Source organism: Protopterus annectens, chromosome 10.part0, assembly GCF_019279795.1.
Source record: "Protopterus annectens isolate FY-2018-M chromosome 10.part0, PAN1.0, whole genome shotgun sequence".
NCBI classification, from domain to species: domain Eukaryota; kingdom Metazoa; phylum Chordata; order Ceratodontiformes; family Protopteridae; genus Protopterus; species Protopterus annectens.
Window position 1 is genome coordinate 1,351,255,778 of NC_056744.1, and position 72,089 is coordinate 1,351,327,866.

At 40.7% G+C, this 72,089-nt stretch overlaps 1 protein-coding gene and 1 pseudogene across 1 annotated transcript; both read right to left on the reverse strand.

Moving 5' to 3' along the window:
• Positions 1-31,192: 31,192 nt before the first annotated feature.
• LOC122814276 lies at positions 31,193-33,797 on the reverse strand (annotated as a pseudogene).
• An 8-nt stretch (positions 33,798-33,805) lies between these two features.
• On the reverse strand, positions 33,806-35,055 carry LOC122813591 (ankyrin repeat domain-containing protein 27-like; the record flags this gene model as incomplete). The annotated part of the gene is made up of 1 exon (XM_044086002.1): positions 33,806-35,055. A coding segment is annotated over exon 1 (1,110 nt), but the record flags the coding sequence as incomplete, so codon positions are not given.
• Between the last annotated feature and the right edge of the window lie 37,034 nt (positions 35,056-72,089).

The window sequence follows — 72,089 nt, forward strand, 5'->3', positions numbered from 1 at the left end:
GCTGCACAAGCATTTGCTGGGGTAAACCAAACATGGTGAAGATGTCATTAAGAACAGGTAGGGGACCGACAGCACATTTTTTAGAAATGTAGTAAATTATTCATATTCTGGGAGGAACTGAAAATTTTAATATCTAGGCTGGTGGCAACTATAGGAATTGGATTTTACCTGGGTTGAGTGGAGAATCTTAAAGAATATATACATATTAAGGAGTAAATATCTTTAATTCTGATAGCTGGGAAAAAGGCAATAACAAGAAAATGGAAAATGTTGCAGGACCCTAGTAGAGATGAGGTGGGTAGTTTAATGAATAATATCAAGCAAGTATACTAAAATCTTACAGTTATAAAGAGGAGAATCTACATCAAAGGCAATAGGCCCATATGGATTTGTTGTTAGGTTGGAAAGAAGAAAAAGAAAGAGAGATAAAAGAGAAATAATAGAGTCTAAAAAAAGGAAGCAGCCTCAGTAGAGATATAGAAACAAGATGAGCCATGTGCTCAAGCAAGGAATGGGTTGATTGGCAATGAGGAGCAGTGGTGCAGAGTATAACAGGTGGGGCTAGCAGGTAAAAGTGTCAAAATAACATAAGATGTAAAGTACTTTATGATTTCATTTTAATTGTGATTTGGTATGTGTTATCCCTAGTTGTAGGTTGAGCCTGAAGTAGAAACTGAAGATTAGATCTGAATTAACTAATATGAAGAGGTTTATTGAAAGAATGCAGCTGACATCATGCATGAGGACTCTGGAATTTCAATAAACAGTTGATTTAGGATATCTCACTCTTCTACCAAAACAAAGCAAAACAAGACAGTCTATAGTTGACATGAGCTGTTGAATACTGCCTTGTTGCTTGCATTTACTCCTTCTGGAGCATTACCATTTCACAATGAAGGGTCTGTGTACCTCAGTGAAACTTTGAAACTTTGAAACTCCTCATAGGGTTACCCAAGGCAAACATGATATGTCAGAAAGAGCAGACTAAATGTAATGCACTGGTCAAGCCAAAATCAGATCATACTGACTGAATTATTTGTAGTCACATTTAGCTGTGAGAGGTGCTATACGTGGAGAGCTGTGCACATGACCATAGAAGCTTTTCAACTGCAGTATTACAGATTTTTTACAGCATCTTTGCCAAAAAAAAAAAAAACAGACAAATGAAAATCATGGTTTGTTTCCTTATACCTTCAATTTGTCTACATTCTGAATAGGAGCAAGTTACTTACAGGTATATATGACCAGGTGATTAATATCAAAATCAGATTAACTCCCAAGTCAACCCTGAAAAGGGACATTTATGTTAAAAAAGACAAATCAAATGGCACCACAAGAGACGCCTCCTTAACCCAAAGTTATAAGAAGAGGTAGAGCTGCATGTGCGTTAAAGTTAAGAGGATGTCAATTTGTCAAGGTGCACAAGAAGAAAAGAAAATCTGATGTTTCAAAGAACTGTATACCATTTTATTTGGAACTTAAGAATTATGAACCAAGGTAATCTTGAAGTGTTTAAAGATAGGATGACAAGAATAAAAATCTACATCTAGTGAACTAGTGAACAAAAATTGACCTGGAATGGTCATTTTATATCAGATGACATTTAGATTTTAAATTCTGGATAAGAATCTTGCAGAAGAAATTAAATATACCTCATAGTTAATAAAAAGATGTCTAAATCATTCCTCAGTTACAACTCCAAAAATGATAGCATGATCTCCATCAGACTAAAAGATAAGCTATTCAACATTTCAGTAATAAGAGTTTATACTCCAGCTGCAGATTCTAAACAATTTTATGTTGTCCATTTTTCTGAGGATCAGCATCAATGGATGTAATGCCCAAAAATTGCATATTACATTCCTCACAGGTGACTAGGAATGGTAATGTTGGTGGTAAAAGCACAACAAAAGCAAACTGTAACTTTGGCCTTGGATTATGAAATGAAGCAGTACATAGCTTATACAGAGAACATTCTTCCAAAATAATTCACTGGTTATAGCAAACTCTCTAATTAAGCAACCTAACAGATGGTTTTGCAGATAAATATGAACAGGTGATTAATATCAAAATCAGATTAACTATATAGTTTGCAGTCGGTGATAGAAGAGCTTTATATACAGTTAGCAAAAAGCAAGCCTCAGAGCTCACTGAGATCTGGGCAATCAGTTGGTATCACACAGATTAGAATCAAGTTAAAGCAAACAAAGAAAATCCTTCAGGACAACCAGATGTGAGTTCAAACATACTCTACATGAATATGAGGTATAGAGCATATTTGATGGAGTACACATTGTGGAGAGAATGGTCAAAGAACAATAGACAGACGTTTTTGATATTGTCCAGGAGGGGACAACAAAAATACTACAAAATTAAAAAGATGACTAAGGTGGGGAAATGGCTGTCTTTGAAAACCTTAGAAGAGGCAAGAAAAGTTAAAGATCAAAAGTCAGTAGTGATAGTGCAATATGTCAAACTGAAAGCAGATTCAGAAATAGCACGTAAATAGAGGTAAAATATCATATTTAAATTAGTGCAAAAATAAAGAATAATGCTCTTCAAGAAGAATGATGATATTAATGGAAATTTTTTGATGAATATGAACATGATAAAAGACAAAGATGGGGGGTAGCAGAGGACAAATATATTAAAATGCCATTAAAGTATACAAAGCTCTATAAGAAGGAGACTAGCATCACTACCACAAACAAAAATCCATATATTCTTAGCAACAGTTGTTCAAGTACTTGCATTTTGGCTGTGAGAATTGTATTAGAAGTAGACTGTGTAAAGGTGGTATTGCAGAAAATGTTTAAGAATTCCATGAATGCAAGACGGTCAGATCAATAAATACTTATAGAAATTTAGTGGAAAGAACAAAATTAAATATAGAAGACACTGTTGGGAAGATTGAAGGCAAAAGAGGAAATGCATGGCAGAGGCTATGATGGATAGGCAGCACTGCTACATATGAAATTGTGATACGTTAAAGAAAAAGCTGTTGACAGAGTGGTCTGGTATGCTAAAGTCCTTCAGGTCACAAATAGTCAGATGTGGCTAAACTAATAAACAACTAGAACTAACAGCAAATAATTTCACAATAAAGCATTTAATTGTCATATACTTGCAAGAAGGCATAGTGGATAATTAGTTAATTATTTAATTCAGTCATGTGTAAAAATTATAACCTAATATAGGCTATATGAATATTTCCTTTATATCTGCAGGTGTTCTGTTAACAGCAATTTCCTTAACATCTTCCTGAAAACATTCCCAGCTATGTTAGAATATTTATTAATGCTAGTAGATTATTTTTGTTCATGTATAATTGAATATTTACTTTATATGCCTCATTGAAGGGTTATCCAGGATATAAATGTATTAGTATCACATCAGTGGTGACCCCAGTTCCCTGTTGATTCTATTACCCACAGGAATCTAAGTGCTGTTTAAAATACAACTCATGAATCCTTGGCTGTTATCCCTCTGCATACTGCAGAATTATAGCAACAGCTTATGAAAAAATGTAGATTAAGTCCATAAGGAGAATAAATTTATGAATCTGATAATCAACATAGAAATAAAGTCATAGTTAAAGTTGTATTTATTTATTTTTTCATATTTCACTTTGCACTGATATTTACAGAAAAGCATAATCAGCACTGACTGGGTGAATATTATAAGACATCTGTAATCAAAACTGAAAAAAAAAATATTGTGATTTTATGCTACCTATGTCCCTGTAAAGAATAAATCATGTTATTAGAAAATGGAGGCATAGCTGGACGGTTTATATTTTTCTCTACTGCAGTATTTTGTATTACACCAAATTACTTAATAGGGGCTGTAATGGGATAGTAAAAAATAGAACTGCTGCACAGTATTGTCATCATCAAAGTTGTTCAGATGACAAAAGGTAAGAAGAAAACTTAAATAAGGGAACATCTTTAACATCTTACCATGTTCCAGGAGATCTGACAGACTGATCTCCAACATTAGTGATATCACTGTCATTTTTCTTTCAGTTAATACTTTTGGAGTGGAAAGGTTTGCTTTTCTCTGTCTGTATATGTTCTTATTGTTTATTGTACATTCCCCAGCTGAACCTGAAAGTGGTCCATTTGGATCATAGTTTTACCCAGATAACAAATGAAAAAGTAAACTAAAATAAAAAAAACAAATACTTATGAACTGGAGATTTGGTATGTGTTGCTTAAACAGACTTGTCCAATTGCGTTATTCAATATTTTATATGTGTTTTCATAACAATTATGATTCAGTTTGGATTTTTTGAAACCTATCTTAGGAAAAAAAAAAAACTGCAGTGATAAAACCATGCTTAAGAGATATTAGGTGCTCACTTAAAACAAGTCAACATAGCTCATAGTCATATCCTAAGGAAATGATCACCAGGGTCATTATGTTCCAAGCCATGCAATCCAATGCAATTGTGTCCCTATGTATCACGGGCATTTATTAGGAGGTAGTATGTTAGTTAGAAAGTTTCTATAGGTTATGTGTGGGGTATATAAGTTTAGATGTTTTGGATGGTTTCTTTAAAGACTACATATACTACTTTTGGAAGCATCTGGGGTCAACAAATTCTGTCACAGACTACAAACTTTAGTCATTTATTTCCTCTGTTTCCATGGCACAGAGAGATTTAGCACTGATAATAACCCTGATAACCCAAGTTTGACTAATACTTTGAACACTGTTGAATCCAGTTTTGGAGGCTGGAAGTGAATGATTGCTGGAAACGTGTCCATCCTGAGGGGAAGAATGACACCTTGTTCCCTAGTAAGGCTGGCAAATGTCTGAGGTAGAGCACACAACAGATATAAAGTCAAGGACAAGCACCACCAGACAAAGTATGTGTTACAGCTATGGGGTAAATGCATGCATGCATGCACAAAAATGACTTGTGCTTATCATGGGTTACTCCACGCCAGAAAATCCTGATGACTACCTAAATGATTGTCAACTTTAAGTGACTAGTCACCTGACATCTACAGATTATATGGCCATTGACTTGGCTACCACACTTTAAGTGACCCTTCACCTGACTACTACACCTAAAGTGACCTTTCACCTGACTACTATACTTGAAGTGACCATTCACTTGACTATTATAGTTCATATTGAAGCCACGTTATAGCAACTTAGTAACAGATGTTTCATTCTTTAATAATAGATAAAGAATGAAGAAACCAAAAAGCCATTAATGTAAATGATTAAATGTAATCACTGTTTGTTCTGAAAAAATAATAATGTATGTTTATGGACAGAGCAATCAGGTACATAACAACTGCAGGTCAGAATTTGAGACATTTTACAAAGGGAGAGGTACAAGTTTTTATTGCAATCTGATGCTTAAAAGTATTGAAAGAGTTGTGGATGGTATAACCGTGTTGCCTTTCCCCTGTTGAATGCTACCCAGCCTTTGTAGTGCCACAATTTATGGCTGTCTTGGGGGGGGGGGGGCTACAGCTTCATTAGTTTCCTGTGATATTCCTTAGCATGCAGTAAATAAAATGGCTTAGCCCATTTAAATTGACAATAGAAGAACCATCATGCAATTTAGAAAATTAGAGTGGAACAAAACCTCAGCATTTTTGGGATAGGATGGGGGGAATATAAGCGGTGGTTTGGAGGTTGGATCCCTAACTCAGGAAAGGTTTTTAAATATCTGAAGTGGAATGGTACTTTCTGGTATGCTTTTTCATTATAGGAGAGCTTAATTATTAAGATATATTTCATAATATATTGATACCAATGACTATGTATTTTAGCAAGTACTCAATATATAAATCATCTAGTGAGCTACATCTATAAGCGAGATACTATAAATATTGCCTATATTGCACATACATAATGGTCTATCAGTTGATAAATTCTAACCTTATGTAAATGATTTTATTACTTAGATTCATTCATTCATTCATGTTGTCATCCATTCTTTTATTTTCCATCACCCATTTTAATATGTGAAGTCCCGGAAAACAGAAAAAAATCTAACTTCTTGCAATTGATATATTATACCAATCCTGTTAAGTTCAAGGAAGAAAAAGTACATCAAACACATTTCATATGTAGTCTTTTGCAATAATAATAATACATTCAGGAAAGAAATCTAGAAATGAGACACTTAAACTGACCATTTTAATTTTTACTGGGACCACTTTCAGCTACATTTCTATTACATGCACAATCAAGACAATAAAGAAGTACAATATTTGCAAAGATGAGTCTTGTATTAGAGTACAGTAAAAAGTTCAGCAACACAAATTCATTTTGCTATAGTGCTGCAATCATACAAAGAATTCTGCAAACATAGTTAAATAAACCAAAAAAGCTGTTCAGACAAAACTCTGCGTGTTTTATTTAAATGGATATTTTATCAAAATAAAATGTCTTTTTAACAAAAGTGTTATGTGTCCTTCATCAAGTCTCTGTCTCACAGACACACACACACACACACACACACACACACACACACACACACACACACACACACACACATGCACGCACACACACACACACACACACACACACACACACACACACACACACACACACACACACACACACACACACACACACACACACACACACACACACACACACACACACACATTTTTATATAAATATTTGCTTTTCAAATATATGATACATTCAATATTGACTGAATAATACTGCATCTTCACCAGAAATATAATTTATTTAATGTATAAGTTAAAATATATCACATTTTTTGTGATATTTGAATTTGTATAAATGATTTTTATATTATATTAATCTGTCTAGTTCTTTTGCTTAGCTATTGACCTCAGTATTTAATGGTTGCTTATTCCCACTTTATGCCTATATAGAACATTAGGTAGAATTCCCCAGTCATACCAGAATGCATATAGAGATACCAAGTGTCAAGTCAACTTACATGTTTTTTTTTTTTTACTGTAGTATGCCCTACTACTTCATCAAGCCTGTAGTTAACAGTCCAAAATTCTTTGTTTATCTGTAAATTGATTGTCTGCCTTTAAACATATTGTCTCTGTGACACCGAAGATCGCATCTCCATAATAACACAAATTGTACTTCACCTTCAACTTCTTTAAATATATTTAGGTGTTTTATCAACAAAACACCAGATTCATGTGATAAATAAAAAAAAGACTAGAACACATAATTAAAGCAGCAATAGTAGCTATATAAAGCAATAAGACTTGTACATTAGGTTAACTCATCCACTCCAGTGGAGCTGTCGAATTTTGTACTTTAGCTTCCATTGATTACAAGTTAACCTTTTTGACATCAAGTTATGTCCTCACATTTCCACCAGTGCTCATATTGCTGTAGCTGTAAGTGTTATTAAAGAAGTATAAATGTCAAAGTGTTCAGCACAAACTAATCATCACACTGACAGTGCTTATTAGAGTCTTAAAGTGGATATTATAAGTCATAGTAAACCCATTAAATATTGTTTGTGTAATATTTTATAAACCCAGTATTTCAGTATGTCAAAACCATTTTATTCTTCCTTTTGTGATCCTTCATATAAGGGGAAGTAGTTATGTCTGTGTTACTTAGTTGTTGAGATATGTAGAAAAATATGAATATTATGACACTATACTATACCTTAAGCAACATATCACCATATGATGTCACATATCACTGCAGTTGTGCTGCACATCAGGTAAGCTTTTTTAACAGCATGTATGGAGCAAGGTTTTGAAATTATTAATGCAAATATGAACAGGCTATATTAGATGCCTAGTCACATCAGTAGGGTGTAACTGCAGAAGCACCTGCAGGCATCACTAGGCACAGTACCAAACTAGTTATCTTATTCATTCAAAGGTAATTTCAAAAAGGTGGGTTTTAAGTGACTTGTAAAAGCCAGCAGAGGGCAGACATTCCTGAATCTGCTGAGGTAGTAAGTCCTACAAAGGAGCTTGAAAAACAAAGGAACAAGCACTTGATATATCAAGGTGCACCTGTGGCACCACTAGCTGCACCTGAGTGTCAGATCATGTGGACTAAGTCGACTACAATATATAAGTGGTACCCAAATCATTAATAGACATGTATAACACTCCAGAATCTTACAGATAATTCTTGTACATACTGACAGTTAATGAAGGCTGTGCAGAAAAGAGGTAATATGTTAAAAACATGTCATAATAGCAAGTGCAACTAAATAATGCAACAGCAGAGTTCTGCACCATTTGCATATGATCCAATTATGATAGTCTAACCTGGTAAAAACAAGGCATGAACTATTATCAAGACATTAGCTTAAGCCAGAACATGTTTAATTGTAAAGTCATCTTGTAAATGCAAATAGGCTGATTTCACAACAGCTGACATTTGGTCTTGAAGTGTCAACTTATAAACCAAAATAATGTCTACGTTATGCACGCTTTCAACATACTCAAACCTATAAGCAGCATATAAGATGAAGGTAGAAATCTGAGAGAAGAGGAATCTTTCAAGGTAGTATGAATAGTGATAGCCTCAGTTTTAGATGTATTCGATTTTTTGCCAAAAGTGGATGAGTTCAATTTTGACAGCCAGAGAAAACACACTTGGCATTTCATCTTATTGAAAGGAGAGGTAAATTTGTGTCATCTGCATAACAATGGCTTGCTGTTTTAAAACAAATGTACATTATCTTGAAAACTTTCCTACAATTCTTCTTTCTTTGCATCTCTATAAGCATTGCCTGTTTGTGGAGATGGTGAGTTATGGAAAGGGAAGAGGAGAATAAATGCCCTGGATTATGGGTTATTTCTTTTGTATTCTTTGCCCTCCAACTTCTAAAACCAGCAAACCTCATATATATTTTTCTGGTATTCCATATTCCATGCCTCTACACAGGAGGTAGCATCTGTAGTTTAAAGTTTTCTGGAATCTCACCTGCATACAATTGTACATGGATAAGAGACTACATAATTAGTTGAAGCACACAAAAAACAGACGTCACCTCCCAGGCAGACAGCAAATCAGTTCCAAATAGTAATTCCTTATTCCGTGTAAAATGCCAATCCAGAAATACGTAAAAATAACGCTTTTATTTGTAATAAGAACAGTGTTTTCGCCATGGTAACACCACAGCTTCTTCAGCTTAAAACACCTTTTTTATGAAGTCTTGATCAAATATTATAACATCCAAATTAGTAAATTGACAAAGGAAGTTTCTGACTTGGACACAGTACTTAAGAATGACCTAGACTTTGAACGTTATAGGTTTGATTACACACAGACTTTTACAAGTATAGACTTATTCATTGAAAATTCTAAAGTTACTAAGAACAAAAAATTAATGAGGGACAGAACAGCATATGCTAACAATACAGCGTATGCAAAATTAAGTGGTCAGACTAACACCACTAACAAAAATCCAATGAATGGGGGACAAGACCAGACTTTTACTTCTAATATGGTTAATTCTGACTACAACTATGAAGATACGGACACACCAACTCTAAGACGTAGTAACAGAATACAGGAAAAAGTGAATAAAAATGGGCCACCCCATTATGTTAACAATAGACAGTCGAATTACAACAATAACTTTAATGATGATCGTTTTTTAGGACCACGGAATTTCAAAGCTCAGCAGAAGAGATGGAACAAAACCAGATAACAACATCACCAACTTCTGCTAATTGTAGTAATTCTACTGTAGTTTCTAATGTTATACCAACTGTTTCTGAAGCAATGACCATGAATAATATGTATGGTAACAATTTGACTATACTGACTAACAAGAAAGGTGATTTTAACATTTATAACTTTTCTAGTGTACAGTTGGACCCTTGTTTAATTGAATTACTTGCTTATGGTAATACTTTTGTTCCTACAAGGAAATGTAATATTCCTAGGACTATTATTGATTTAAAATGTTTTGTAAGGAAACTGAATTTGAATACCCTATTCAGTAATACTAGTATTATACAAGACCACAAGCTCAAATTAGCGAGTACGTTTATCCCTCCTCTACATTCAGTACTAGCTTCTTTTGAAAGATCATGTGAGATTGACATTAGGAGTTTAGGCCAAAAAAATGGGTTAATAAAAAGACAAACTAGTTATAATATAACTATTGAGCAAAAAGAATGTCTTAAGCAACTTTGTGCTTCAGCAACTAGGGTCATTAAACCAGATAAAGGTGGTGGGTTGGTCATTTTTGACAACCACTCTTATATTGAGAAGATGGAAGACATACTATCTGGTCCAGCGTATATTCAGTCATCAGTCAGTGAATTAAACATGTGAAAAACAAGAATAAGAGGCTACTTTAGAGACATGTTTATAGAAGGCAAAATAGATATGGATACATATAATTACATCAATATTAATATGTCTAAAAATCCTGTGATTTTTGGTGTGCCAAAAATACATAAAGATCTACAGAATCCACCTCTACGTGCAATAATCGATGGTCGTCTTTCGATTACGTATCCTTGTGCACAGTTGGTAGAAAGAATTCTAGCTAAATATCTGAAATTGATACCATACATATGTAAGGACTCATGGTCCTTTCTTAGTAGTATGAATAACATGGTCTTTGAAAATTCCCACAATTTTCTCACGATCGATGTGGTCGATCTCTATACATCGATACCCCATCTTGAAGCAGTAGAATGGGTTTCCCTGATGCTTGAGGACTTGGGAGCAGTAAAAAATGAGATAGATATAGTGTCTGAATTGTTAGAGATAATTTTGACATCTAACTATTTTATTTTTAATGATAAAGTATATTTGCAAACGCAAGGCGTAGCAATGGGGTCACCCTGTGGGGCTACAGTCGCCAATTTGTTCATGGCGTACTGGGAAAAAACATACCTACTGAACAACATCAATAAGGATAAAATAAAATTATATACTAGGTACCTGGACGACATCTTCATTTTGTTTTATGGAGATGCCGATGAAGCTATGAAATTGGTTGAATACTGTAATAGTTCTACTCCTGTTTTGAAATTTACCTCTACTTTTTCTACCACTGAAATAGACTATTTGGATATAAAATTATCTAAGGATAATATTAATTCTGAGTATATTTCTACAATACATAGAAAATTAACATATTGTAATTCTCTATTACACTTCAAAAGCTCGCATCCTTATAAACAGAAAAGAGCTATTATTAAAGGGCAACTCATAAGAGCAGCCAGAATGTGTAATAGAGAAACAGCTTTTTACGATGAATGTAAAAAACTTGAAAATATGTTTATAAGTAGGGATTACCCTTTGGATTTATTTTTAGAACTTCTTAACAAAGTGGACAACAAAAGATTGAAAGGATTGTATTTCCCTCTTCTTAAGAAGAGAATAATAGTTACTGAAGTTACTATGGTAACTACTGATATGAGTATAACTAATACAACATCAGAAAATACAAGTAGGAATAATGCTTCTGAGAAGTTTGATTTGAAAATTAGTTTTATCTCAACATTTAATAGTGACTCACTGGAAATACAATCAAACTTATTGAAGAATTGGCAGTACATACTAAGTAATGAGGAATTAAAGGAAAAACTAGGTGATAGATCTAAATTTGTGTATAAGAGAGGAAAAACCTCAAGTCCATCCTAGAGAGTAATAATAATTTTAACAACAATATTAAAATGAAGGGATGTAAACAGTGCGGTTTCTGCAAATATTGTCATTATATCAATAATTGCAGTACCTTCCAAGTAGGTGGGAATAGATATTACATCAACAATAATTTTAATTGTACTTCTAAGTCTATAGTATATTTAGCAAGATGTAATTGCTGTGAAGCATACTATGTAGGGAAAACTGATCGAAAACTTCGTGATAGGGTATATGAGCATGTATACGCAATTAGAACAAGAAAATGCCCTAGCTAAACATTGTGTGAAGCATGAAGGACACAGTTTTAACTTTACAGCTATAGACACAGTCCCACATACTTTGAGGGGAGGACCTATTAACATCTTATTGGAGGTACGTGAATTGGAATGGCAGATAGGTTTGAATTCTTTCTGCTTTCCAGGTATTAATGAAAGTTGCAACATTAGTAGTATATTAAAAATGAAAAATTTTTTGAGAAAGAAAAATATACATTAGTTATTTATTTTAGTTATATAAGGTATCACTAGTTAATAATTAAACAGTAATGTTCCTAGATGAATTTATAACGGGGACTATAACATATTGCATTGACATTATTATTACTTTTATTTTTATTTTTATCATGTATTTAGCATATAAATTATGTAATGACATTTATCATAAAATACATATAAAAAAAAGGGAGTTTTTAAAAACATATAATAAACATGAGTTAGAGTACATAAGGGTTTAGTTGGTTTGATTTTATAGGATTATTTTTTGTAAGGGTACACTTTATGAAAGAATTTTGAGTGAAACTAACGTTTGGTTACTTATTAAGGGCATACTAAGACAGAATGTATATGTAAGCATTTCAATAATATGTCATCAAATTAATAACATGATTGAATGTGCTGAACTATTTAAAAAAAAGGGTTTTATGTACTGGTTCTTTAAATGTTTGACCATATACGTCATGTATTGTATGTATAAATAATGGGCATTTTTTTTAAAAAAAGGTGTTTTAAGCTGAAGAAGCTGTGGTGTTACCACGGCGAAAATGCTGTTCTTATTACAAATAAAAGCGTTATTTTTACGTATTTCTGGATTGGCATTTTACATGGAATAAGGAATTACTATTTGGAACTGATTTGCTGTCTGCCTGGGAGGTGACGTCTGTTTTTTGTGTGCTTCAACTGTTTGTGTTTTTCGTATAGTGAGACTACATAATTAGCATATGCTAAGAAATATTCTGGGGATAGTTGCTGATGCTCAAAGAAATGATTTTCTGTGCCACTAAAATGTAAATATGCTGTTTAAATGACAAGAGTGCCTGTTAAAAATCTGCACTGTACCTCGTGAAAGTGCAGAACCAAGATATAAATTATCTGGTCAGCTTAGCTGGCATAGATGAATAAGGTCTTGGCTATGGCCTAGGCAACCCAAATTTAGTTGGTGGCATTAGTGCCTTTTAGAGTTGGTGTGAAGGGGAGGATAGGAATGACAATACTTAAGCCTGCTTGTCTCTCCTCCTAAGATGGGAGGGGATGCATTCCCATGAGCACACTCTCCTTGGTAGAATTCCTGATGGACACTGGGGAATCCACAGGAGTTCTTGGCTACAAATAGATCAAAGACAACTGATCACATGATATACTGTAGAAGCATGACAGCAACACTGTGGACATGAATGACCACGCAGCAGCATTGTGGCTTTGCAGAGAACATGAACAAACTTGAAAGCTGCCTCAGTAATCTCCCTGCTTGCTGTCTGTAACTCATTGGTGTACAATGAATGGGCCTGTTGATAAAGAGGAAGTTTGATGATCACCAGTTAGTAGGGGCAAACAATAGCAAAACAGATATAAATTAGCTGAATTAGCATGTATACCAATGAAGAAAGACAAGAATTTCACTTTTATATGAGCTCATATTCCTATAGATTTCTTGGGAGAGTCATTTATCCTTCTCAAAGGGCAATGGACATGTTAAGTTACGAAGCAGTTTGATTATCTCTACACAGTTCCTACACTGCTTCTTCATCCTGTACTAAAAACATGCATAGACCTCCACATTTACTGTCTGTAACTTAATGTGTTTTAAAATGTATGATATGCAGAGGCAAGCAGACAAAGAACCAATCATGCAAATTTACCTGCAGTTATAGAGTTAGTCTCATGTTCATTCTGAAGAGTATGTAAAAGTGCAGTGAGACTTAATACACTGTGATAAAAAACAAACTAATCACAATTCTAGGAATTGTTTCCATATAATGATATATTTACCGCTTATTCGACACTGTGCTTGCCATTTATGGGTAACCAAGAATTTCCAAAGAATTCACATTTCAAATGATTCAAGGCAACATCTCCTAGAACATGAAATTCCTAGTATTTTAATGTTATTATTTTTACTACAATATGACTTCGTAATTGTAACTGAAATAGTATGCACTAGTTAACACTACAGGAAATGGAACTCTAAAGTAATGCTCATCACTCAGTATGACAGCTTTATTGGAACACAATAAACCTGTCATGATAATTGAAACCTGTATTGTGGCTGAAGCTTCATAGCATTTGCTACTTCCAGTATTTTTGTGGAAATCATGTTGGTCTTCTGTCTTATTTGCATAACTCTACTTTGATTAATGAGGCAATGTGTTGTGCTTGCTCAGTAAATCATGGTCCACTTTATATTTATAAAGCAAATATTGTAAGATAAATGGTGACCGTGCCATGTCTAGCTATCCAGTGGTTAAAACCTTGGCTCTAGATGATTGTCACTGTAGAAGTGATACTACAACCCCTTGTACAAAAATAGTAAAAAGGGGTTATGGGGGGAAAGATGGAAATGGACATATATTAAGTAAAACAGAAAAGTGTGACTTTTTAAGTCACTCTGAACACACCAGCAGAGAAAGACGTCTTGAATGTTCGTTCAAAATTCTATAGATAATGAAGATATAATGATGAAAGAATGCTTCATCTTACACAGGATTAGCAAGGCAGAGTGACAGCACTAGAGGTAAGTACATGAATGGATAGAGACAACTGTATAGATGGAATGGTCATTAGGGATGAAACAGAGAAGAATTTCAAGGATCTAAATAACATTTAAATATTATAAGAAGATAATAAGCACAGTCCATTTAAGCTACATGCCATCACAGTGGTAAACAGTGAATAGCTAGCTGAATGTTTATACTTTCTCCTTATTAAAGGGTGTGAGGTGCTGAAACATGGCAGTTTGCCATGTGGCTCCTTGAAAATGTCATATAATGCCTGATAATCTCATTTCGAGTCTGAAGATCAAAGAAAAAATACTTTCAAACACAAATGTTCTGGATGATGCTTGACAGCAGGACTTCACTCAGCACAGGTGATTTTATCCCATCATGTTTCAGTTCTTTGAATAGCTTAACACTGAGGAAGATAAGGGTGAAGCGTGACGTATGACATATACATATTTTAGAATGGTCTTTAAAACTGTATGGCACTAAGAGGCTGATAAGAACCTTAAAGAACTGGATCCCACGACAGTGAGTAGATGGAAAACTGACTGCTTTATCTGACAGCAATAAAAGCCTTGGAAGGGAGTTGCCATGATTAATATCAATATGCAGCAGATTTCTAGTTTTCATTGTTGGCTCCAGTCCTGTTTAGGATACATTTATTAAATGCCATTCTGCCTTTGAGAAAAAAATATTGGGTAGAATTTAATAAAACCTACCCAGTATTTTTTACTATGTAGGCATTGTGGCATACTGCTTACATGAAAGTAAGCAGCTGTGCGATCCAGTAAACACTGCTGAGTGCATGCATGAGCGCGCCAACATGGGAAGTTCTGTGGCATGCAGATCACCTCATAAAGAGGTGAATCTCATTCAAATGAGACAAGTAGAGCAATCCAGTAAGCAGATAGACATCCCTGCATATGCCGTGTTGGTGTCGATAATGTATATGGAAAAATTCCGTGTACAGGATTTCAAACAGACAACAGGGGCTGTAAAAACAAAGGTAGATGGAAATAAATGGCATAACACATACAGATGTGAGCAAAGCTATCCGTCATGTGTTCAAAAACATAAGGGACATACATTAAAATATTTTTTTATAATGATCTGATCATGTTTGTGCAGTGCGCCACACTGAGCAAACATGCTTTTATGAAAAAATAAAAAAAAGAGTGGAAAAAACACACTTAATAGATGTGATAGAACTGAATTATAGACCCTTGCATGGAGTATGAGTATCTACAATGGCAGAATGGTGCTGTTGCTAACTAGGTAGGGTCTGGAACCATGTAGTTTCCTGGTTGTGTGCATGGATCCCTATGCAAATGAGGTAGGCTTACTGAACAGCACAAAAGGGTATCCTTGTCCACATATCCCTTCTGTGTAGGCAAAGTGCCATGTCAGTGTCTACAGAACAGATAGCTGATGTCAGGAGGGGGTGTGTCTGTGGACTTGTAAGCTCATTGGTGCTCAGGTGTGCCTATTTGCATGGCATGCAGCTGTGCTCAGCAGGGGGTTTGTACACTGATTGCTAAGCTTTATTTACCATCAGGGTATGTGTTTCCACATGTTTATATGGCATGCCACAATGCTGAACGTGGCCTTTCAGGATGGTGTGTACAGTGACTGTAAAGCTTTGTTTACCTTCAAGGCACTTGTTTCCATGTGTTTTATGGTGTGCTGGATTGCTGAGAGTATCTAAAAAGCAATGATGCAGTAATTAGTTATGACACTTCTTTAACTTAAACTAGGTCCAGTAAAAGATGTTAATTATACACAAGACAAGTGGAATGCATCACACAGTCACCACCTACAGTACAGCACTATGAAGTAGGCATACACCCAACAGTCTGAGTTTTCACCCATACTCTGCACCATTAGAATACAGACTACAGAAATGTAACTGAAAGAATGCTAGGGGCTGCTGAATTTCTGCTACATCTGTATGTAATAGATGCTGAAGTCAGTGCTGCTGCTGATGCTGCTGACACTAGGCCTTGGCAGAGAAGCAGAAGAGTGTCCCAGCCCAGGGTAATCTTCCAGGAGCAACATGAGTTATAAATTGTAGAGTACCACAGGGTGGGTATGGGCATACTACTAGAACTCACTGAGCTCTGCCGCCCTCAATTCAGACCCACCCAGAGCCAACAGAGGATATCCCATCCCAGTGTTAACAAAGGTATGTGTAGACCTAAGGTTAATAGCCACAGGCACCTTCCAGGGACAAACTTGGGACATGACGAAGGCCTCACAGGCATCAGCATCCAGGGTACTCAACCTGTTCCTGGATGTCATGCTACGACATGCCAGTGAGCACATTTATTTTCCCCTCACCCCTGAGTTGAGAGCCAGCAATATGAAACACTTCTACCATGTAGCACACTACACTGAGGTACTGGGTGCCATAGACTGCACTCATGTACACATCAAGACACCACTTGGTGAGAAGTGTAGAATCTATGTCAACAGAAAGGGGTACCACTGCATCAACTGCCAGGCTGTGTGGAACGCCCAGGGCATTATCATGAATTTGTGTGCTGGCAGCCCTGGTAGGTATCACAACTCCCATATCTGGCACACATCACAGATGTCTGCTAAGGGGGACAACCCACATGGCCATTTACTGGGGGATGCTTGCTATGCCCAGGAACCATTGATGATGACACCCATCAGAAATGCACACATATCCACAGAAGAACTCTATAATTAGGCATTTCACTATAGGCAGACATAGGTGTGCCCAGTATGCCCTGGCATTGGCTAAGAGACAACGCATAGCATATTCACTGACAACCTAGGGCCCTTGGGACTGACACCTTACTCCTACTCCCATACATACAGTAAAGGTGTTGATGCCAGGCAACCCTCACAACCTGTACCTATCTATGTATTGCTTGTGTATGGCTTGCATCACACAGAGTCAGCCCTGAACTACAGGTCTCTCATCTGTTGCATTCACAAGGTAAGTCTCTAAGCTACACACTAATTCTAAGGATTGCTATAATATATCATATGTATGGATCTGCTGCTATTATGCAAGGAAATATAGTGGTATAATTGGACAAATGTAACATCCACATGGGACTGCAGATACCCAGTCCAATAGTATGTGTTTCTTAATAGCCTCATGGTTGGAATATTCACTACATCAGTCAAGGGAGATGTTAAACAGTGGACTTACATAATATTTGGACTACTGTATATCCCAGCAGATCATGTGCCATTGTTCCACCACCCCCAACACAGCAGTGTACCCATACAATTGCTTTAACAGAAAATCACCTATGGTGTATCAGTGGACCATGCAATCTCAGGGCTGTAACATAGATATTGCTCACACCATTGTATGTCTCTCCTCAAGCAGGATAAAAATGCACGTTAATCCTGTTGATTGTGTGATGAATGACTCCTCTCTGTCTGGTAACCTGAGTGGCTCAGTGGACTAGGGAAGCTAGCACTGGTTATTGTGTTGATGGTTCAAATCTGGAATTACTCACCTCTTTTCCATGTGAGGTAGTACTATGTTGGTGTTTTCACAAATACCTCTTACAGCATGAAATCTAGACAAAGCCACTAAGACTGGAGGGACAAAGGCCCAAACATAGGGACTGATTTCAAATATTGTCCCCATAAACATATAAAGTCACTGGCTGTAAAGGTGTTGCTTTATTATATATGTTCTGAAGGATATAACATCTGAAATACAAATGTTTGTCTGTAAGTAGTATAATGTATTGATGCCAATATTCAATACTTCACCAGAAGACCACAAATGTATGAGGAACAGACCAAACATATGAGACAAAACAGTGGAAATCCTGTGGAAATCAGGATGGTTGAGAGGTATGTAGACTGGCAGTCTGTTCGTGGTATAACATTACCAGCTGCAGTCAGAGGTTATGAAGACTGAGGGAAGTGCAGTACTGCAGAAACAGGAGCAGATGTTAATGTCTGTAACATACAAAATCCCAGACTGTAGTACAGGTATGTGTGGACTGGAGTCACTTTATTAGTACTGACAGTCCCACTGGGCATGCCCTTACACTTAGGTAAAATGAGCATAATCCTGTTGCCCCTTCATCAAAATCACATGTTATATATAAATGTCTGTACATACAGATATACCTATACGTATCCATCTGTCACTATCTCTCTCTCACATCCATAGTATATCTATCACTATGTAGTGTCAAATATATATATATATATATATATATATATATATATATATATATATATATATATAGCTATATATATTAAAAGGATACATACACCCCCTATATATCTATAAAACACATACACATATCATACACACATGCGGCTACAGTAATATATACATCCCTGTTATATACAGGAATATATGTGTGGATTTGTGTATTGTCCGACTTACCTTAATAATGATGAGTAAATCTCAACTATCACATATCTGATATTTCTAAGGAAGTTAAGACAAATGCCTTAAGCAGACACATAGAGAAATATAGAGATTATTGTTTTAAATTTTTGATAGTGCAACAGATTATCAATGATCAACAAGGCAGGGTAATCCCCGAACACTTAGACGCTTGTGAGCTTCGTTGCCAATTGATGCTTAATGCCAAGGAATATCCTGGGTTAAATGAATGTATTAGTATTTTGAGCATTTTAAAGATGAAAAAATATGGATGTTTTTTGTGAAATAGTGGCACATTTTACACATTTTACATTTTGTTGATATTTATTAAATTGTACATTGTTTTTAATTTTAAGTACTTAATTCGTGTTTTAGTATTTAATTGTTTAATTGGTGTTTAAAGAAGGATAAAAATGGAAGTGTGTGTGTATTAAAATTGTTCTGAAGACATCCTGTCACATTTTTATGGACAAAAGTGCTCAACGTTTAAAAAGGTTTGTATTTCTGGTGCAACAGAAGCCGTCCTCTTCATTTTCTGCATTCGGTGTTTTTTTTACTTGGTTACATTTATAATCATCACTTGAAGTAAATCAAGTCAAACATGACGAGTGATATTTACATTTTACTGACTCAGTTTGACACTAGAATTGAAAAAGCAATACATAAAACCCAGTACAACTCTTTTCACTATTATATGGAAATACACATCTCACTGCCTAATGTATTTGCCTTCAACCTGTTGTATTTTAGAAAGCATTTTAGATTCCTGGCCTCATTTAAACCAGGAGCCTTATCTGCTCTTACCTGTAACTGCCAAAGTGTGTCTGTTTGTTGAACTGCACTCCTGTGATAACCCCCTCTCAGAAATTAGGTACCTCCTCCAGACTGGCAATTAAAAACATCCTACACTGTCTACACACGTAATTACATGTACATAGGGCATTATTCAGGTCTTGAACTGTAGGTTCATAGGTTCATAGGTAGGTACTAGGCTATTGGCCCTAGAGCCTATATAAGCCTAGCCAAAGGTACCCTGTCTTTCGCCACCCAAGAAAATTATCTTCCTGTGCCAGTCGAGCAGAGCCACAGAAGTGATCCCTGGGGTGAATTTCCTATCTCCCATCCAATCATCAAGATTTTTCTTGAACAGTGCTAATGAGGAGCTTTGTTTGATATAGATAGGTAGTTTGTTCCAGAGTATGGGAAGTCTCTGGGACAGGAATCTATCCCTTCAGCATGTTCTGTTTATTGTGGTGATGAGTTTTAGGTCCCTAGAGCATGTAGCTTGTAGGGATTGGGATTTCTTTAAGTGAAGCATGTCTAAAAGCTCTGGGTTTGACATAGCTTTGTGTGTTAGGCAGAGATCGCCTCTGAGTAGGCGATATGCAACAGAGTAAAGCTGCAGTTTTTTGAGATGGTCTGCATAGGGCATCTCTTTGAGGCCGGTAATCCTCTTTGTGAGGTATTTCTGTGGCCTTTCCAGTTGTTGTAGATGTCTTGTGAGGTACATACCAAAAGGGGCATTGTACTCTATAATGGGTCTAATGAGTGACGAGTAGAGGGGAACAATGACCTCTTTTTTCCTGGATGAGAAACCTTTTGTGATGAGGTGTGCCACATAGAAGGATTTCCTGACTACTGTGGTGATGTGATTATCAAAGGAGAGACTACTGTCCACCTGTGTCCCAAGGTCTCTTATCACACTTTCGGTGTTAAGTAGACTACCACCTATGTGGTAGTTCATGGGTACTGAGTTTTTACCAAAAGGAATGACAATGCACTTTTTGGCATTGCGCTTGAGGCCATGGCTTTGACACCAGGCATCTGTCTCAGCAAGGCCCTTTTGTAGGATGTCCACATCTTTTGGAGTTTTGATTATGGCTCCTAGTTTGCAGTCATCTGCGAACTTCGTTAATAAAGACCTTCTGTGTTGGCCTGTACTTCAGAGAAGTAGATACCAAACAGGAGAGGACCCAGGACTGAACCCTGTGGTACTCCACTTGTCACTGGTCTAAAGCTGGATTTGGAGTCTGCTACTTTCACAGTGTGGGTTCTGTCAGTGAGCCAGTTGGCAACCCAACTTGTGACATAGGGATTTTTACCTAGTTTAGTGATTTTATCTATAATTCCAGAGTGGGGGATGGTGTCAAAAGCCTTGGCGAGATCTAGATAGGCTGTGTGAACCACCTTACCCTCATCTACAGCTTTGGTGACTGCTTCAAAGAAGTCTATCAGGTTTAGGAGACATGATCTGCCTTTTACAAACCCGAACTGGGTGGGGTCCTGAGTTTGGAGATTTCCAATGTCATTGCTTATAAGTTCCATGATGATACACTCCATAGCCTTGCAGACCAGGCTCGTTAGGCTAATTGGGCAGTAGTTTCTGGGGTCTGTGGTGGCTCCCCCTTTGTGGAGTGGGATAACTGTCACTGTGCGCCATTCAGTGGGCACATAGCCTGAGGTGAGGCTATGATTGAACATGGTACTTAGGTGGGGTGCCAGTTCGTTCTTTAACAAAACAAGTGTCATATTTACCAGGGGTAGGACCATGGCTTTGGCCAATACCTGATGGACCTGTGAAAAGTTGAGGGTGCAGTAATATCAGTGTCACTGCATGTTGCAGCACAACTAGGTAATACAGCCATATATCTCACATTTACAGTAGCTAGTCTTTTACTTGTTGTATTGGTCCCAATCTGCATACGAGTGTATACCTGAGGTTACACCACCCCAAAGAACAAAGACCTGACCCCCACATAAATGTATCTACAGCCTGACACACTGACTGCTACAGTATCACAGTAATGACCACAGTAAGCTTACCTGCATGCTCCTCAACTGTGGAAACTGTGGCACCCACCTCCACGATGTATGGTGTGATGGATGCCTGGGAGTCTGTCACGTGTGCCTAGGTATGCCAGGAATTCCTCAGTGGCCGAGAGTTGCTGTTCTGTTGCAGGCCCTCCACCAGTGACAGCATGATCACTGGCCCATCAACGTGCAGCATTAACCATATTGGTTGCCTGGTATCTAACCTGCTCATATGTCCTGCCCTGCTTGCTCCTGGCATTAACATCATGGACAAAAGTGGATGACAACTCAGCCCACTGTTCCATATTATTCTCCCCCTGGATAACAGGATGTCATGATGCTGCCTTAGTCCTTGCAAGATTATCAATCTCTGCATCTGAGAAGGATGGGTGTTGTCTGTCGTACTGTACATTATTCCTGAAATAACACACAAGGGGAACACATTACAGGATCAGATACATGGATGTCCACTATGTACAGATTCAGCAAAGCCCAATGGCTGGCACTATCCACTGCTTGCTCACACATGGGATAACCCAAAGTGTGACAACATACTACTTGTGTGGATACAAACAAGATAGTACTGTTACCAAGATTTTCCCTGTGTGCCATGGCAGTGTCTGCTGTATAATTATCCACCCAACACTCCAGTCCATTGTGGTGTGTCCCCTAAGACCAACCCTGTAGGTGTAAGTCAGCATGGTATCACTGACATGCCATTACCACAGGTCTATGAAGGGCTTACTGCTGTAATCCCTATGCCGATACTTCTATTTTCCCATCTAAATCCTGTTATACACAAAAAATAGTTACATACTTGCTAATGTGCAGTACTCTTCTGTTGAACTGTGTGCCTGGTAAAGTTTCACAAAGGCATGCTCTGTGGGAATAAGGTCTTATACAGAATTGTTCCCCATAGCCAGTTGCCTGTCTTTTAAACATGATCCCCTTCAGTGGATGATTACCTCTAAACTAATCTGTGGTTCTGAAAATGCTAATTGCAGCCAAAGCATCTGAACTGCACTATCATTAGAAAATGTCATGCAAGCACTGTGCAATATATAAGGCCTTCATGTAGACCTGGGCTCCTTTCTTAGCTGTTGAGATGGACACTACTGGGATGAGGAGACTACATCATCACAGATAGTAGGTCTGTATTCTGTATTTGAAACCTTAGCATAGACCCATGTGTACCACATCCTAAAGCTGCTGCTGCAGGTAGTAGACATAGGCAGAGAGTTTGGACACTTCGAAGGACAACAATCTGTAGGTGTATCTGTGTCAGCCCTATTGTAGAGGCAGTGCCAGGGTGAAGGTACCCTTTATACTCCAATTATAGTATGTGTTTAAGGTATGGGTTTTAGGCAACTGTGTCAATAACAGAGTACTAGGCAACATTTTGTACTGCTGTAAGGATATGTGAAGTGTATCCCTACCTGCAGGCCTGTGACTTCATGCACTGAAAAGCGGCTATTTAATATGCAATGCTTTGTGTGCATAAAGAGTGCATTAGTGATCCATTAATTGCTGTCTTCATAATAATGTAATTGAAATGCAGCACAACACTAGATTTGAACCCAGGACTGTGCGTGGCAAAATGTACTGTATGCAAGTCATTTAACAGACTGTGCTCCTGAGTCACTGCTGCTACAGGTGCACTTGCAAGATATATGTCCACGCATACAGGCTGTGACAAACATTTTCTACATTGTTCAGTATGTGCATGGCTTTATATGGATGTATTTCTGCAGCAGTGTCCCAGTTGAACATGTATTTTGCCACGAATACCTTAGCAGGTGACTTTCTACATGTTTCTGATAAAAGAGAAGATTTACCTCTGATCACATGCCCCACTCACATCCATTATCATGTATTTGGCTGTGTAGTAGTGTACTATTGCACCAGAATCCAAAGTAAACTCACATTTTATCCTTTCTAGTTTGCGCAGTTTGGTGTGGTGCACAGCTCTGCTGAAACACACCTAATGATTTTATTTGGCAGTTACAATGTTTTGTTTAAACCACCTGTTTTAATTAAGAGCTGTGTGGTGTGCTGGGTTAATACAGCGTGCTGCAGGTGTGATGCACTTGGGTTAGAAAGATGGTAGAGGTATTTATTTTGTACATGTGACTTACAATGTTAAAAACACGTATACTCATTATAGCTCTATTTAGCTGAGCTAAGTGAAGCTTCACCAAGTGACGCGCCATGCAGCTCTGCACTAAAAAATATAAAGAAAAGAAAAGAAAAAAAAAGGGTGATAGGAAAGTGGTGAAATGGGGGAAAGCAGGCAGAAAAAAATATTGAAAGGCAGGTAGGAATATGCAGAAAGAGTGTAGGAAAGAACCATAGCTATCCATTTCTTGTAAAGCAACAACTGTGCACTTTGACAGATTTGTTGATGAATTTGGATTCTCAAACCCCAGAGAGAAGGGTGAGAACAACATTACTGCATTGTCAAGCAACCAAAAAGTGAAAGGCGAGCAGCAAATAAATCCAGCCATGTAAAACCAAGTAAAATTTATTCTAATATCCTGTAAAGTACTTTTCATTTAGCACAGCTAAACTTCTTCAGACAAGTTGCATCAAAATTTTCCACAGTTAAATAGTTACATCCTTAGCAGCTTAATTCGCCGTTTTAAAAGGTGTATGACCTAAAACTATCAAAAAGCATATACAATTGCATATACACAACCCGGAACAACTACCAACAATAAACCAAAATATTACAATCTTTAAATGAGATTTATGGCCCTATATGATGTTTATATGAAATAAACATATATAAAATCTTATAATTTAATTAATTTAGAACATACAAATTGATCCATTATTAATCTTGTAAAAGTACACAAGTAAATAAAACATGCAAATCATGTCTATTAAATACTCCTGCATAATTATAAACTAGAAATTATATTCAAAATTCTATTGAATCATTAAAATTCACTATAATAGTGGTTTGCTATCCCTACTAGTATTTGAATCACAATTATTGTATAACATGCATTTAGCCAGTCTAAATGCATGTTACATGACTGATACTGAAAATGTAGTGCTACATAGCACTGGGTTCAATCCCATTACTGTGTGCGACAAAATGTATGGTGTACAAGGAATTTAACAGACTGAGCTACTGAGGCACTGCTGACTACAGGGTGAGTGATACTTGCCTTGAGACCACCTGGAAACATTCTATAAATTGTGCAACACAAGTTACAGGACTTTCCTCTAGCATTCCAGTACTGTTACAGTGGTATACTAGACAGCATTGCCAATAGAACACACATGCATGGTATACAATCATACTGCATATATTACTATAGCTTTATTTCACTTTTAACAATACAGGTGAACACATATTATTGTTATTGGTTTGTAATATCTGTAAAGTCCACACACACAATATCCGGTCATGGAGATGCGAGTTAAGCAATACAGTTTACAACCATTGGATTTACATTCTACAGTTATTAGTGTTATACTTGGCTGCAGCAATGTCCCCTTACAGACTTAATGCATATAGTTCTACTGCAATGGTTATGACAACACAATTCTGATGTACATCATTTTCATTGCTGTTATTGGTATTGTTTCTTATTTTTATTGAACTACAGTTGTTATTACTCATTTATTGCACTATAGCTTTAATTCCAACTTTATTGCACTACAGCTCTAATTCCAACTTTATTGCAGTACAGACTTTATTGAATGCACTTTATTGCAGTTAATGCTTTAAGCAAGGGTATTTCATCCAGGAACAAGTAGGTCATAACATCCCTGTACTTCTCCCCTATCAGACCCATTATCGAGTAGAATGTCCCCTTCGGCATGTACCTTGCCAAACACATGCAGCAGTTGAAGAGACCACAAAAGTTCCTGACCAGGAAAATCCAGGGTTTCAAACACCTATCCTATACAGATAGGCTAAAAGCCCTGTCCCTCTATACAGACTGCTCAGAGGTGACCTGTGTCTGGCATACAAGGGCATCTCAGACTCAGCCTTGATGGAGTTGCTGCACATCCGTAAGTCAAGCTCCACTCATGCAACCCACACGCAAGGTCTCAACCTGGTCTGTGATATTAATAGAACTTGTTGGCGGGATAGATTTGTGTCCTAACCATGCTCCCATCTGTGGAATAGAATCACTCTCCGTGTCACCCAGCACAAACATGCCTTTTTAAGAAAAAAAAAAACACTGATTCAATATCCATGTCCCTCAGCTATCCCACAGAAGTGCACCATCATTTATATGCATGGCATGCAGCAGAGGGAGGACTGTGGCCATGTACAATCCTGAGGATTATCTTTCATGTTTCTGTCATAAGGACTGATGTCCAGATTAAGTATTGGGAATTGTGTACACATGGATAATAAACTGGATTTATTTTAAAACAATGCAAGGTTATGTCCTTGGTTTAGGAATCTCTATGAAGCATACAGTATTTTGGGGTGACTATAACTAGAAGCAGGAAAGAGATGAGAATGATTTGGGAATACCATCCCCCCATTGTGAGTGATGGCCACATCTATATATATATATATATATATATATATATATATATATATATATATATATATATACTTCTTTAGGTCATACAGAATATAACAATGCATTTCTCATACAAAAAAAAATAGGAAACAGTACCCATAAAGTAAGAATAAAAGCAAGCAAAAGATGAAAAGTGCCTCAACTATAAATAGTCTATCAGATAACATTAAGCTAAATGAACTCTATTGAAAAGTAGCAATGAAGACTGTTAGACTGATGGGAAACATAAGAAGAGACATCACAATCATAAATACAAGATGATGCTATTACTTCATTATAGGAAATTGAAAAGACAGACTCGAGAGTATCATTTGCCTTTCTGGACATAGATGGTTAGAAAGACAGACAGACAGATGGATATATAGCTATTGGGAAGTCATTTATTTTGTTGAATGCATGTTTTCTTTGAAACAAGGAAATAGTGCTGCAGTAGGGTATGGAATTTTGTTCTTTTCTCCATTGTTATTATATGACCCCAAAGTTAGTATATTTAAAGTTGTAGTAATGTAGAAAGGCTGGGGACTGAAATAAATGATGCATTTCTCTATTTGTCATCTTATACTGTATATACCAAGATTATGGTGCATTGTTTTTTGCAGTTCTGGAGATCACAGTATAGTGGGTAAGATAGTATCTTCTGATTTCTGCTGTTGTTCAGTTTTCAAAACTCCAAACAATAAAAGTAATCTGGTGACTCTAAGGAAGCATGTTTGCATATTAAAAAATGGTTTTGTAGAGAAAGTCTGGAGGTACAGGGTGACTTGAAATTTACAGCATAATTCCTAATATTTATTTATTTATTTGCATTTGTTAACCGGGTTGGTCCAGCTGGGTAAGAATTACCCTTTTACAGTGGAGACCCAGGGGGAAAAGCCCCAAACAGACATACAAATACATACGAATAGAGACAACTTAACAATATTACAGAGGAAAACAATATTATGGGTACAATGGATAAGAAAAACAAACAATGAAAGTTTGAGAATATGAGTAAGGTAGGCCAGAGGCATGCATGCAAAAGATTTATGAAAAGGTGTTCTGAGCAAGATCTCTGAATTAAGTTAAAGTAGGCAAAGAAATGATGATTTAGGTGTGGAGTTAGTAGTGTGGGAGTTTTAGGTGGGAACATGTGAAGGACATTCCCATTTGGAGGAGAGATAGGAGAGAAGCATGGATTTGAAATTGTTGTGGTTAGGTATATTACGTAGTGGTGTGGGGAGATTGTTCCATAGTTTGGCTATAGTGTGGGATAGTAGTAGTTTACCAGTTGGGTGGATGGGTTTGTGTACATGCAGGAGGTTCTGGCCTGTGGATCTCAGGGTACGGGTAGGTGTGTAGGGTGTTAGAGATTTAGCAAGAGAGGGGCATTCTGCTGATTTAAAGATGAGTTTGTGGGCTGTTGTAAGTTGTAGGTACTTTAGGTGGTTGTGGAGTTCTAACCAGTTTAGGGTGTGTAGGGAGTGACAGTGATGGGAAGAGTTCTTAAAATTGGTTGCAAATTTGCAGATTTTGTTGTAACAGACCTCAAGTTTAGCACAGAGTCTGAGTTGTAGGTTGGAGAATAGGGGAGCACTGTACAAGAGAGAGGGGAGAAGGAAGGTAGATGCAAGGGTATGACGGGAAGATGGAGTAAGGTAGTAGCTGTGTCTGTAGAGGAGGCCGATTTTCTGGTGGGTTTTTTTGATTGCTGAGAGGATGTGGGAGTCAAATTTTAGGTTTTCATCTATGGGTAATGCCAAGTAGTTTGGTACTAGGAACAATTTCAAGAGGGGTGTTATTGTGGCTTTTGATGGAAAATTGGACTTTGTGGAACTGGGAAGTTTTAGTGGGAGTAAATATCATTAGCTTTGTTTTGTTGGCATTTAGGGCCAAGTGATGCGATTGCATCCATGATTCAATTTTGGAGAAGGCTGTTTGGGTATTAAGTAGAAGTTTGGAGGGGCAGGAGGCTGAGCAGATGATAGTGGAGTCATCTGCGTATTGGATGACTGAGACTTCAGGGATGGAGAGGTGAAAGTTGTTAATGAATAAGTTGAAGAGCAGAGGGCCAAGTACTGGTCCTTGGGGAACTCCTGTGGGTGTAGGTAAGAAAGGGGAGGTTGACTCTTTCCATTGTACAGCCTGCTGGCGTGTGGAAAGGTAGCTGGAGAACCAATCTAGGGTTGAGGGAGATAGATGCAAGTGTGAGAGCTGGGACAGGAGGAGGGAATGGGAAATAGTGTTGAATGCCTTTGAGAGGTCAAGAAAAAGAGAAGATACGTATTTGCCACTCTCACGTGCTAGGTTTACTATTTCAAGGAAGGAAATGAGGGCTGTCATGGTGCTGTGGCCTGGGCAGAAGCCGTTCTGGGTGGGAGAGAGGAGTTTGTGCTGGATTAGGTAGGGCATGAGCTGGGAGTGGATGGCTTTCTCTAGAATTTTAGAGAGAGGAGAGAGTATAGCTATGGGTCTGAAGTTGGTAGTGTCTGTGTTCTTACCACCTTTGTGGAGAGGAATTATGTATGCATAACGCCAGATGGTTGGTACATAGGATTCCTGAATGGATCTATTAATGAGGATGGATATGGGATAGGCTATAGATTTGGCTGATATTTGAAGAAAATTTGCTGGAAGGTTGTCAGGGGCATTGCGGCATGGTTTTAGCTTTTGCAGTAGTCTTTTTATAGTACAGGTAGAGACAGGTTTAAGTGAGAATAGGGAGGAGGGGGGTGAGAGAGAGGGTTTGGGGTGCAGGGTGAGGGGTTAGTATTGATGGATGGATTGGGGAAAGTGGAGGATAATTTAGCTATACAATCAATGAAAAATGTGTTGAAGTTAGTGGCCGTTTCAAGACTTGAGAGGTTGGGATTGGGGCAGGGGTTGGAAGTATTACCAGGGTTGAGTATTGAAGAGATGGATGTCCAGAATTTATTTGGATTGTTTGAGTGTTTGTAATGCAGACTGCTGCAGTAGTTTTTGCGATCTTTTGTTATTGATTTTTTGGCCAGCTTACGAAGATGTTTATATTCTTGGGGGGTGGTGGGGTTTTTCTGTTTTTGGTAAAGTTTCCACTTTTTGTTTCTCTGAGTGATTATCAATTTAGTTTCTTGGGATAGCCAGGGGCAGGAATTTGTTTTGATATGTTTGGCTTGTAAAGGGGCTACTTTATCAAGTAAGGTAAGGAAGGTTTGGTTAAAATATGTGACGGTGTTATCTAGTGGAAGGATTTTCAGTGGGGACCAATTAGTAACCTTGAGGCATTCAGAGAAGATTTCGGGGTTGAAGGAAGATAGGTTACGGGATTGTTTGAAAATGTGTTGTTTTTCTATGTGTGAGGATAGGCGGTCAGTGAAGGCTGGTAAGTGGTTGCCTAGGGGATCTGGTATTACACCAGCTTTCGAGATACGGTTGGGATGTGTTGTTAATATCCAATCTAAGATGGTACCGGAGGAACCATCTTTGTTTGGCCTAGTAGGGAGGTCTGTTAGTTGGGTGAAATTGTAGAGGCTGATAGAGTGAGATGGGGTATCTATGAGGAAGGAGGTCCAGTTAATATTTACATCACCAAGAATGTAGGTTTCATATTTGATGTTTGAGTTAAACCAAGAGAGGATGTCATCCAGAGTTTTGGCATTGTCTCCGGGTGGGATGTAGATGGAGCAGATGCAGATGGATTTATAGTTGTTAAGTTTTAGAAAGCCTACAGTCATTTCTGCATTGGCAGTTGTTGGGATTGGGTTGGTCAGTGGAGTAAAAGTGAGAGTGGAGGAGTAGATAATTGCTACGCCACCTCCTTTTCTATGAGTTCTATCATTGCGTATAATGTGGTAGCCTGGAGGAAGGATTTCATTATCTCTGATGGAGGGTTTGAGCCAGGCCTCAGAGACAGCGGTTATGTCTGGCTGGTTGTAAAAGAGCCAGGCATGAAGGTTGGGGATTTTATTACGGAGGCTTTGTGCATTTTGGGTCATGAGGTGGATAGTCTTGTGTTTGTGTTGATTAGAACTTGGGTTAGGGTGGGTACAGGTAGGGGTTGGGCCTGGGTTTAGGTGGATGTCACCTGACAGAGAGAGTGAGATATGAGAGAGCAGCTGATTTAAGAAAAGTAGAGGATAAAGGGAAGTATGTTTTTTTGGGGGGAGGGTTGTCTTAGAGAAAGTAGATAGAGTGGGGTGAGGAGATGGTGATGTAGGGAGTAAGGAGAGTTTGAAAAGATTGGATGGGCTGGAGGAGTAAAGTTCTGGAGAGATCTGTGAATATGAGTGGGATATATCTGGGGGTGTGAGGTGGTGGTGTGTGTGGTTAGAGGTAGGTATGTATTAGTGTGGAGGCTAAGTTGGGTAATGCAGGTTAGGGGTATTAAAAGGGTAGATAGTAGTAGAGCTTGTTGTGGGAAGGTAGGCATTGTAGTATAGATGTGTGAGGTGTGGTGTATGTATGAGAGAGGGTGGGGGTGTGTATGAGATTGGTGTGTGTATGAATTGCTACGCTCATCATGCAAGCTGTAATGTTCCAAAGGTTGCTCTTTTTCTCCTTAAATTCCACCAGTTTCACCAATGTAACCACCATGTCTTGTTCGCTGCTCTCGGACATTTGCATGAAAAGGTGACAATGACCTCTGCTTGTACTGATAATTTATTCATCAGTTCCATATCTGAGGAATTACTGTTTTTCTTCTTCGGGTATACTGGTTCTACTTTCAAAGTACAGGAAACCTTGGGAATTTCCTCTGGAAGACCCAGTCTTAGCTTTCCTGGTCCCCATCTTGGTCCCTTAAAAAGTACAGAAAGCTTGTTGTAGAAACCAGGTGCGATCCAAAATGTATTCCAGATGTGAAGCAGGAGCTGAAACAGGTCAGCTGATATTGGCTGTAGTGATGAGAGCATATGGACCATTCACCAGACCTCCACACACAATCAACATAGCAATTGTGGTTCCAATTCCATTCTGACCGATATTGTTATACAGGAACAACATGGGTGCTGCTACAATGAGCATCACACAGTAGGTTGTCACTCTCCCTCCAGTGTAGTTAGAAACTATACCTGCAATTATCCCACCTAAAATTCCATCAAAATCAAAGAGCGTAGATATATCTCCAGCACTTTTTGAATCCAAATGTGCTACGTTGAGAACGAACAGTGGTAGCCAGTAAAAGAAGATGTAGCTTACAAGCTTGGCAAATAGTAAGCAGAGGGAAAGCTCCAACACACCTGGAATTTTAAGGACACTTACAAAGCTGATGGCAGTGGGATCTTCAATGACAGTGCCCCGCTCTGTGGGTATGTTGATACTGCCCTCTGCTGCATGGTTCGGGCTCCTAAAGAGTTCCTCATCACTACCATTTCTGATTAATGGTGTCTGTTCAAGTCCTTCATGGTGTTGAGGAGGACAGCAATCCACATCTTCTTGACATTCCACTGTTGGCTGTGGTATGCTGTTATCTGCTTCTCTGTCATCAGATGGACCTGCTGGCTGTGGTATGCTGTCAACTGCTTCACTGCCATTAGATGGACCTGCTGACTGTGGTATGCTGTCATCTGCTTCACTGCCATCAGATGGACCTGCTGACTGTGGTATGCTGTCATCTGCTTCACTGCCATCGGATGAACCTGCTGGCTGTGGTATGCTGTCATCTGCTTCACTGTCATCAGATGGACCTACTGGCTGTGATATGCTGTCATCTGCTGCATTGCCATCAGATGGACCTGCTGGCTGTGGTATGCTGTCATCCGCTTCACAGCCATCAGATGGACCTGCTGGCTGTGGTATGTTGTCATCTGCTTCACCACCATCAGATGGACCTGCTGGCTGTGGTATGCTGTCATCTGCTTCACCACCATCAGATGGACCTGCCGGCTGTGGTATGCTGTCATCTGCTTCACCTCCATCAGATGGACCTGCTGGCTGTGGTATGCTGTCATTTGCTTCACCTCCATCAGATGAACCTGCTGGCTTAATCACTGGCCACTGGTGTGGTGGATCAAGAAGTTTAACAATAGGAGGGATGCCATAGTGAAGACGTACACTGTTTTGGGCAAACTCTGCATCACTATGCCTACTTGTCAGGTGGCGTAAAGCACAGGCCGCAGGCTCTGTAATATCCTCCTTCTCTGAAGCTCACAAAATTGTGTGGATAAGGGCTTCAATGCCATTGGACTGTGTCACCACGGTTTTGTTTCTATTGTTGTTGCAGGTCAGATTATAAAGGATGCCCGTTGAGCAGGTGAGTACATTTACATCATCTGAACCAAGAAGATTCACCAAAGTTTGCAGAAGGCTGTCCAGTCCCTCCTGCTTTGTAGCTGCATCAGAGAAATTTTGCAGTGTCCACAGGCAGTTCTGGACAAGACGTGGGCTTGAACTAACCAGATGCGTTGACAAGGCCTGCATACCCCCAGCTTCAACAATGGCAGGTTTGTTGCTCGGGCAGACAGATAGAACTTTCAGGACACGGCTGGTTGTCCAGAGTAGTTTTTCATAATTATAGTTTCTCATGATCTGCACAAGGGCCTCTGGGCCTCCATTAGCTAGGATAATCAGCTTGCTTTCTTGGTTACCATAAGCCAGGAGCTGCAGGCAGTCTGTTGTGATAGCCAGAAACTTTGGATTATTCTTGTTGAGGAGAGGTACCATTCTCTGAAGTCTGTCTGCTAAATGTACTGCCATTTATGCTCCCTCCTGGTACAGAAGCAGATTATGCAGAGTGGTAATTGCATAGAACAGTACAGATTCCACCGGTGAACTTAACGTTCGCACAAGTGCAGGGATTCCACCAGACTTGAAGATGGACAGCAGCCCTTCTCGGTGATGAGACAGGTTATGGAGGATACTGATAGTACATCGAGCAGTTTCCATATCACTGGTATTCTGCATGGTGCGGACAACAGCTGCCACCATCTGAGGTGACTGCATTAAAGCACGACGAGATGCTTCCTTCTTGGACAGCTGATTAACAATCATGGTAGCCTTACTTACTACAACCTTATCCTCATCATTCAGCAGTTTTGTGAGCTCTGGGATCGCTCAAGTAGCCAACTCTGCATCATCCTGGTAGTTAATGAGGTGAATTATTGCAGTTTTCAGCAACTGAGAAGGTTCAGCCAATTTCTGTACATTGGTCTGCTGGCTGGGGTCGATCTGAGTAGTCATGAGCACAGATGTATTTTCTAAAGTCTCTGGATATACAGCAGCATGGACACGCTGGGCATGAGTCATAGCCAACTGTGATTCCAAATCAGGTGGTGGGACTCCTCCTTGTTTATACGTGGTGGTCTTAACAGAGTAAGTGTTGTAGGATTCCACTTCATCAACATGTGGTCCTTTGCTAGACAAGGATGGCACTGTAGTGGTAGCACCGCACTGGATTCCAGAGTCATACATGTAGTTCTGCTGCCATTCGGTTACCTTAATAGGCTGTTTCGCCATGGCTGGTACTTCCATCATTTTCCTTACTTGGATTGTTTGATCTTGAAGGAGATTTACTTGGCGGATATATTCTACTGCTGCCTCAAATGACATCAAGCAATAACCTAGTTCATCCTGCACTGAACTGGTAATCCTGAAATTCTTGATGTAGCTTAGATTTGCCATCCAGTTTGGAATCTCAGTTTTTACAAGTAAGTACAGCAAGACTGGTAGTAGGTCATCTGCACACATGGTCTCAACTGTGACTCTCTGGCTTGGAGACTGCATTACTGTTTGAACTACCCTTTTTAAGCAGAACGGCTTCTGTTGCAGGGAAGTACATCTGTTGAGCTGACTTAATTCACGTTTTGCATGAGGTATATTAACACAGAAGTCAGATTTAACTCCTAAATCTTTCTGCTGAAGATCTTGTACACTTCTAGTTATTTTGTTAAAAGCTGCATCCTCACTAGCCTCGATGGTACCTACATATTTGAAGAGAGTATCATAAACACAATGATGTACATAAATCTCAACTGCTTGTTTCAGCAAATTCATCTGAAGTTCTTGCTTTACTAATGTCTTCAAATGAGAATCTCTTAATAAAGTCTGCAGACATTTTGTATAAAGTGCATTTACACAATCTATCTGATGATGAAGACCTTTTCTTTCCCGTTCTTTAAATGTGCTGCAGAATGATGCTATCTGTTTTGTCAGTTTGTCTGTATGTCTACCCAAAAATTCCTTTACATCTTCCAGGTTTTTCAAACAGTAAGTATTAGTTTGGACAGACTGCTCATCTGGATTTTTGTCACTTTCTAATGGACGCCCTATACACCATATGCTGTAACTTTCTTCTTTATCATTGTAAAAAGTTTCTTCAAAGAGAATTGGTACTGTATCTGTAGATGCAAATCCTTTTCCAGGTTTTACTAAATTTCCTTGGACAAAAACTTCCTTTCCCTTTAGTGTCTGGAACCCTTCATCCACAGGCTTTAATACATAATCATCAAAAGGAAGTGATGATATGCTTCTGCTTGACAAGCTGCCTTTGCATGGCACAAGCACAATACCATGGAGGTCTGCAACTTGGTTAAAAAGATCAGGCTGCTGTTTCTGAATTGATAAATAGAAAGGGTTCTTCAAAATATCTTCATCATAGATAGCCATAAGGACTCCAGGCCATCCAATCCAGATCCAGTCAGGATCCGATTGCTATCTGGCGATTCCTATACAGAGAGATTCACCATTGCAGGATGTACGTCCGTCACAAACGCAGCTTCTTATGGACAATAGGTTGAGCTCAGAGTTACCCATTTCATACTCATTACTTCAGGCAGCAGAGCCAGTGCAGCTGATATCTCCCAGGTACTAAACTCTTAAATCCATCCTTCCGTTGAAAATATCACTTGCATACTGATCTGGTTCAATAGCCACATCCAGTGGGGGGACATCCAAGACTGCACAATGATCAACAGCTTAATTTCAGCTCTCACAGTCTAAAGATGACAAATTGTTAGTCAAGCAGAAGGCACAGTTAACCAGTGCTACAGCATTAATAAAAGAGATGGAAGAAGGGACTCATTTTATATGTACTTATATAGAAATGGGAAAGGGATGACCAAAGTACTGACCAGATGGTACATCATTCTTTACTGTCATTTCATCTGAATTTACATAATATGCTATTATGATTGATTTCCCAAGGAAACCTTCTGTGTATGGCTAATTTTAAAATATTACCACAACAATGAAACTAGTAAAAACAAAAAAGACAAGGGACTGAAGCCAGAAGTGCTGTTTAAGGATAAGTTTAGCGCTTTCATCAGCTGTAAACTCTAAACTTCATCAGAACAAACTCTAACTCTGGCATATAACTTACTTTATATATACACGTCCATATACAGAAATAATGTGGCCAAGACCACATGACTCACTAATTAAAATCAATTAAGTGCATTAATAAATTTCTTAAAGACCAAAACCATACTAAATCATACCATTCAAAACTTATATGATACGTACCCTAACTAAATTACACGTTAAAAAATATATTAAAAAATATATGAATGTGGACACTCATAAATGAACTAAATTAAAAACCTTTTTAATCCATTAATAAGTTACCCATAGAAATAGATCAGACAAAAGTATTTCTGAGTAGGGTGGTGATGAAAAATAAAATAAAATGAAGTAAAGTAAACATTATTAATCATACAACCTTCTAGAACCCTCCCTTATAAATGTGTAAATGAATAATAATGGTCAGGCTTTGGTGTTGAACAAAAACTGTTGGTCACCTAAGGGATTTTAAGAAAGAACTATAAAAAGAAGTCAGCCTTCATTCTCAGAACACTATAAATGTATTGCTAATTTGTTTTAAATGCTTTGCTAGCATCTAAATGGACCACGCACAACGTCCTGTTCTTATCAATGCCATTAATTATGTCGACAGTATCACTTGTACTCATTCCTCTGCCTCACATACTTTGTCCATTTGATTTAGGGTACTCTAAAGTTGTTTCCTGTATGGTAGTGGCATGAATTTCATTACAGATTAAAACAAACTGACAGACTGATAATTTCTAGATTCTGTTTTACTCCAACTGTTATACCCAAAACTTAACACCTTGAAAAAAATGCTGTTTTCCTTGAATTAATAAATGTGAATTTGTTGGTAATACTATTTTTTTTCCCTTTAGTTCTCAAATATTTCTAGGAATGATCTATTTAGGCTCCATTGATCTGCCCATAGTTAGGGTTTGGAATTTTTTTCAAAACTCTTTGTTCTGAATAGTGAATGTAACCATTTTGGTACTTTTCCATTAAACCCCTACCACTTTGTGGTGCTGTGTTTTGCCAGTATTTACAAGATTTATGTTTGAAATGTAAAACTTGTTCCTATTTTGGGCATTTGCCCCCCTCCTTATTTAATGCTCTTTCCAGATTTCTTGTACTAGGAGGTTGAGAGGTATATGCAGAACGACGTTTATTTGTCACATGCATAAATGAAGTCAAACCCAAACAGAACAGCTCAGAAAGTGTGTTTTAAACACCAGGCTAACATACTTTCATTCTTTTTTAATGGAATAAAAGTTCATGTAACGAATAATGTCCTCTGAATCAATTACTACAGACCGAATGTAGTTTGGTCTCAATGCAGCACAGGTATCAGCCATTTGCTGCATCCCACTCTTCTTCGTGGTTAAGTATGAGCTCGTATTAGTACTCCAAGCTGTTAGCATTAATGCTGATCATCTCTTTTTCAATGTGTCATTGTTTACTTTTTTCAGAAAACACACTCCTTCCAGCAAAAATGCCGTTCATGATATCCACTTTAATTTTTAGCAGTTCATAAGCTATATCCTGTGTCTCTAGTAAGTGCGACACCTCATGGATGAGGGTGCCTGGTTGGGAATCTTTCTTTAATGTGGGAAGAATACACCAGAACACCAAACACAGGTACAGAGTACTTCTGCATACCTTTATATCACTGCCAGTAACATAGGCAAATGCTCTGTGGATCTCCGGATTAAATTGAAATGTTATTTTCTTAAACTTTTCCACTAGAGCCTCCAGGAACTCTTTGGTTGTAATTACACAAGCAGGATGAAATACGGCGAGATGCATGGTAGGGGGTTAACAGAAAAATACCACCATTTCCATTAACATGACCACTTCTGCTAAGTGGATTTGGTACAGTTTCCTTGTAAATATGAGCTGGAAAATTCAGTGGGCATCCATACCTTCTCTTCATCCTTTTCTAATTACGCTTATCCATTTTATTACCTAAGTCCATAGTGGCTGACAAAGGTTAAGGCATATAACTTATTTGTTTACATTTTGAATTTAAACTGTAGTATTTTGACATAAAAAATGGAATGTCAAGGTTAAAGTGCTAAGTGAAAAGTTCGAAGAAGGGTAGAAAATGACAATATTAATACTTTCATTACATTACTGGGAATTACATTTTGGTGTAAACACAATGACTGAAATTAAAACAAATAGACTTGTGTTTTTCTAATAAGAGATCACAAGGAAAGTTGCTAAAGAAACAACAGAAGTGAGGAAGTAAATGGAAACACAGGCAGTAAAGAGGTCTGCTAGTCAAGAAAGAAGCGGGAAGTGAAGACAAAAGTCAACCTGTACAACAAAGGACTGGGCTCATTCCTTACAACATTAGTTAGAAATATCACGTTGTCTCTTTTTAAAACATCATATAAATTCTGAAAAATTATTCATTCAATATTTCTTGCTGACTAGGGACAGCATCCAGTAAAATAAAAGTGGAAGTATGCAGGTGTATCACATCTTTGCATGTGAAAAATTCATACAAAATTTTCAGTGCCATTATTCTTCACATTGGAGCAGAAATTAGAAAATATCAAAGGAAGGCATAAAAACCACCACGTCTAGCCTGAAGATGCATTAAACATGTTCATATGCTATGCAAAAGGTAGGAAGTATCAATTGCTTTATATCAAAATGTGAAAGAAAAAATGTGTCAGTTTCATCACTATGTCATGCATCTCTATTTTTCAGAGTGACAGCATCAGATACTAACAATTCTGCAGAGGAGTTAAAACTCAGGTTCAGTTCTGTAGTTTGTCTGTAGTATTGAGAGAAACAGTCTCGACAACCTGATTTTGATTAGTGGCTTGAGTGCCAGTAGGAGATGACCAAGGAGGATAGCTGAGTGGCCACCACTGTCTTGCCCATAATGGGGAGAGAGAAACAGTTCTGATTCACCACATGAGTAACACCTTGCTGGAGAACTGGAAACGCTTTGCTCCCACCTCCCAGGAATGAATCAGTCAGTTGGGTGTAGTTAGAGGAGCTATTAGGTAAGGTTAAAAAGGATCACAAAAAAAAGTCAAGTTCAGTTCCTCACAGCCCACTGACAAAATTAATGATTAGTTGATTTATAGGTATGATGTAACGGTAGAATATATAAATATCTGGATTCCCATAAGTAGAAGCGTGAACTCACCCACTGAATTTGGCTCTATATTAGATCATCGAGCACTTAAAAAAGTGAACGATGATTAATCGACCCTATGTAAGCAAAAGCTTACAATTTCGAACTGTCAGAACAGCAATTTTTTTTCCTAGGGGAAAAAATCACTGTTCCAACAACAACCAAAAAAAAAAACATACTTTAAACATTACATTAAGTGGGGGGCTTCGCCCTTCACACCTCCCCTACTTAAATATACCAATTTCCGAGACCACACTACAGTGTGGACAATGGCAAAGTAACGAAGCTGCCAAGCAAATTCTTTCTCTGGGAAAGAATTTGCTTAAAAGCCGCTTCGATATTTTGCCGTTTCAGGCTTTTGAGTTTGACCAAGATGCATTCCAAAGAATGCGTCTTCGGTCTTCTAATAGGGAACCTAAATTTCATCATCATCATCAGTTGTCAGAATTTATTAAGTCTGCATTATCTACCACATATCAGACAGAGTCCTGACAACACTGAATGTAGTAGCTGTAGTACAGATAATCTTCCCAAGGTTATTTTATTGTATTGTGTATATGAAAAATAACATCTTTTTATGAGATTCATGGTCCTGTAGGACAAGTGTTGTTCATTAACTAATTCATTCATTTTTTTCTGGGTAAGCAAGCTATTTTAAACTGGACCATCTCTAGCAATGGCCCACATTTTATAGTATATTTATTTATTTATTATTTGTTAACCTGGAAAGTCCATCTAGGACAGAACCTATTTTCAATGGAAGCCCAGGGAGAAACACTTCAGGTGCATATCTTTATAATGTGGGAGGAAACTGGAACACCCGGAGGAAACCCATGTGAATGCAGGGAGGACACCAAGACTCCACAAAGAAGGTACCCCAGCCGAGAATTGAACTGGATAACTTCTTGCTGTGAGGTGACAACATTAACCACTGCACCACTCACCGCACATGCTTATATAAGGCACGAATGCAATATAGGTAAAATGGTGCAATACTCCAGCTAAACCATTTGAAGCCTAGATACTACAGTCCTTCTGGTACATCCAAATAATTATGTCACTCTTGTCATTAAGAAATATGGGGCCTACACCTGGTATAAATTTGTTTTTTTCAATTCATTCATTATTTGAAGATACTGAGGGACATGTTTTGCTTTACAAACAGTAGCAATGTGTTCCAGAGGAAAATATTTTTTGGGAGAGATATCTACACTGCAATATTGAATTATGTTCCTTGACCTTGCATTTGTGTTAGTACCAGTCTTGTGGACATTCAGTAGATCACTGAGGATTAGGTCACTTACCGCTTGTATGCTAGACATAGGTTGCCATTTTGAAATTTGTAGAAGACAGAGAAGAGTGACAGGGCTTTTAGATGTTCTAAGTAAGTTAAGAAGCTTATTCAAAATATTTTATTTGGCGAAAAATTACTTAGGGAGGGGTTCAGGCTGTTTATGTGCTTAGGTAGTTATATAAGGACAGATGAACTTTAGTCTAATGTATGTATGATAAGCAATACAAGGAGAGGAGTCCCAGCTCTTTGACTGAGAAAAAAAATATACATAATCAGTTGGAAAAGGTAGACAGCTTTCCTATTGACAGCAGATTTGTAATAATAAAAGAAGAATTTGGTATTTTGAAGAATGCCTAAGTCTCTAGTCACAGAATTTATATTAAGTTGGAGATATTGTTTATGTGTAGATTTGTGGGAGGTCCTGTTTCTGAAACCATATTATCCTACACGTTTGTCATTCAGCTTTAAACCATGATTCTGACACTGAGCCTGAAAAAGTGTGGACCTCTTGGATGATATGATTGTCTGCAGGATACCTGAAGAAGGCTCCAAGACTACAGCTGTCTGTGAACTTGGCTAGTCAAAGAATTTTAGTGTTGAAAATAACCTAAAGAAGTAAATGCTGAAAAGAAGGGATCCTGGAAAAGATTCCTGGGGTATTCCACTGGTGACAAGTGTTGTGGAGGATAATGTACCACCCACTCTAATAGAATAGGTTCTATATGAGCCAGCTGGCAATCTCTTGTATTATAATGAGAATTCTATTCAGTTTGTCCCATTGTCAAAGAAGCCAGCATAGCATTTACAGTGAAGAGCCTTAGCTAAATCAAGATAAGTTATATGCATGGCATGACCATTATCTAGTACTTATGTGACTTTTTCAAGGAAGTCAAGGACATTTAATATCCAGGCTCTATCCTTCACAAAACCCACATTGGTTTGGGTCTACAGAACTGTATGTTCACTATGACACTGTTTATGAGGTCCATGTCTATCACTTTTGAGGCTGAAAGTTCTATAGCTGTCATGATTGGATTTCCTTGTGAGGAAGGACTGCTACAGCTATTCTCCAGGCTTCTGGCGTGTTTCCAGTAGAGAGGCAGTGGTTGAATAGTTAAGAAAGATAGGTGATTTGGGTGTTTCATACTGACCAGGGGATATCCCATTATGTTATCTGATCCCATAGAGCTGATGCTTCTTGGACATGGAATCTGTTCAGAAGTGTTTATGGGTTATGGACTGGATGCTTTGTACTGAAAAATTTAGAGCTGATGGAGAGGAGCAGTTGGAGCTGAATTTATCTGCAAAGATGTTAGCTATATTCTTAAAGTTTGAGTGGATGATGCCATTAGAGATAAGACTGGTTCAATGTCTGGCATTATAACTAATGTCCTTTACATTATTAAAGAACACCTTATGATTGTGCTTCACTGACAAAGCAATTTTTACTTTTGTGTTAATAAATGTTAAGAGTTGGGTATTTTATCATTTTTTCTGTTACTGCCTCAGTACTGCTGGTTTTGAAATTTTACTTTTCATGAAGAGGCACAATGTTTTTTGTCTCATTTTAGATCATAATTAGGATTCGATCATATTCCTCATTTTATTCTTTACTCTTTTTAGGTTAATTTTAGCACACTGAGAATCTGTGAGCATTTTACAGTTATTGTAGAGATCTCCGTGGCTGAGTTCTACCAGAAAGATTAGTTTTTAAATGTGGCATTATATAATTGGCAGTTATGGACATGAGCTTGTATGCAGGAGTTGAGTTGGGAGTGAAAACTCTTGGAATATATGGTGGTTTGTGTTCTGGAGTCAATGAGCAAGAAAGGACTGTTGAACAATCTCTCATCATACGTGAATACAAGAAAACTGCCCTTGAAGAAGTCTCTAAAGATGGTTGGGTCAGATACTGACCTGAAGTAGAACCATATGGAGAATAATGCTATGGGTGGGGACATGGTAACATGTTTGTGAATATGTTGGTGCATCTAGTGGGGGGTTACCATTTAATCAAGGGAATCTGTATTGACAAAGTCGTGGATGCACTGGACATATTTATTTTCAGAAGAGTAGTTATGCCGGTTTAAGCAGAGGTAGTTAAAGCCCCTTAGAATGATGTTGCTTTGATCAATGAAGAGGGAATCCAGTTCATTAAGATTTGCTTCATTTTTGCAGGTGTCATATCAAGGGTTCTGCCATTGATCAGGGTTTGATGTGAGGTACTGTTTGCAGATGGTGGGATATGAAGCAGTCAAAGTCTATGCCTCGGTCATTTACTCTAGAAGTGAAAGCTGTTTAGATAAAGACAGCCAGTCCAGCACCAGCGTTATGACACTTAGAGACCTAAATGAATGGCAGGCAGTAAAATCAGGTAATGAGAATAACGACACTGCACTAGAAACGTGCTTTACCTATTCTGACAAACACCACATTTTCTACAGGCAGGAAGGTCTCAGAATAGGGCATTTTCTTATTTAGACTCTCAGCATTTAGACTCTCAAGATTGAGTGGCAGTACATGGATATTTGCCAGATTTGATTTTATATTTACTAGTTTGCTATCCTGTGTAATTTGACAATGACAAAAAAAGATATAGATGTCTTAGCCAGCATGTGAAAACTCTGGAGTGAAAGCTGCAAGCCATCCCTTGTAAATCATGCTGGACTGTCTTTTATCTCGCCCAAGGTTTACATACATTATGTTACCTCAGAATGACACCAGTAATCAATTAATATATCAGTTATGCTTTGTTTATAGTTTAATGTCATTCTCAGCAACAGTGAGATGTTATTCAAGTCTAGCTTCCTTTCAGCTTTAGCGATATACTTACAGAGTTCCATCATGTCCATCTTTACATATCTGAAGGAGATGCATCACAAGTTATTCACATCCACATAAGAAATTGATGTCATTTCATCTTCCATTGTGGGGACTTGAACACCCTGGTAATATGAAAATGAAGTTATACAGGAGAGAGAGATAGAAGAATGTGTTATACAAGAAAATGTACAAACATAGGTGACTGATAAAGAAGTTAGACATGAATTTAGAGAAAGTAATAAGGAAAAAGAAACAGAGGAAACTAGTGAGGAAGAAGCCGACTGGTGCACAGTAAGAAATAAAAAGAATTAAATAAGAAAAACAGTTAAAGAAAGGAAAAGAAAATTCAAAAATATAACGCTTAGAGGAAATAAGAAAGGAAAGGGATAAACTTTATTATACTAACTGTTCTTAAAAGCTGAAAATATTGGGCAGGATTCACGAAGCCTCCGTGTAAGAGTAACAAGGCTTACACGGAGGCTGCAGTTAAATGATGTGATGTCAGCATGCCATGCATATGCATGAGGGCATGCTGAATCACACCTAAGGCTAACAGTGTCTTTGTAAGACAGTAAGGGGCGTGTCCATAGGGTGAGCCCTGCAAACGGACATGCCCCCAGAAGAGTAAAAGTCCCGAAAGTAAACCCCCACGACAGAGTCCGTGTAAATGTGAATAAACACAACACAACACATCACATGCCCCCACAGACTATGAACATAAAATGTATAAATGAACATCTTATATATTTTTTTATAAGTTGTAAAGATGTTTGCCCGTGAGTGCACTCGTTTGCACGGGCGTGCCCGGCACTTAGCCACAGTTAGCAGTCAGTGTAAAAGCATATAAGAACTAAGTATGCAAAGTAAGCTAAGAAGCAATAGCGTAGCGGTAGAGATGTTGGCTGAAGAGGAGGCAGTCATGGTCCGAGCCCCCACAACATCAATTTTTATTTTTAGTGAAATAAGCATGAAACAATTCCCTGACATATATGTACATATATAAAATTATATTTTATGTAAAATGTAATGAAATGGGCCATGTATTTTGAAGAAATGTGAGATAATAAAAAAAAAAAATTGTCAGATGTGCCTATAGCTGAGCTACAGTCTGACAAGTTGAGGATATCTGCCTGTAGGTGAGCAGTGTTTTAACAGGTTTAAAATGAGTGCCCGTAGGTGAGCAGTGTTTTAACAGGATTAAAATGAGTGCCAGTAGGTGAGCAGTCGTTTAACAGGTGTAAAATGAGTGCCCGGGGTTGAGCAGCATTTTAAAACGCTGAAACTGTGTGCCCGTAGCTGAGCTGAGCATAATATGTGTGCTGACAGCCAAACAACGCATAAACCAGCGTAACCCGTTTGCGTGGAGCTGCGCACCGCGCCAACAAGCTAACCGACGGGCAACGTTGAGCAAGCTGTATCAAAACTGCCTTTACACAGACACACCTCCTAGCCTGTGTAGACAGTCATAAAATATAAAAAGCAATGGCCAGGCTGGAACCCAGGATACCATGCACCATAGTCAAAGTACTGAACCAGTAAGCCATGGCAGTTGCACTTAGAAATGCAGTAATAGCATATATATAGGAATTAATAGCAAGAGAAGCATGACAAAGCAGGTTTTGTGAAGCTGATACAATTCCAAAATGGCCAATCACAGACAAGTGCGGGAAAAACGGCATATATAAGCCCCATAGGCGGGAATACACAGCATAACCGATTGTGGAACCGAATTGCAGCCAGGATGGCAGGTGTAGGAGAGAGTAGTTGCTTCCGAGCACAGAGGTGGGTCATTGAGGAGTCCAAATATATGATTTGGCTCCTCGTCCATGATCATGAGGCCCAACTCATGCAGGGCCAGGTCCTGTGGGGAGCATATAGGGCTGAGGCTTGGGACCGGATGGCACATGATCTCACCAGTGCCACAGGAATACCAAGTACTGGTGAACAGGTCCATCACCACCATGCAGACCTGAAGAGACGGAAGCAGGACCAACTGAACCGTTGGATCCAGGAGGCCTGGCAAATGCATAATGCCCCACTACTGAGTAAGTTACATGTAATTACTTATGTAAGAAATTAACCTAGCTGATATTATGGAGATGTGTATTCCAATATTACTTCATTTATATTACAGCTGCAGGTGTCCGTTCCATGAACCGTCGAGCCTATGCCGATAGGCTGGTGTGGTTGCGCCACCAGGCAGGTCAGTAATTCTCTCCCTGTAACTGTAAAAAAATATATAAGTATGACAGTTTGCAAAAGAGTGCAGTGTAGTCACTTATTAATAAAATGTGCAAGTAACAGTGTAAGAGAGTTTGCAAGTATTGCTTGATTACAAAAGTGTGATGCAGCCTGTAATCCAAAAATAAAAATGAAACAAGTCTGAAATAAAGATGTCCCACCTGTAATATAATAGTACATAACCTGCAGCAGGCTGAAAAGTACAGCTACAGAAGCTGAGTAAAACGCATGTGTGAAATATATCCCTGTTTAAATTCTGAAACATGACACAAGTGAGACTGTTGTAAAGGATTGTTATAACTAAAAGTAAAACGTCAATAAAGCCTAGAATTAAGTACCATCCTGAATTGTAAAAATAAAACAAGTGAGAGTGTGTGAGAAAGAGGTATGAATCCACCAATAAAGTAGTAATAACTCTCGAATAAAGTATACTGCAGTCAGTACAGAATGAAATGAATGTGACAGGCAGAACCAAACAGAAATGTGTTGAAAAAAGTACTGAAGCTGGAATGTGTGTCCCAAAATCTGGATATGTTGCTCTCAGTTTGCGATATGCAGATAGTATGGTTGTATGAAATACCAAACATCCACAGTTTTCTATAGCCATATAAAGGAAATGTAGCAGGATGATGTAGCTGAACAGAGCCAGATATGAATGTGTATGAATAAATATGAAATGTATATTGATGTAGCAGTAACATTCCTATCACCAACCTGAATTAGTTATCACATAGGAAACTGTAGTCAGACCTGTAGTGTGTATATATCTGCAGCTAGTAGAAATGTACAGCATATGTATAGGTATTTGAAGTTGTTAATGAAATATTTCTTCAGCTTACCCTATAACCGCAAATAATCCATTCCACGTGAAATGGGTATGTGCATTCACAATTAACACCCCTGGAGATTTGTCCTGTTGGTTCATACATATTTGCATGTACATTGATGCATGTGCCCTGTTCATACATCCAAACCTGATGGCCTGTTGCCATCAATCAACACTGCATGTTGTTGGATTGTGTATTGCTGTTCAAATTATGCATGTGTTATGCTTGCTGTTCAATGGCTTGAATTTATGGGTGTTTGGTTAATGGAAATACTAATGCATGCTGTTACAACTAATTGTGAATGGTATTGTATGTTACTAACCCAAACTGTCATAACATAATGCAAAACATAGGACGACAGGAAAGGCGGGTTCCAGCGGACCCACCTCTGCCACCTCAGCTGGCGAGTGCACCTGGCAGTAGTGCCCAGGCCGGACCCTCCTCCGGTGGCCTTGTGCCACCTGCAGGTGGAAGCGCTGCAGGGGATGGGGCTCGTCCCCCCTCTGCAAGTGTGGCCGGAGGAGAACATCCACTCACCCTTCATAGTGTCCGGATTGTGGTGCGTAGGGAAATCCGACACACTGTGCTTGGGCCCCTATGCCAGCTTGAGGCATGGGTGGCACAACTCACGGGTGTGCCTGCTGCCCGTCCTACACAGCCCCCAGCACAGCCCCGTCCTGGGCAGTGAAGGCACAGTGGCAACTGCCCATGGGTGGGGATCTTAGTTCCACTGTTGCCATCTGTGGGCTCATGGGCTCGAGATATCCAAACATCCGTCCCCGTCAGTTGTGTAACCCCCCCCCACATGTGTCATACACCACCCCTGTATGCGTCTTGTTTGTCTTGTCTGTTAACCTTCCCTACCTACCTCCCCAGCTATACCGACTTCCCGTACCTGACATACCACTTTCACCTGAAAAAAAAAAAAGGGCACTCTGGACCCACAAAAAAATTATGCCCCATACATAGCTGCCCATTTTGCACACATGTCTGCTGGACATGTAAACTGGCAATTACAACTGGCTGTACAACAAATATCATTGTTGTTCTCACACCTCTCTCAGGGGTGGAAGGTTTCAAATTTCACACCAAATTACAAACATATGCACAGCTGTTGCTGGCAAAGAAATGGGCAGCTATGGGCCTTTCCTATATCCCTCCTGCAAAACCCGAGGTTGTTTTCCTACTGTCCTACCCTCTTTGTACCCCCTTTTTCACCACTTTCCTATCTCCCCATTTTCTTTTCTTTAAAAGAAAATAGCGCGGGTGTGTGCGAGAGTAAGCACTTTTAAGCAGTAGTAAGTGGGAGTGCGCTTCTGTGCGCTTAGCTAAGCATGTGTGAAGCTAAGTGACAGTGCGCATGCGTGAGCTCCGTGCAAACCAGCACTAACCCGCTTACAACTGCTTAGAAGTGCCTTAGTCACTCTGAATGACAAGGCCTGTAGTTTTCTCAGCAGCAAAATAAAATACCTCCATCAGTCTCAAACCCAGGACCTTGGAAACACTAGTCTGCATAACTTACCACTAAGCCATGACTGCTATACAAGAACATTGTGCTGAAAGAAATATATCATGAAATGGTAGGAATTAATATAAAGGGAATATAGCAAGTCTAGTACACAAAGCATGTCATGTATATTTACTGTCAAATCTAGTGGATTTGTAAAATAGTACTGTGTGCTGAGAAACAGTCATGCTAGTTGGTAGCTACTAGGTAATAATGTCACAGTAGCATTTGGCAAGCCACACACATACTCAGAGCAGGATAAACACTGCCATAGTTGAATAGTTAAGAGATCAGACATAGCAACTGTGACTGAGTTACAGGGATGTCCCTGATGTGAAAACAAATGTCAACTGTGCCCCACTGACACCCTGTCAAATGTACTAACAGTAGACAGAAAGGTGTAACTACACATGCAATGGTAACTATGACTGACTGTAGGTATGCACCACCTGCACATCACAAATGGTGTACTAATACATATGCTTGAAATAACCCACAGTCACAACTGCAGAATATCAGAATATATCATTGGAGTAACCCATTGCTATGTACCATTCCATGAGGCTGATAAAAGATGCACCGGGGAGTATCTGAGGCCTTCCCAGCAGCATGATCAAATACCCCTGTAAGTGTCAAGGCCCACACCATGGCCAGACCACACTGCATGCAGTAACACCCTACCACAACAAACACATAGGGAATTGCTGCCCAAACAGATTTAGCAAGCATTACAAGCTGTGAATGTAAATGGAAAATAGGAAAGCCATAGCAACACATTACAGCAAAGACACCTAGCAGGCATACAATGAGTGAATGTAAAGGCCAAATTTTGAAGCCATAGCAACAGATTGCAAGAGCCACTGCTATATGCCAGTTACACCACAATCCCCACAGGAAAGCACACACACCCAATGACCTCAGCAACCACCTTATCACTTATATTATAAAGCATACATTTATATGTACAAACCTTCACCTATATAGGCATGTTAGAAACAAGAAGAAATTTGTCCCAGAACAATTCCTAGCAGAACTTAAATCCTGTAACTGGTCCATCTTAAAAACTCTACCCCTAGATGAGAGCGCGACATACTTTAATGACACATTCCTAAACATACTTGACTCTCATGCACCAAACCGACTAATCAGATCCAAGGAACGGATAGCACCTTGGCTAACTAGAGAAACCAAAACAAAAATTAAACTTAGAGGCCAGGCCTGGGACAAATGGAGAGCTACTAATGCTCCCCAAGATCGTATCAAATTTCAGCAACTTAGAAACTCTACAAAAACAGCCACTACTCAAGATAAAAAACAGTATTTCTGTCACCTCCAAGATAAACACTAGAATAATCCAAAGAAGTTCTGGGCTGGATTTAACAACCTCCTCCATTCTGGGAAATCTACTACCCCTACCCCTGAGAAACTTATTGGGAAAGATCCGGAAGAAGTCGCCAATACTTTTAACTCTTTTTTCATCGAGACCATCCAATCCCTAGCCAGTCAGCTAACTACTTCTTCCTCCTCCTTAACTCATCCTAATGGCTCAGCTCTACCCTCCTTTAACTTAAAACCAGCATCTACCTCCTACATTCGTACCCTATTGAAAAAACGTAAACCATCCACCCTAGCGGCTGATCGTCTCCCAGCGGAATACCTACAAATAGCATCATAGGTTCATAGGTTCATAGGTTCATACTAGGCTATCTGCCCAAGGGCATTTATAAGCCTAGCCCATAGTTATGTGGCTTTCGCCACCCCTTTAGTTTGAATAAAAACTATGCCTATCATTTTGCTGTGCCTCTGTCAAGCAGTGACACTGAAGTAATCCCTGGGGTATATCTGTGATCTCCCATCCATTGGTCAAGATTCCTCTTGAACAAGGCCAGCGAGGTGCTCTGCCTCACATGTACCGGGATTTTGTTCCACAGCATAGGGAGTCTCTGGGTGATGAATCTGTCCCTCCAGCACGTTCTATTTATAACCGTGTCAAGGTTTAAGTCTCCCACCCTTGTGGTTCTGAGGGATCTAGATTTTTTGAGGTGAAGCATATTCATCAAATCTGGGTTTGACATGGCCTTATATGTCAGGCACAGGTCACCACTGAGCAAGCGGTATAAGACTGAATAGAGCTGGCGTTCTTTCAGTCGGGCAGCATAAGACATATTTTTGAGACCCTTTATCCTTTTGGTGAGGAACTTTTGGAGCCTTTCAAGCTGCAGCAGGTGTCTGGTCAGATACATTCCGAACGGGGCATTGTACTCAATCATAGGTCTAATGAGTGATGAGTACAGGCGGACGATGATCTCCCTTGATCTAGATGTGAATCCCTTCATGATCAGGTGGGTGACATAGAAGGTTTTCCTAACTACTTTAGCAACATGAGTGTCAAACGAAAGGCTACTGTCAACCTGGGTCCCCAGATCCCTGATGACTTTTTCTGTGCTCAGTGGATTGCCACCTATATGGTAGCTAGGGGTAACCTTGTTTTTCCCGAAGGGTATGACTATGCATTTTTTGGCGTTTAACTTCAGGCCATGGCTCTGGCACCAGTTATCCATTTCTGTGAGGCCCTTCTGGAGGATATCTGTGTCAGATGTGTTTTCGACTATGGCGCCCAGTTTGCAGTCATCTGCAAACTTTGTCAGCCATAACCCTCCTGTGTTTGCTTGTACTTCAGAAAAGTAGATGCCGAACAAGAGTGGACCCAGGACTGAGCCCTGTGGGACACCACTTGTGACAGGCTTTGAGTCTGACATGGCTCCAGCAACTCTGACCCTGTGGGTTCTGTCACTTAGCCAGTTTGCAACCCATCTTGTGATGTATGGGTTTACATTCAAGCTGATGAGTTTTTCGATGATACCTGAGTGGGGTATTGTGGCGAAGGCCTTTGCCAGGACGAGGTAGGCTGTATGGACTGCCTTTTCCTCATCAATGGCCTTGGTGACTGTCTCGAAAAAGTCAACCAAGTTTAAGAGGCAGGATCTGCCTTTGACAAAGCCAAACTAGGTTGGATCCAAAGTCTGCAAGTTCCCTATGTCTTTATTTATGAGTTCCATTATGATCCTCTCCATGGCTTTGCAGATAAGGCTTGTCAAGCTAATGGGGCGGTAATTTCCAGGGTCTGTGGAGGCACCGCCTTATGAAGTGGGACCACAGTCGCCATGCGCCACTCCTTGGCACGTATCCTGAGGTGAGGCTAAGATTAAACAGCTGTCCTAACTGTGGGTTTAATTCCTCGTTGAGTTCATGAAGCACACAGCCGGGGACACCATCCGGTCCCATGGATGCTGTGTTTTTGCCTTAGTGAGGGCAGTTCTCACCTGGGTGTTGGAGATGTTTGGGGGGCTACAATCCTCTGGAATAGATATCTCTCCTTTGGGGGGGGAGGGTGGGGGGAGTTTGCACTGAACCTGTCAGCCAGTATGTTGGCAATGTGTGTAGGTTCAGTAATTTTCACATCATTTTGAACTAATTCTGAGCATATCTGGGAGTTTCCTCCTAGGTTTCTAACATAGCTAAAGAAGGCCTTATGATTGTCTTTAGAGTCCTTGGCGATTTTTCTCTCAAAATTTGCCTTGGATGATTTTATGAGAGCTCTTAGCTTTTTACTTATAATGATCAAAGGTGTCTTACCTTTCAAGGATTTTGCTCTATCTTGTAGTAGCTTCCTCCTTTTGTTGTAGAGCTTGTTTATGGCTGGGGTCCACCAGACTGGACGCTTGCCTTTGGTACAGAGAGTCTTAGTTTTGTTTGGGATTGCCTGATCCATGCAGTCCTGTAGGTGCTGGTAGAAGGCATTTGTAAGTGATTCAGCGGTTTGAGTAATGTTTACCACTGGCTCAGGGCCTTAAAGGAGACCACACTAGTTTTTAGAAGTGTGAAATCGGCTTTTGAGAAGTTTCTCACTGTGGTCTTTTCTCTTTCAGGTGGGGGCGGGATGAGGACCTCCAGTGAGATTAGTTTATGATCTGATCTCACCAGTGAGGGGTATACTTCCGGTGTTGAACATTTTGATCCCATGTTCGTGATGATGAGATCAAGTATGTTTTCTCCTCTTGTGGGGATGGTGACTAGTTGTTCCATGGCATTTGAGTTTATGAACTCCAGGAATCTTTGGGTTAGGGTTTTCGGGCTTGAGTAGTGTTCCCAGTCTATATTAGGGTAGTTGAAGTCACCTAGTATGATGGTGTTTGGAGATACATTTATCCCCTCCAATGTTTTCAGGAAGGCCATGTGAGGTTCCTGAGTTTGAGAGGGTGGCCTGTAACATGCTACAAATTGCAGAGCAGTCTTGCCTATGGTTAATTGCACCTGGATGGTCTCCGATGCATTGTGCGTTGCCACCAACCTTGAGGTGTGGGTGTCCTTTATGAATATGGACACCCCCCCTCCTTTCTTGATGTTGTCCGGATTTTGGGGCCGGAACGCATGATATGAGGTGAAACCTGTTAGTGCTTGTGTGCTCTCAGGAGCCTTGAACCAGGTTTCTGTCACAGCACAGACATCGATGTTCTCCATATTGAGAAGGGCCTCGAGTGCGTGCATCTTGAGGTTGAGACTTCTGGCATTGAGCAGCATTACCCTTAGTTTTTTTCCTTTTTGGTGTTCTAGGGTGGTAGGTTTAGAATTTGAGCCTTGCCTAAAAAAGGCACTATGGGGGTGGCAAGAGCCTTTGCCAATATCCGGAAGCCCAGGGGTGACAGGTGCAAGCCGTCCCTTGCAAAGCAGCGTGGCTTGTCCAGCATGTCATCCCAGGCAGACAGACATTGGATCCTTTGAATGACACCAGAATTTAAGCCAATTATTAAAGCTGATCATCTTATCACTGTATTGTGGCATCATTCTAGGTGAAGGTAGGATACTGCTCAAGGTCAGGGTCATACCTGCCTGGGTTACATAATCAGAGAGCTCCTCGATGTCCCTTTCATGTAGTCCAAGGAGGTACATCTCAGGTCGCTGACACCAGCGTGGACAATGACTGAGTTGTACTTGTACCTGCTGTTGAGAGACCTGAGTGCTTGCTATGTGGCGGATTCTAGCGCCCGACAGGCAGCTTACTGTGACCTTCTCCTTACTCAGTCTGGTGAGCGGGACGCCAGTGTGTCTGACTATGGAATCACCAATGACAAGTGTGTCTGGCATTTTGTTTGGCCTTAAGGGCTGTGACTGTTTGACACTCTGACTGTGTGGTCTATGTGTTGCATGTGTTGGGTCGTGAGGTGGTAGTTGTTTGGGTGTCTGCTTTGGTGGCCTCTGCTGTTTTGGTAAATTTTTGATCAGAGCCTCCGAGTATGTCTTTGTGTGAGTATATGTATGATTTGAAGTTGTGATGGTACCATGTGTGACTGGGTATGTATTGTGTTTGGTTACCTTCTCCTCCTGTCTGGTCTTGCCAGCCCTATGTTGAGAAAGCTCAGCCTCCAGTTTGGCCGTATAGTTGCATCTCTCGCATGTATTTGTGTTTTGTGGGAGAAGGAGAGGATTGTCTGTGTACATGAGGCAATTGTAACATTGCCTCAATATTCCCAGGTTCACCAGTTGAGCTGGAGAGGACACTAGCAACTGATCCCTCGACATACTAGAAGTAGTAGATAAAGAGACTTTCAAAGGAAGTGGGTTTTAGGCTGGTGGGGTACTATCTATAATAAGAGTGCTTCATCAAGGTGCAAGTACTGTAGGAGTAAGTGCTAGGCTTTACAGATGGAGAATAGTCTACTTGGGAATCAAGTAGAGATGAACTTTTCAGTTATAGGATATGCTGGTTAGATCAGCAGTACAGCTCGAGGAAGGTAGTTCTAAGGGAAAATTTGAAGTGTGGAATTTAGATGGCCCGAATAGTTTAACCTTGTTTAACCGCCGCTGCTCTTGTGTGCAACAGTGGCAACTCCGTGCTAAATCTCGCTAACGCGCGTTTAGCATGTTTTATAGCAGGGGGCTGAAGGGAGCTAGGAATTGGCCCAAAGCGACCAATGGACTACTAGTTTTTGGCTGAAACTTCACCAAATCGGACAAAAAGGCCACTCAGTGCTTCCCACTCCCAATGGTAAGCAAAGAAACTTCCCTCCTTCCTAATAAGGCAATGGATCAGTAACAGGAACTAAAAACAAAGCCCAGGGATCAGCAACTCTGAAACTGGACTACTCTAGTTCAGTAAGGTGGGAAAACAAGAGATTTTTTTTGTTTTATTACAGAGACAAGGAAAAAAACAGACAGTAAATGCTATAAATGCTGTAAATCGGCTAGCGCACTTTAGTGTGTAGCCTACAGAAACAATTTGCAACAATTAGTAACTTAAAGTGCAATAAACAGTGTAAAATGCAGAAATCACTTAAAGTAGCAGTAAAACAGGCGAAATGCAGTCGCTAGCTTAATAACAGTGGGAAAGCCACAAAACATACTTATATCTGGTAGAAAGTCACTCTTTTAGCTCTCTGCTGCTTGGATCACCCTGCAGGCCACCACGAGGATCTGTGCTGAGTTGGTACAAGCTGGAAAATGCGCGTTTAGTGTGTTTTATAGCAGGGGGCTGAAAGGAGCTAGGAATTGGCTCAAAACGACCAATGGACTACTAGTTTCTGGCTGAAACTTCACCAAATCGGACAAAAAGGCTGCTCAGTGCTTCCCACTCCCACTGGTAAGCAAAGAAACTTCCCTCCTTCCTAATAAGGCAATGGATCAGTAACAGGAACTAAAAACAAAGCTCAGGGATCAGCAACTCTGAAACTGGACTACTCTAGTTCAGTAAGGCGGGAAAACAAGAGATTTTTTTTTTTTTTTTGTTATACAGAGACAAGGTAAAAATCAGACAGTAAATGCTATAAATGCTGTAAATCGGCTAGCGACTTTAGTGTGTAGCCTACAGAAACAATTTGCAACAATTAGTAACTTAAAGTGCAATAAACAGTGTAAAATGCAGAAATCACTTAAAGTAGCAGTAAAACAGGCGAAATGCAGTCGCTAGCTTAATAACAGTGGAAAGCCACAAAAATACTTATATCTGGTAGAAAGTCACTCTTTAGCTCTCTGCTGCTTGGATCACTCTGCAGGCCACCACGAGGATCTGTGCTGAGTTGGTACAAGCTGGAAAACGCGTTTAGCTGTTTTATAGCAGGGGCTGAAAGGAGCTAGGAATTGGCCCAAAACGACCAATGGACTACTAGTTTCTGGCTGAAACTTCACCAATTCGGACAAAAAGGCTGCTCAGTGCTTCCCACTCCCACTGGTAAGCAAAGAAACTTCCCTCCTTCCTAATAAGGCAATGGATCAGTAACAGGAACTAAAAACAAAGCCCAGGGATCAGCAACTCTGAAACTGGACTACTCTAGTTCAGTAAGGTGGGAAAACAAGAGATTTTTTTTTTTTTGTTTTTACAGAGACAAGGAAAAAGACAGACAGTAAATGCTATAAATGCTGTAAATCGGCTAGCGCACTTTAGTGTGTAGCCTACAGAAACAATTTGCAACAATTAGTAACTTAAAGTGCAATAAACAGTGTAAAATGCAGAAATCACTTAAAGTAGCAGTAAAACAGGCGAAATGCAGTCGCTAGCTTAATAACAGTGGGAAAGCCACAAAAAATACTTATATCTGGTAGAAAGTCACTCTTTTAGCTCTCTGCTGCTTGGATCACTCTGCAGGCCACCACGAGGATCTGTGCTGAGTTGGTACAAGCTGGAAAACGCATGTTTAGCGTGTTTTATAGCAGGGGGCTGAAAGGAGCTAGGAATTGGCCCAAAACAACCAATGGACTACTAGTTTCTGGCTGAAACTTCACCAAATCGGACAAAAAGGCTGCTCAGTGCTTCCCACTCCCACTGGTAAGCAAAGAAACTTCCCTCCTTCCTAATAAGGCAATGGATCAGTAACAGGAACTAAAAACAAAGCCCAGGGATCAGCAACTCTGAAACTGGACTACTCTAGTTCAGTAAGGCAGGAAAACAAGAGATTTTTTTTTTTTTTTTTTACAGAGACAAGGAAAAAAACAGACAGTAAATGCTATAAAAATTCACATGCAGTGCAAGCTGGCACACTTGAGTATGTAGCAATATTAGTCCACACACAGTATGAAAAAAATGTAATTAAATTAAAAAGGACTAAAAGCAAGTGCAGAAAGGGTTTATTAGATAGAATGAGGAAAGAGATGGGACTGGAGGAGTGTCCTAGATCAAATCTACAGTGGGGCGGGCACTGCAAAAGCCACCAAATTTAAACTACAACCAAGAACAGGGAGGGGGGGTGGGGAAGACAGTTTCAACAGAGCTAGATCTGAGGAATCAGTACAAATTATAAAACCACATTAAAATGCAGGAAATATACTTAAATCAGCTTTCCATATCAATCTTGATAAACAAAACTATAACTGAGGCTACCATCCCCTCCATCTGGAAAATATCATACATCATCCCACTTCACAAAGGAGGCTCCTCCATGGAAACATCTAACTATAGACCTATAGCAATATTGTCTCCAATAGCAAAAATTATGGAACGGTGTGTTCACAAACAACTTCTACACTATCTCACCCTTAACAATCTATTGTCTAAACCTCAACATGGTTTTCGACCCCATCATAGTACAACCACTGCCCTCCTTTCCTTTGTCGACTCAGTCAATAGCAACCGTAATAACAAATTAATCTCCTCTGCTCTCTTTCTTGACCTATCGAAAGCCTTTGACATGGTCAATCACCAGCTACTCCTCCACACCCTTGAAACCCTTCATCTTGACAACCCAGCCCTAAGATGGTTTAATGCTTACCTCTCTGGTAGGCAACAAGCTGTCCAGTGGCAAAACAGGCTATCTCACCTGCTCCCTAACACCATTGGAGTTCCCCAGGGCTCTATACTTGGTCCCCTTCTTTTCTCCGTATTCATAAATGATCTTCACTTAGTCATCCCCAAAGCCACCTGCATTCAATATGCAGATGACTCCACCCTGATCTTCTCCGAAGTTTTTCTCCCTGATCTCCAAGTAGTCACCCAACACTGTTTTGCTACAGTTGAAAAATGGTTCTCAGAAAGGAAACTCATCCTAAAGCCAACAAAACTAAGTTACTGCTATTTTTCCCCACTTTAGCTACTCCTCTAGGACAAAAACCTCCACTTGCTAATAATCTGACCTTCCACGTTGAATCCATCAATGGCACCATCATTGAGCCTGTCTCCAATACCAAACTATTAGGTGTTACTATTGACCACAAGCTCAAATTTGATATGCATATCAGCCAAACCATTAAGACTGTAAATAAGAAACTCGGCTCTATGTACAGAATTAAGAACTTTCTAACTCCTCATGCCAAACTAACCATTGCTCGCACTCACCTCCTCTCCACACTACTATATGCCTCCCCGGTACTTTCTTTCCTCAATAACAGAGAGGTTAATAAACTCTCGGTTGCCTATAACCATATTGCCAAATTTGTAATAGGAGCACCGTTTCGTACTCACCACTGCCTTAACATTAAGAAACTCGACTGGTTAGAACTGCCCAATCTTCTCAAACTTAACCAACTCTCTGAAGCATTCAAAATAATTAAGCAACCGGATAAAACCCCTCACTGAATAAACTTCTGACCCCCTACTCCAATCTAAACTGCCTTCGATCCTCAAATAGTGTCCAGGTACTAACCACTAAATCTAATAATTCGGGTGGTGATGCTCTTTATGCAAATTCCATTGGAAAGCTATGGAATTCCCTTCCTAATAACCTTAGACTCATTACCTCGCTTAATCAATTCAAAAACAATCTTAAAGAATTCTTTAAGTCACATTGGTTATGCCCGTGTCCTAAACCAGACTAATCCTAAATCTCTCATATCACCTCAGTCTCTTCCTTCCCTCAGAGCTTAAAATCTTAACCTCACTGTTTCTCAAATGTAACTATGTCAAGGTTACTTACACAACATATGAATGTTAATTTATCAGTATGAAAATTTTGCTGTTTTTCTTTTTCATTTCATTATTATGTTAATGTGAATTTATTCTGTATGTAAATGTATGTGTTTTCTTTATTGTGGAGCTTTTCTCCCCGGGCCTCTGCTGAAAATGGACATGTATCCAGCTGGACTAGCCTGGTCAACAAATGTAAAACAAAATAAATAAATAAATAAATATACACGGTAGTACTAGTCGTAGGTGTCAGTTTACATACACACGGAGAAGAGGACACTGGAGGAAGGAATACTCAGCTTACAGAACAACATGCATTGCAGTGTCTACAACACAGCCTGAAATATGAGAGACATACCAACCCTTACACTCACAGAACAGTGTCCACAGCAAACCAGCATGGTCCCCACCCTGATAATCTGAAAGGGCTACGCCTACCTAACAGATCTTTTTATATCACAGTCCTGTAATCACAGTGAGACCTGCAATCATTACACAACAGGCTGCATGCAATTAGTAAATGCTGGCTAACAATTGGTGCAGAGGCCGTCACATGGACATGTGCAGATACCTACAAAAGCATCCTGTACTCCCAGTACACACATGCAATACTTTCATTGCACCTGCTGGAGGTAGAGAGAGAGAGAGAGAGAGAGAGAGAGAAAGAAAGAAAGAAAGAAAGAAAGAAAGAAAGAAAGAAAGAAAGAAAGAAAGAAAGAAAGAAAGAGAAAGAAAAAAAAAAACCTGTAACAACAAAACAAAGAGGCTGACAGCAGGCCAAGTAACTGCAAGCCTACGCAAACAGCTGCAACAAACACAGGTAATGTAAAGTACTGCTATAATACTCTACATACTGTGAACCCTCCAGATGTGTTATTGGTCTGTATCTATGTATATGAAGATGTGCATAGGGACGGGGACATAATGCAACTGTCGCTGAAGGCTCCACATACATATGTATGTGACGGTAGCTATGTGCACATAGCAATGTAGGTTGTAGTGCAATGTACAAGTAGGTTGTACAGTAATGGATGTTCAGCAGTACGTTACTGTGTGTATACATATGTGGAACTAAAAAGGAGTATATATATATATATATATATATATATATATATATATATATATATATATATATATATATATATAATATGCATATGTGTATATATAGATAGAGAGGGATGTAGAAATACATAGACATATATAGTTTCACAGTGTCATAGTTTAGTACTAGGCTATCTGCAGACAGTGTATAGAATAGATTTAGAAACCTGTGCCTCTGTATAGTAGTGACACAGTGAAGACGCCCCTACATAACAGCATTAGTTTACTGTGCCTCTGTCTAGTAGTGACACAGAGATGACCCCTGCTGTAAACCTATGATCTCCCATCCACTTGTCAAGAATGCACATGAAGAGTGTCAGTGAGGGTCTCTGCCTAACATGAACTGGGATCCTGTTCCACAGTATGGGAAGCCTCTTAGTGATGGATCTGTCCCTACAGTATGTCCTATTCATATGTGTGCTGAGGTTTACATCCGTAGCTGTTGTGGTTATGATGGATTTGGATTGTATGAGGTGAAACATGCCCATCAATACCTGATTGGACATGGCCTACTACATCAGGCACAGATCACCCCTACGTAAGCAGTATGCTATGGAATAGAACATGAGTTACGTTAGTCTGGCAGCATATGACAGTTGTTGCAGACCCTTGATCCTCCTGGTGATGTACTTATGGGGTCCCCCTAGCTGTTGCAAGTGCCAGGTAAGGTACATACCAAATGGGGCATAGTACACAGTCATGGGCCTGATAAGCGAGGAGTATAGGGGTACAATGACCCCTTTTGATCTGGATGGGAATCCCTTCATGATAAGGTGGGCAAGGTAGGAAGTCTATCCAACCACTTTGGCAACGTGGGTATCAAATGAGAGGTCAGCATTGATCAGTGTCCCCAGGTCTCTGATTACTTTGTCTGTACTCAGTGGGTTACTGTCTATGTGATAATATGTGGGTACCTTGTCCGTCCAAAAGGGTATGAGTATACATTACATGGCATGCAGTGTAAGGCCATGACTCCGGCACCAGTTGTTGGTGTCCGTGAGGCCTGTCAGTAGGATGTATGTGTCAGCTGGTGTATCACCTATGGTGCCTAGTATGCAGTCATCTTTGAACATTGTCAGCCACTACCCACCCATGTCTGCTTCCACATCTGAGAATTATATGCTGAACATGAGCGGTCAGGACAGAGCCCTGTGGGACACCACATGTGACTGGCTCTGAGTCTGACATGGCACCAGTGAGTTTGACTGTAGGGTTTCTATCTGTTAGCCGGTTTGCAACCCATCATGTGACATATGGATTTACATTTCAGCTGTTGATCATGTCTATGATGTCAGAGTGCGGTATTGTGTCAAAAGCCGTAGGCAAGTCCAGGTACGCTGTATGGACCGCTGTACCCTCGTCAATGGCTCTAGTGACTGATTTGAAAAGGTCAACCAGGTTCATAAGGCAGGATCTGCCCTCTACAAAGCCAAACCGGGTGGGATCATGTGTCTAAGTCCCCAATGTCTCTGTGTATGGGTATCATAATGATCCTTTCCATAGCGCTGCAGACAAGGCTGGTTAAGCTTATGGGGTGGTAGTTACCAGGGTCTGTAGAGGTGCCTCCTGTGTGGAGTGGGACTACTGTTGCTGCATGCCAGTGTCCAGGTACATATGCTGTAGTAAGGCTACGGCTGAATAGCATTTGATGTGCATGTGTAGCTCCTCTTGCAGTTCACGTAGCATGCAACCTGCAATACCGTTGGGTCCCATTGATGCTGTGTTTACAGCTCTGCTGAAGGTGGTTCCCAGAGAGAGAGAGAGAGAGAGCGAGAGAGAGAGAGAGAAAGAGAGAGAGAGAGAGAGAGAGAGAGAGAGAGAGAGAGAGAGAGAGAGAGAGAGAAAGAGCGAGAGAGAGAGAGGGAGAGAAAGAGAGAGAGAGAGAGAGAGAGAGAGACAAAAAAAAAAAAACAAAAACAAAACAAAAGGCTGACAGCAGGCCAAGTAACTGCAGGCCTACGCAAACAGCTGCAAGTACTGCTATAATACTCTACATACTGTTAACCCACCACATGTGTTATAGGTCTGCATCTATGTATATGAAGATGTGCATAGGGCCGGGGATATAATGCAACTGTCGCTGAAGGCTCCACATACATATGTATGTGACGGTAGCTATGTGCACATAGCAATGTAGGTTGTAGTGCAATGTACATATAATATAAATATATCAATTTAATATATCAACAGATATAAATATATCAATATATATATATATATATATACATATATATATATATATATATATATATATATTTATATATAGACTGTGTGAGGCACATGTGTGCAGATGTCTTGCAACAGGTGCCTAGTGTCAAAGGCATGGAGTGAACACCAGTGTGGATACTGGAGTACCATACCCCATTCAAAAACACTGACACCAGTAATCACCACATATGTACATGCCTGCCCACCACTGCATGTGTCAGGGAGGAACAGGGGCAACAAGTGTACAATAGGCTCCACATTGATATACACAGTGGCACACTAGTCCTGTAATACCTGTACATGGAATGTGTCAGTGGACATGGTATGTCAGCTATGGACATGTAGGTCACTGTACCCCTCCACACCCCACAATGTCCTACACGGAATGTACCTCCCATGACAGCTACAGATATGGAGAAGAACACAGACATATGCAAGTAACTGTGTCAATGCACTCAAACACCACAGAGCACACACTGACTACCTACATAGAGGTTACCACTGCTGGATATACATAGTTCGGTCACACCCATGACAGTTTTCTAACAATCATGGTAACACCTCCAACATCCACAACGCAAATTACCTATGTCTGTCGTCCTTGTCACTGCAGTATAGAGCACATGGTGGAGGTACAGGACCCTACCCACAGAGATGACATACCCTGTAGTAGACCACACAGAATTAAGAAGCAAGGCTCCCCATGAGTAGATGTCAGACATACCCCTGCTGAATGTTATGCAGATAGGTAATATGCCATATGAGTCACCCTGTGTAACTGTTTGTAAGGAGCAGGTACGATCATAACATGTGTCACAAGGGGCAGGATAGCATAACAGTATGCTGCTGTAGGCCCAGGGCGAAAAGCACACTACCTACCAAAGACACAATGCACACCCATGAATGCATTGCAAATGGAATATGTGAGGTGGAATGAGTGTGCTAGTGACTGGGTGCATGTTGTGTACTGGTGTGATTGCTCACCATGACTGTCTGTCTGTCATGGTAGTGTGTGTCCTTGGTGTGAGGCCAGAGACAGGTGTGTGAGGTATTGCAATCAACACATACTACATTGCCATATGTTGTGCTGTGTCATCCTGTATGTCACTGTGGTGTAGGTAGGGTTATGGCAAGTAAGAGTAGTGTGCATTACCAGAGAAATATGTAACGTGCATTGTGTGCAGTGCATGGGCTGATAATGTTCCCCATACAGTACCTTGATACAAACCCCCAGTGTGAGGTTGTGTATTGTACCTGAAACAGTGTGTTGACTGCTGCAGTATACTTGTCTGTCGTATGGAGTGTGCCAGGTACTGTTGCACAGTTGTCGGATGAGCACTGATATCTGGTCATTTACATGTGTATCCCCCAATAGACAGACAGATGCTATATATGGTACTTAAGTTATATCACTGCAGTTGAGTATTATGTGTATTATGTGTGCCATAGTTTGCTGACAGATATTGCTGACATATTTTCCTTCTCCTTTTCAGGGCCATGGTTCACCAGCAGAACCCTGTCTACTTTGCTGCAGAGGAGGAGGAGATACACCAGAGCCTGGTGCAGGATTTTGCTGTACCCTTTTCCCGCACCAGCCAGAACCAGCAGGAGAGGGCTGCACTGTGGCAAGACCTGGTCAGTCAGGTAAATGACATAGGCACACATAACCGGACATATGAGCAGGTATGTCATCACTGCAGTGATTTAATTAGAAATGTCCATCACCGTGCGTCGAATATCCACAGGCAGCAACTTGCCACAGGTGGTGGGGTGGCTAGACATCCTCCCTCACCAGACTGGAGGGACTACTCTTAAGTGTTGTGGCTCCAGCACAGCAGCAACAGCAGCAGCATACATGTGTAATGATGGAGGCTGGAGCCACACAGCAGCAGGACACAGAGCATGCAGGTAACATGCCATGTGTATAGTTGATCATTCTGTACACTGTTAGGTTATGCATGTGTGAGGTGTGTCCTCGTTTTGTAGCTGTAATCTTGGTAATTATTGTGCATTAGTGATATCCTCAATATCTGCAGTACACCTGTGGAAGCTAACTGTTGCACTACTGAACTGTATCTTGCCCACAGTATCAATGGCACAGTTGTGCCCACTGACAATAAATGTCTCTTTTCTGCAGGTCCCTCTGGTGTAACAGCAAGGCAGCCTATCCATGCTGGTGAGTGTGTAATACCATTACCTTCAATACTTTGTATATTAATAGTAATAATAGGCTGAAGCAGTAGTGCTATGTGTGTGATTGCAGGTGTGTTTGTGTCTGTGGGTTGATATCTCATATACTGAGGTGTGTGCATGTGTGCATGTGTGCATGTGTGCATGTGCCCATGTGTGCATGTGTGCATGTGCCCATTTGTGCATGTGTGCATGTGCCCATGTGTGCATGTGTGCATGTGTGCATGTGCCCATGTGTGCATGTGTGCATGTGCCCATGTGTGCATGTGTGCATGTGTGCATCAGTGGTGACATTGTGTACACATTGTAAACTGTGTTTCCTGTCTTACTCCCACAGGTTCTGGTGCTGCTCTGGTGTCGTGCAGCAGGGAACCTGAATCAGCTCTGTGGATAGTGATAATGATGATACCTGTGTAATTTCACAGGTAGGTGTGCCAGGGTCCGTCAATGGTCAGCCAATTGACACTACACAGCTGTCGACCCCATCAATGCACACAGTCATCCTGCAAATACATCCTTTGTCACCAATGTCCCTAGGAGATGGACAGGATACAGTGGGCATTGACTAGGGTAATGTGGTACCGGTGGCACATGCATCCCCAAACAGCAGCCATGGCCAGGGTCCTGACATGGTACCACACAGGCAGACGTCCATGGGTTCTCGTGGGAGCATCCATGGGCATACCACCCCTGTCAGACGTGCCCACAGAGGTCTTTCAACCTCAGCTATGTTTCGGTCTATAATGCAGGCACAGTCACGTATGGAACGGTACACCAGACAGGGTCTGAGGGAGCTCAGAGCATGTCGCACAGCCATGAGTGACAGTATGCTTGATGTTGCGGCTGCCATCCGCAACTTCACCGAGGTCATTGACAGACATTGGGGGGGCACATTAGATCTGTTCCACAACTACATGTCCATGAGAAAGGGCAATGGTGGATGGTTGAGGCATCAACGTGGCCGTATGCCAGCAACAGCAGCAGCTGGCAGCCGTCGCGGATGACAACAGGCCCACAGCCGCTCACATAGTGCCAGCAGCAGCCCCAGCAATGCTGGGTCTGTGCTGTCATCAGACCGCCCCAGGAGACCAAGTGCACGTGGCGCTGGACAGTCCCAAAAGGGACCTGTCTCCAGTCACCAACCACTTGCTTCTGATGACAGTACCCAGTCTGGCTTAGTACCTGATACGGTCCGTAGCACCCCTGTCAGGCACAGGTACCGTGTCCATGGCCACAGACAGTGATCTGTATGACCTGGCAGGTACAGTCTGTGGCTGTTCACAAACACCTGTATATGGCAGCCATGAGGTTGGCATTCATACACACATGCAAAGTGATAACACCTCGTGCTACCGCTTACATGCACACACTGCATCAACATTGCCCCATCTTGTACTGCTTTCCCTCACCAACACACACACACACACACACACACACAGACATGTCAATTAGTTGTATCAGTGGCAGACTCAGGCATACCAGGTACACACCCTGTGCATATGATGAAACTGTGCCACCTCCTGCAATCTGTAAAATCAGTGCAGGAACAGGTTAACATGATGCTGATGCACAGGGTGAGTACATAGATGTATTGTAATAGTATGATGTTGACAACAGTACAGTGTAATGATAGCACTGTGGGTATATACCAGCATGCCTGATGCAGTTACAGTATGAATGTCAATGTATTGTACACCCATAGTAATTGCCACAGTTTTCTGTCTGCACATCTTTACATACTGGTGGTGAGGCTGTGAAGGGATGGTCACCTACATAGGTAGCACAGGGGGTACAACAATGTACATATTGATACTCAATGATGGCCATGTCAACTGCGAGCTGCATGCTGTCCACACACGACTCTGCAATGCAGATGTTTCAGGGTGTTGATATCTGTGCAGTACTACACAACAGGTTCAAGGCTCACAAGAGCACACTAGCACTACAAGGTCACACCTCATACCATGCATGACAGCACCAAAACACAGAACTAACTATGACAGGAGGGAGAGTGTCCATACATGTCAAGGATACTGTGGTGCCAGGACAGGTAGCGTACATCATACTAGGTCTGGAACTGCTGAGTGTGGGCTCAGTGTCTGTTATTTGATGTGTATTATTACAGGTATGAGCACTTGGGTATCAGGCCAGTTATTCAACATTACGAAGATACGTGGTCGATACACTTGTGTGGGGTGTGGCTGGACCCAGCCCGTCTGACCTGTGAATGTCTGGGTACTGGCTTATAGTGCCTGCATATATGCACTGTTACCTACTGGAAGTTGTACACCTTGTTTGTTGTAGCATAGTCTACATACAGGCCTGCTGACTGTAGCTTTGTTTGTATGCATGTTTGCCTGTTATGTTCCTGAAACACTGATTCCACCTGCAGTGCAGATATACAGTGCCTCTGTGGATCCCTAGTGACATCTGTATTGCTTACTGTACTGATGTCCATGTGTCACTTGAAAGAATGTCACTGTTTGTCCTGTTTGCATGTAGCTTGCCTGTAACACATTGCATATGACTTACCTCACATTTGCTCAAGACAGCATTCATATATGCCAGCACTAACAAATCAGGAGCACTACACCCTCACATAGTCACCTTGAGTACCTTGTTCCCCATTGGCCTTATGTGTCTTTACTTAGTATGGGAGTCACAATGCTATGGTAGCATGTGCAAAGGTCAGCTGTCGATGTACTCTCAGGTCCAGTTGGTGAATCTGTGAGTCATGTGGCAATGTTACAGCGGCCTCATGTACACAGACAACCCTCTCCCCTTCCCATACACGTACAACACATGTGAGAGATGCAACCACATAGCCAAACTGGGGGCTAAGCTCTGTTAACACAGCACTGGCATTCCCTGTCTGGTGGAGTGGGATACTACAGTGAATACAGTACCAGTCTCCCATAGACCTGCCACGACCGCAATCCAAACACAGACACACATGGGTACATTATTGGGCTCTCAGAATAGCATCCTGCCTGAGCAGCTGACACCTGCAAAGCAGACACACAAGCAAACGTTAAGCCAGAGCAGAGCACATGCAACACATAGCTCACAAAAACTGTGTGCCAAACAGTCACAGGCCATACGGCTTGACAACACACCTGCTACAGTTGTATGAGGTACCTCTATCGTCACATACACTGAGGTCCTGCTCACAGGCTGAACAAGGTGATGGTCACGCTGAGCTGCCCATCGGGCACTATGATCCACCACATAACACAAGCATACCAGTCACTCCAAGGCATGTAGAAGTATGACTCAGTCATTGTCTGTGCCAGTGTGTATGACCTCTGATGCACCTCCCTGGACTACATGTTAGGGGACATAGAGGGGCTCTCTGAGCTTGTGGCACAGGCTGGTATGACCCTGGCCTTGAGTAGCATCTCACCCTCACCAAGAATGCTGCCACAATATGTAGACAGGATCATCTGTTTCTGCAATTAACGTATCTTTCAGTGACATTCAAAGGGGATCCAATGCCTGTCAGTGTGGGATTACATGCTGGACAAGCCACATTGCTTTGCTTGGGACAGCTTGCACCTGTCACCCATGGGCCGTTGTATATTGGCAGAGACTGTTGCTACACACATAGTGCCTTTGTATGCAAGGCTGACATTACATAGCCACCTACACAGGTATCACACGGGATAGGACACTAATAGCAATGCTACTCAACAGCAGCAGTGTAAACCTCAAGATGCATGCAGTGGAAACTGTCCTTAGCATGGGGTACAGCAATATCCGTGCAGTAACAGACTCCTGGTACAAGGCTCCCAGGTGCAAACAATCAGTGCCAGGTCATTCCTGATACCATGCTTGTCATCCCCTACACATGCACCAAACCAGAACAGGGGGGATGTATCCAAAGGGACCTGAGATACACCCACCCCCAGGTTGGTGGCACTGCACAAAGCATCAGAGCCTCTCCATGTGCAACACACAGTGGGTTAGACTGCCTTCAGGTTCATAGCCTGGCACACACCACACTCCCATACCCAGGAAACCCACTTGGCATTCCTGACAACACTGGGAATATGACGGTGTCTACACACACCATTATATGGTTCTACTGCGACTACCCAAACATACAGTGTGAGCATTATTCTAGCTGCAAGACCCTATCTGAAGGGTTCTTATCATTCATTCCCTGCATTGCTATGGAACAACTTGTTACCACTCCCACAAGTGGTGACAACATGCTGCACCTGCTCATCACCAACATGTGGACTATATGCTTCAGAACAATCATGTATCCCTCGCTGGTGGGATGACACCATCTACAACCCACACTGTATAGTCACATACCACATGCAGCCCCTGCACAGAACACCACAGTCATACAGTTGTCTGATGCATATTCCATGTATTCATATGAGGCAGGCTTCGGACATGGGATCTCTTGCAGTTCACAGGTACATATGTGTAGGTGGCACACACATACATCATGTGTGCATTGACATTACTGATATAATGTATGTCGTGCGATATTGGGAACAACACCCCACACACATGGACAAACTGTGTGACAAAAATACACATGGCATTTTTAGGATAAAAACCCCGAACTAACCATGTTGGATTACTTGCGAGGGTCACAACAGCAGAGTGTGCTATTTGCATTACTGGGAGGATTGCTTTCTCCTGCTGTACTTATAGGGTGCTGACATCATCAGTGTTTAGACAGTGGGATATGCAGCATGTGTTATGTAGTAATAGTTGCCAAAAGTGACATTTGTCATACACATACAATTGCACACACTACTCCCCCACCCACATTCGGCACTTGCAGGATTCAAACCCCTATCTAACTATGTTATGACACTTGTGAGAGATGCATTAGCAGAGCATGCTATTTGTATTACTGGGGGGATTGCTTTCTCCTGCTTTACTTATAGGGTGCTGACATCATCAGTGTTTAGACAGTGGAATATGCAGCATGTGTTGTGTAGTAATAGTTGCCAAAAGGGACATTTCTCACACACATGGAATTGCACACACATTGGGCACTTGCAGGATTCAAACCCCTACCTAACTATGTTATGACATTTGTGAGAGACGCATTAGCAGAATGTGCTATTTGCATTACTGGGGGGATTGCTTTCTCCTGCTGTACTTATAGGGTGCTGACATCATCAGTGTTTAGACAGTGGAATATGCAGCATGTGTTGTGTAGTAATAGTTGCCAAAAGGGACATTTCTCACACACATGGAATTGCACACACATTGGGCACTTGCAGGATTCAAACCCCTACCTAACTATGTTATGACACTTGTGAGAGATGCATTAGCAGAGCGTGCTATTTGCATTACTGGGGGGAATTGCTTTCTCCTGCTGTACTTATAGGGTGCTGACATCATCAGTGTTTAGACAGTGGAATATGCAGCATATGTTGTGTAGTAATAGTTGCCAAAAGGGACATTTCTCATACACATGGAATTGCACACACTACTCCCCCACACAAATTCACTGAGCACGTGCAGGATTCAAACCCCTACCTAGTTATGACACTTGTTAGAAATGCAATAGCGGAGCACGCTATTCACCTTACTAGGTATAATATTTGCTCCTGACATATGTATAGTTTGCTGACATCATTATGGATGAAGAGGTATGTACATCTGTGACTATCCATCAGTACAGGGGAGAGCATATCGATGCATTAACTTTGCACAGACACAGTGGCCTACTGTACTGTGGAGGCAGACACCAAATACACTGTGGATAGCCTTCTGTATTCCCTAGGGACAACAGTCAAGTATTGCACTCTGCGGCCATATGTTTACCTGTCAGATGCAAGTATCTGTTTCTCATATACTGTTTGTGGGTCTTTATTGCCATAGCCTTCCCTAACTCTATAAACAACGTGTGTACTGTGGGAGATGTTTGCATATGAGTGTGATCCAGTACTTTACTTATGTCTCTGTTGTAACTTCACTGTGCGCACTGGGCAGATGTCTGTATTGTGGGGGGGTTCCTGTGTTAACATATATACATGCCAGTTATGTGTGTGCAACTGCTGAACTGTGACATGGCCTAAGTGTGTGAGCATGCCCAGTTCGCAGTTTGCATGGCTTATTGACTACCACATCTCATTTATCTAAGTGTGCGAGCATGCCCAGTGTGACCTTTCCTTATGTTGGGATTTGTGGACCACCACATTTCTGTTTGTGTGTGGACGCCATCTATATATCACATGTACAGTTGAGTGTTGGACATCAGGTTGTGTTCTTACTGCCCAACTGCTTTGTGTCTGAACCTAACGGGCATTATGCTGTGCCTGCAGGGTCACCATGGGATAGTTTGCATACAGTTGTCATCATCCTTTCTTGCTGACCAAACAGTTGTATTGTTGTATCGTGCACTGGTGCAGAACTTTCACTGTGGTGGACAGTATAATCGGTTTCAGTCCTATCATTGCTTGTAATATTTATAGTGAGCACACCAGACTGGTTGAGGGCCAGTTGTGCAGATATGACCATGTTGCATTTTGTTCAGATATGGACAGCATAGTACATGATTGTCTGACATTGTTAATGTATTCCACAACTTGTGTGGACAGTGACAAACAATGGCCATGTGCCCTAGTCCATTTTTAATGCTAGTCAGAGAGTGTTTGCCCTTCAACACACATTTACTGGTGTTTGCCATGACATATGTCACGGTTAGTGTGCTGTGCCTCTGTCTACCCATGACATACAGGTGTTATCCAGGGTACACCTACCATCTCCCATCCAGTCATCATGATTCCTCTGGATGACAGTCACTGAGGGACTCCCTGAATATCCTGTAGTGGGAGTTTAGTCATGGGTGGAGTGAGCTTCTGGGTCATGGACGAATCGGTGCAGCATGTCCTGTTTATGTCTGTGCTGGGGTTCAGGCCTGTCAGCTGCATGGGTCACCAACATTCAGTGTTTACATGGTGCCAAATGTCCATTGATATCAGGTTGGTCATGGCTCTATACATCAGGCACAGTTCACCTCCAGCCAGGCAGTATGGCACTGTGTGGAGCTGCAGTTTCTTTACTCAAGTGACACATGGCATCTGCTACAGCTCTGCGATCCTCCTGGTGGGGTATTTATGTGGTCTTTCCAGTTGCTGCAGGTGTCTGCTACAGTACATCCCTGAAGGGCCATTGTACACAATTGTGAGGCTGCTGATGTATGACTGGAGAGGCACATTGACCTACCCTAACCAAGCTGTGCTTACCTTCATGATTAGGTGGGTATATGGTATGTTTCTGTAACCACTACAGACACATGGTTGTCACATGCAGGATATCTATCACCTTGTGTCCCCAGGTCTCTTATTGCTCCTGATGTACTTACTGGGTTAACACCTATGTGGTAATTTCTGGCCATGTACTGTGTTTCCACAGGGGTTGACTATACACTATTATGCATTTAGCTTGTTGACATGGCTGTGGCACCACTTGTGTGTTTCTATGTGTGCCTTTTTTAGGTTGTTTGTGTCAGCTGAAGGGTCCGATATGGTGGCCAGTTTGTAGTCCTCTGCAAACCTGTTCACAAAGAGTCCATTCATGTTGGCCTGTACCTATGTGACATATATAGCATACAAGAAAGGTCCCAGGACCATGCCTTGTGGGATGCCAGTTGTACCTGGTTTGCTGTCTGCCATGGCTACAGCATGTCTGCCAGGTCAGTTCTGTCCTTGAGCTGGCTTGCAACCCATCTACTTGCATAGGGGTTTATAGTTAGGCTGGTGAGCTTATCTGTACCGCTAACTATGGTATTGTATGGAAGGGTTTATCAAGGTCCAGATAGGCTGTGTGATCAACATTCCTCACATCAATGGGCTTGGTGCACATTTCACATGAGTCAGACATGTGTAAGGGGCAGGATCTGCCCTATGACAGCCACACTGGGTAGGGTCCAATGTCTGTAGGTACCCAATCTCATTATTCATGGGATCCATGATCATCCTCTCCATTACTTTGCCAACCTAGATAGTCGGGGTTGAGGGGTGATAGTTTTCAGTATCCATTCAGGCACCCCCTTTGTGGTGTGGGACCACTGTTGCTGTACACTGCTCTTTGGGTACATATCCTGTGGTAGGACTGATAGTGCGCAGTAATGCTATTTGCTGTACCATTCTTCTTACAGTACTTGGACACAACTCAGGACACCATCTGGTACCATTGATGCTGTGTGCTGTGCTTTGTGGATTCTGGCTGTTACCTCAGCATCTGCAATGTCAGGGGGCCAGCACTCTCCTGAGATAGATATTTGGCATTTAGGTGCTGGTGGGGAGGTTGGAAGGAATCTGTTCGGTAGACTGTTGGCAATGTGTGTGGGTTTGGTGTATTGTTTGTGACATTAGAGTGCTGTAGAGCATAACTGTGGATTATCACCATGGTTCCTACCATCAGGTAGGACAGCTATGTGATAATCTTTTGTATCCTGCACAATTTGTATCATCATAGGTTCATAGGTACATACTAGGCTATCTGCCCTGGCCTTGTTTGAGCATGGACAGACTGTGTGTGGGTCTCAACACCCCTTGCAATGTGCATATTATGCCCACATAGGGTTTACTTTCCTAGATGTGACACAGAGATGGCCCCCAGTGTACACCTACTATCTCCCATGCACTTCACCGGATTTCTCTTGTTGAGTTTGTGTGTGGAGTTCAGCCTATCATGGACTTGGATTCTGTTCCAGAGTGTCAGTAGCCGCTGGGTTATGGATCTGTCCCTCCAGCACATCCTATTAATCTATGTGTGGAGGTTCAGATATCTCACTGTGGTGTGTCTGCTGGATGTGGGGCTTCTGCAGTGGAGCATGTCCATTCATTCTGTATTGGACATGGCCTTGTACATCAGGCATACATCACCTCTGACTGTGTAGTATGGTTCTGAATTGGGCTGTAGTTTCTTCAGCCAGGCTGCAGATGTCCAATGTTTGGTCCCTTTATCATGTTGGTGGGGTACATTTGGGGTCTTTCTGACTGCTGCACGTGCAAGGTAAGGTACATCTGAACTGGGGCATTGTTGTCACGTATGGGCCTGATAAGGGAAGAGTATGGGGGCACAGTGACCTCTGTAGCTCTACATGTGCATCCTTTCATATTAAGGTGGGCAATATAGCAGGTCTTCGTGGCCACCTTGGCAATGTGAGTGTCACATGATAGGTTACCGCCCACTTGTGTCCCTAGGTCCACGATTATGTCTTCCATACATAATGGATTGTCACCTATGTCATACTTTGTGTGTGCCTTGTTTGGTATTTGTTGAGACATTCATACTCTGAAGT